General features: G+C 30.0%; 13 protein-coding genes across 30 annotated transcripts in view; 7 read left to right on the top strand and 6 right to left on the bottom strand.

Moving 5' to 3' along the window:
* Positions 1 to 2,609: 2,609 nt before the first annotated feature.
* Positions 2,610 to 3,785, bottom strand: LOC123274529 (trypsin-1-like). The gene is made up of 2 exons (XM_044742188.1): positions 3,753 to 3,785; positions 2,610 to 2,939 (listed from the first exon to the last, which is right to left on the bottom strand). The coding sequence occupies exons 1-2, from the start codon at positions 3,783 to 3,785 to the stop codon at positions 2,610 to 2,612; spliced, it is 363 nt and encodes a 120-aa protein (XP_044598123.1).
* Positions 3,786 to 3,835: 50 nt separating this feature from the next.
* LOC123274518 (protein crooked neck) lies at positions 3,836 to 6,906 on the bottom strand. Its single transcript, XM_044742162.1, has 3 exons — positions 6,753 to 6,906; positions 4,087 to 6,049; positions 3,836 to 3,966 (listed from the first exon to the last, which is right to left on the bottom strand). Exons 1-3 carry the CDS (start codon positions 6,786 to 6,788, stop codon positions 3,932 to 3,934), a joined length of 2,034 nt encoding a protein of 677 aa, XP_044598097.1. The 5' UTR covers positions 6,789 to 6,906; the 3' UTR covers positions 3,836 to 3,931.
* A 980-nt stretch (positions 6,907 to 7,886) lies between these two features.
* Positions 7,887 to 12,074, top strand: LOC123274519 (E3 ubiquitin-protein ligase RNF146). 7 transcript variants are annotated; one of them, XM_044742165.1, is made up of 7 exons: positions 7,898 to 8,257; positions 8,472 to 8,717; positions 8,928 to 9,128; positions 9,469 to 9,759; positions 10,196 to 10,323; positions 10,421 to 10,581; positions 11,914 to 12,074. In XM_044742165.1, the coding sequence occupies exons 1-6, from the start codon at positions 8,197 to 8,199 to the stop codon at positions 10,541 to 10,543; spliced, it is 1,050 nt and encodes a 349-aa protein (XP_044598100.1). In that variant the 5' UTR covers positions 7,898 to 8,196; the 3' UTR covers positions 10,544 to 10,581; positions 11,914 to 12,074. The 7 variants fall into 7 exon arrangements, with proteins under 7 accessions (XP_044598101.1, XP_044598102.1, XP_044598098.1 ...); XM_044742167.1 differs by lacking the exon at positions 11,914 to 12,074 and having other exon boundaries at positions 7,890 to 8,257; positions 10,202 to 10,323; positions 10,421 to 10,946; XM_044742164.1 differs by lacking the exon at positions 11,914 to 12,074 and having other exon boundaries at positions 10,421 to 10,944.
* Positions 12,075 to 13,298: 1,224 nt separating this feature from the next.
* LOC123274520 (dynein light chain Tctex-type 1-like) lies at positions 13,299 to 14,469 on the top strand. Its single transcript, XM_044742170.1, has 3 exons — positions 13,299 to 13,390; positions 13,476 to 13,641; positions 13,908 to 14,469. Exons 1-3 carry the CDS (start codon positions 13,367 to 13,369, stop codon positions 14,063 to 14,065), a joined length of 348 nt encoding a protein of 115 aa, XP_044598105.1. The 5' UTR covers positions 13,299 to 13,366; the 3' UTR covers positions 14,066 to 14,469.
* Positions 14,470 to 15,205: 736 nt separating this feature from the next.
* LOC123274521 (maternal protein tudor-like) lies at positions 15,206 to 28,653 on the top strand. Of its 5 annotated transcripts, none has more exons than XM_044742172.1 (11): positions 15,206 to 15,690; positions 15,798 to 16,439; positions 16,529 to 17,695; positions 17,771 to 18,217; positions 18,368 to 18,442; positions 20,050 to 22,082; positions 22,142 to 22,183; positions 22,303 to 22,487; positions 23,196 to 23,363; positions 23,602 to 23,756; positions 23,830 to 28,653. In XM_044742172.1, exons 2-11 carry the CDS (start codon positions 15,841 to 15,843, stop codon positions 27,914 to 27,916), a joined length of 8,958 nt encoding a protein of 2,985 aa, XP_044598107.1. In that variant the 5' UTR covers positions 15,206 to 15,690; positions 15,798 to 15,840; the 3' UTR covers positions 27,917 to 28,653. The 5 variants fall into 5 exon arrangements, with proteins under 5 accessions (XP_044598107.1, XP_044598106.1, XP_044598110.1 ...); XM_044742171.1 differs by having other exon boundaries at positions 15,206 to 15,689; positions 15,790 to 16,439; XM_044742175.1 differs by lacking the exon at positions 23,196 to 23,363 and having other exon boundaries at positions 15,207 to 15,689; positions 15,790 to 16,439.
* Positions 28,654 to 29,363: 710 nt separating this feature from the next.
* Positions 29,364 to 33,670, top strand: LOC123274523 (probable RNA helicase armi). The gene is made up of 2 exons (XM_044742178.1): positions 29,364 to 32,758; positions 32,835 to 33,670. Exons 1-2 carry the CDS (start codon positions 29,507 to 29,509, stop codon positions 33,180 to 33,182), a joined length of 3,600 nt encoding a protein of 1,199 aa, XP_044598113.1. The 5' UTR covers positions 29,364 to 29,506; the 3' UTR covers positions 33,183 to 33,670.
* Positions 33,491 to 36,140, bottom strand: LOC123274527 (eukaryotic translation initiation factor 3 subunit E-like). The gene is made up of 7 exons (XM_044742186.1): positions 35,911 to 36,140; positions 35,705 to 35,821; positions 35,415 to 35,576; positions 35,214 to 35,336; positions 34,895 to 35,127; positions 34,470 to 34,799; positions 33,491 to 34,389 (listed from the first exon to the last, which is right to left on the bottom strand). Exons 1-7 carry the CDS (start codon positions 35,998 to 36,000, stop codon positions 34,131 to 34,133), a joined length of 1,314 nt encoding a protein of 437 aa, XP_044598121.1. The 5' UTR covers positions 36,001 to 36,140; the 3' UTR covers positions 33,491 to 34,130.
* A 114-nt stretch (positions 36,141 to 36,254) lies between these two features.
* Positions 36,255 to 42,141, top strand: LOC123274522 (zinc finger protein 26-like). Of its 2 annotated transcripts, none has more exons than XM_044742177.1 (4): positions 36,255 to 36,341; positions 36,469 to 36,770; positions 37,571 to 38,873; positions 39,125 to 42,141. In XM_044742177.1, exons 2-4 carry the CDS (start codon positions 36,591 to 36,593, stop codon positions 41,476 to 41,478), a joined length of 3,837 nt encoding a protein of 1,278 aa, XP_044598112.1. In that variant the 5' UTR covers positions 36,255 to 36,341; positions 36,469 to 36,590; the 3' UTR covers positions 41,479 to 42,141. The 2 variants fall into 2 exon arrangements, with proteins under 2 accessions (XP_044598112.1, XP_044598111.1); XM_044742176.1 differs by having other exon boundaries at positions 36,279 to 36,384; positions 37,571 to 38,878; positions 39,124 to 42,141.
* A 229-nt stretch (positions 42,142 to 42,370) lies between these two features.
* On the top strand, positions 42,371 to 45,923 carry LOC123274526. Its single transcript, XM_044742184.1, has 3 exons — positions 42,371 to 42,861; positions 43,640 to 45,402; positions 45,500 to 45,923. The coding sequence occupies exons 1-3, from the start codon at positions 42,741 to 42,743 to the stop codon at positions 45,713 to 45,715; spliced, it is 2,100 nt and encodes a 699-aa protein (XP_044598119.1). The 5' UTR covers positions 42,371 to 42,740; the 3' UTR covers positions 45,716 to 45,923.
* A 2,372-nt stretch (positions 45,924 to 48,295) lies between these two features.
* LOC123274524 (sporulation-specific protein 15) lies at positions 48,296 to 55,421 on the bottom strand. Of its 5 annotated transcripts, none has more exons than XM_044742180.1 (7): positions 55,301 to 55,421; positions 54,975 to 55,220; positions 50,287 to 51,877; positions 49,841 to 50,145; positions 49,537 to 49,769; positions 49,147 to 49,458; positions 48,296 to 49,061 (listed from the first exon to the last, which is right to left on the bottom strand). In XM_044742180.1, the coding sequence occupies exons 2-7, from the start codon at positions 55,089 to 55,091 to the stop codon at positions 48,869 to 48,871; spliced, it is 2,751 nt and encodes a 916-aa protein (XP_044598115.1). In that variant the 5' UTR covers positions 55,092 to 55,220; positions 55,301 to 55,421; the 3' UTR covers positions 48,296 to 48,868. The 5 variants fall into 5 exon arrangements, with proteins under 5 accessions (XP_044598115.1, XP_044598116.1, XP_044598114.1 ...); XM_044742181.1 differs by having other exon boundaries at positions 55,334 to 55,387; XM_044742179.1 differs by having other exon boundaries at positions 54,975 to 55,404.
* Positions 55,422 to 56,688: 1,267 nt separating this feature from the next.
* On the bottom strand, positions 56,689 to 59,740 carry LOC123274528 (G1/S-specific cyclin-E1). Its single transcript, XM_044742187.1, has 4 exons — positions 59,111 to 59,740; positions 58,690 to 58,990; positions 57,564 to 58,173; positions 56,689 to 57,473 (listed from the first exon to the last, which is right to left on the bottom strand). The coding sequence occupies exons 2-4, from the start codon at positions 58,713 to 58,715 to the stop codon at positions 56,724 to 56,726; spliced, it is 1,386 nt and encodes a 461-aa protein (XP_044598122.1). The 5' UTR covers positions 58,716 to 58,990; positions 59,111 to 59,740; the 3' UTR covers positions 56,689 to 56,723.
* Positions 59,741 to 61,627: 1,887 nt separating this feature from the next.
* LOC123274516 (protein limb expression 1 homolog) lies at positions 61,628 to 65,997 on the top strand. Of its 2 annotated transcripts, XM_044742159.1 has the most exons (5): positions 61,628 to 61,735; positions 61,959 to 62,391; positions 62,532 to 62,717; positions 62,802 to 63,139; positions 65,439 to 65,997. In XM_044742159.1, the coding sequence occupies exons 3-5, from the start codon at positions 62,561 to 62,563 to the stop codon at positions 65,841 to 65,843; spliced, it is 900 nt and encodes a 299-aa protein (XP_044598094.1). In that variant the 5' UTR covers positions 61,628 to 61,735; positions 61,959 to 62,391; positions 62,532 to 62,560; the 3' UTR covers positions 65,844 to 65,997. The 2 variants fall into 2 exon arrangements, with proteins under 2 accessions (XP_044598094.1, XP_044598092.1); XM_044742157.1 differs by lacking the exon at positions 61,628 to 61,735 and having other exon boundaries at positions 61,915 to 62,391.
* LOC123274517 (ATP-dependent Clp protease proteolytic subunit, mitochondrial) overlaps positions 65,677 to 67,440 on the bottom strand; it is a 3,549-nt gene continuing 1,785 nt past the window's right edge. The window contains exons 4-5 of one of the 2 annotated variants that reach the window (XM_044742161.1): positions 67,270 to 67,420; positions 65,677 to 65,787 (exon numbers count right to left, since the gene is read on the bottom strand). In XM_044742161.1, coding sequence (XP_044598096.1) covers positions 67,275 to 67,420 — 146 coding nt within the window. In that variant the 3' untranslated portion in view covers positions 65,677 to 65,787; positions 67,270 to 67,274. Of the gene's footprint in view, positions 65,788 to 66,276; positions 67,421 to 67,440 lie in introns of those variants that run through there. The other variant, XM_044742160.1, reaches the window with a different exon arrangement.

A 67,440-nucleotide genomic window follows, 5' to 3' on the forward strand; every position in this document is an offset into this window, starting at 1 on the left:
GCCAGAATTTAATGTCAGTGAAGAACCTTTAACTCTTCAGTACCCACGTTCTTTTTAGTGTCTATTTTAGTGTCTATTAAAATCATAGATAATTTGGGTTTCTATGAGTAGTAATTTATTGGGTTGCTCTTGTCATTGATGACAGAGAAATAAGATTCACAGAATGATTCAAGTAGACATAACAACTTACTTTATCTTATTTACATAATTAAAATTTGTTATTTACTCATTTAGTTTTTTGGAATCAATATCAAGGATAAATTTAACACAAGATTCATTAGAGAGATATCAATAACTTTACTATAAATTAAAAAAATTATCTGATCCAAGATCTCTATTGCAGGTTGAGTTACATAAAAAGCTCAAGAAGTCAATCACAGTAGTCAATATTATGAAAAAGAAACTCAAGTTACAAGTAAGGTTCTTTAAACTTTTTAAAGTTTTTATCAGTTTTAGATAATCAAACCATGTGTCATAATTGTAAGGATCCTTCTTTACTAACTGATCGTATTTATTCTTGTGTTTACTCACAGTTACTAGTTCGATATCCTCTCGATTCTCGTATTTCTTCTCATGAATGGTGTATGCTTTATAAATTTCTTCCGCTCGTTCTTCAGGAATATGATCTATAGCGTATTTATCTCATCACCATAGAAAGTAACAGCATGTTCATAAACGCTTCGTGCTCCTTTAATGAAACCATTATTAGCTTCAAAACTTGCGTAATTCATCCAATTCTTGACGTCAGGATGAATCATTACAAAACGTTCATATATTTGTCGTGCACGGTCAAGTTCTTTATAACGTAACTCGAAATTGATATAAGTTTGCCAAGCCTGCTCATTAGGTTCCCATTCCATTCAACGTTCGAAAACTTGTCTTGCTCCGGCGATATTCTCCAACTTTTCCTCGAAGGCTTTACGTTTCCGTTGGTGATAGTCTGCTAGCTCATGAGGATCAGAAATTTTTTGTTTCTTCGGAGCCGGAAGCATTTCTAAATCACGTTCTTTGGCCTCTCGGAGCAACTGCTCTGCAGTAATTTGAATTTTAGCTGGTGCTTTTTTTTTTTACTTGAAATATTCGAGTATTTATTAGTAACATTGTTACAAAAATAAATATTAATATTTTAGAAATTAAATTATTAATTTTGAAACCAATTAGAATAAATTAAATAAAAAGAGAGAATGAAGCGGCATAATATAAAATATGTTTTCAATTAATGTTTTCAAGTAGTCTCATCCGATAACGCAATTTTTTTTTTCAATTGAAAAACAATTTCTAATTATACTATTATCAGTATCAATGGAAACACATAAATAACCATCAAGAATTTATGATGTTTTATTTTAAAATAAGTAATTTTTTTTTTCTTTTTTTTTATTTATTATTATTTAGAGTCGGTTTTAACTGCTGTGGTCATATCGCCGACTTTTAACTGTTGGGAGTGGTACGTTGGGTCTTTTTGGGTTGTGTAAATCTTAACCTACGCGGCAAGGGCCGAATATCAACCAAGTTGGTTTCTAAGACCAACTTGGGATTCGAACCCACACCTGGCCGGTAAGTTAGTCCAAGTTCTCTATATATATATAGAGAAGAAATACGAGAATCGAGAGGATATCGAACTAGTAACTGTGAGTAAACACAAGAATAAATACGATCAGTTAGTAAAGAAGGATCCTTACAATTATGACACATGGTTTGATTATCTAAAACTGATAAAAACTTTAAAAAGTTTAAAGAACCTTACTTGTAACTTGAGTTTCTTTTTCATAATATTGACTACTGTGATTGACTTCTTGAGCTTTTTATGTAACTCAACCTGCAATAGAGATCTTGGATCAGATAATTTTTTTAATTTATAGTAAAGTTATTGATATCTCTCTAATGAATCTTGTGTTAAATTTATCCTTGATATTGATTCCAAAAAACTAAATGAGTAAATAACAAATTTTAATTATGTAAATAAGATAAAGTAAGTTGTTATGTCTACTTGAATCATTCTGTGAATCTTATTTCTCTGTCATCAATGACAAGAGCAACCCAATAAATTACTACTCATAGAAACCCGAATTATCTATGATTTTAATAATTCAAACTAAGAAAAATTTGATCAACTTTCAGAATAGTAAAAGTGCAAATAATTTAAGTTCTTCAGATATTAACTTATCGGAAGATTCCTTATCATCTTATATAACACGGGTTGAAAACACCGTTCTAATAAACTAATACACTTATAATATTATCATTTACATATCTATCTCCTTTCTACGTATCAATTATTATTCTTTAATTTTTCTCTGCTGTGCAACTCTTGAATTTTTCATCTAACAATGAATTATATCTATACTTAAAATATATTATTATTGTAAATGTATATTGTCGATCGGCGTATGTTAAAATGAAAAATAGATATAAGACTAATTTGAAGTTCAAATAACGAATAAGAAATTATTATTTATTTCTGCAAGTACATAATATTTACTTTGAAGTAATGGTATGACAAAATTGTGTTTGAATAGTACATATTGAAAAAAAAATGATTGTTATTATTATTTAGAGTTTTCCTGCAGTTTTTGATAAACCCAAGATCTATAGGCTGAAATATCAGTTTAGACTCCCGGGTAGTCAACAAGTCGATCATTGATAACCAATGGACTGCCACCATCTCCGTTACAAGCATCATATCGACCATCCGGATAACCCGCGCAAATTTGTCCCTGTGGAAGTCCACCGATTGCGTAGTAGCTGTCATCACACTGGCTTTTAGGAATAGTCAAGACGGCAACACTCAATAAATAATTTGGATAGTCTCCATTTTCTGTTTTGCCCCATCCTGCAACCAGACCAACTGAACCAGGCTTAACCCGTTGAGGACACACCTCGAAAAAATTACGTTGAGGACACACGGGGTCCAGTGGATCCCACTCAGCAAAACAGTTCTAATTAATTTCCTATGTGATGTATTAACTCATAATTGGCACCAAACTTTAATATAACATTCCCTCTAAATATCTTACTAGTTATTTTTAATTTCTAATAATTTAAAAATACCGAATACGAATTTCGGTCAGTCGCTTAAAATGAAAATAAGACATTTAAACATGCAAAATAATATAGAAAGATTTAGTTTTTTGTCATAAAACTTTTTTATTATATTTATTTCGATTTTTACTTGTATACGGTTCTCGGTTTTTACAAGGCTGGGTAGATGGTAGCTGTCGCATTCCGCGAGTGCGCCACCGTCCTGTGTTTTTATACTGTCCTTGTTTATTCAACGCTTTTTTGGACCCCAGCACATCCTCTTTTCACTCCTGTATTTTCACTACATAATCAACCTTATTTTTCGCACATTTGTATACTCAACTCTTTATTATTATCACGCGGCTGTGGACCGACTTGTGCTTTCTGTACTGTATTTACCCTATTCCTCACCCTTTTCTATCGATTGTTGGAATAGTGGCGATAGGGAAACCACAGAAGAAAACCCATGCCAGTACAGTTCGGCTACCGGAGCGACCCCCGACGGTTGGTGTAGGAACTATTCGAACAACCGTCGGGGCTCGAACCCTCGCCTGACGGCATGATGTGCGAGCGAACTAACGGGATAATGACTTAACCCGCTCGGCCATCATGCCACTTAACTTTTTTATTATAATTATTACAATAAAAAAATAGAAATATTTTCAAGAATATCAATGAAATAAGTCGTAAATGAGACTCATTTATAAATCTCCTTTTAAATTTAAAATTGCCTCAAAGTTCGCCTGGGGTCCACTGGACCCCATGTGTCCTCAACGGGTTAACTTGTTCATTAGCGTTTAAAAGTTGTACGGATTGACGAGTTCCGTCAAAGTGAAATGGTTCAAAAACTTCAATCAAGGCAATATCATTTAATGGAATTCCTTTTTCAGTGATTTTGAAATCTTCGTGTTTAATCACATTGATAACTGTGTGAAGAGATCCACCCTTGTCATTTTAACCAAATAAAAATTATAAGCTTTGGTTAAAAAATTTAAAACGCATTTTTATTTACAATATTATACAAAAAAAAGTATCTTATCTACACATTTTAATTTTCTTCAGTACCTTTTTCGATGGCTTTTTTCCAATTTTTGGCCGTACTGAGAAGTCTAATCGTTGTTTGCTTGGCTTCATCTTCCGGAAATTCAAAATCATAAATTTCTTGCCAGCCTTCCATCCCATCTTCACCCATGACCTTAACAGTTTTCTTGATTCTTTTCGGCATTTTATCCATAATTTTCTTTTTACTGTCTTCATCACCTTTATCCATTTCAAAATCTTTCCAAGCGTCCAATAATATAGCTCTGCTTTCTCGATCTCCATTCATTTTCAATGCAGTATTAGCACGTTCAAATACTCGTCTAGCAACACTAACTGGATCCACATCTTCGTACTCATTACATAATTCAAACTTGGCATAAGCTATCCAAATTTTCACGTGAATTGATCGTTCAAGCAGCCGCTCAAATAGCTGTCGTGCATTCTGTGGTTCCCCTTGTGAAATTTCAAAATCGATGTACGATTTCCACAACAATTCCGGCATATCTAGTCGTGGCTGCTTCAATCCAAGCTCATAAATTGCACGTGCACGATCTAGATCAACTAGCTGAGTTTCTAATTCGGCATATTTCATCCAAGTAGTACAATTTTCCGGTTCGTACATTAACCATTTTTCGTAAAGTTTTCTGCAGCGATCAAACTCACGTAGCCCCATTTCCAATTCAATGTATCCACGGAACAGCTTGTTTTTAGGGCACATTCCTAAACTCGTGCCCAAAAATTTACGCGCGACGTCTAAATTTTTTTGACGAATTTCGAACTTTGCATACATAAGCCAAATTTTTGCAAACGTAAAAATTTTATGCGGAATCAATTGAAGACAAACTTTATAAACATTACGGCAGCGATCTAGATCTTGAGTTTCAAGTTCTTCGAATAGTGCGTAGTTAATCCACAGGTAAATATAACGACGCCAATATTCTTTTTCTTTTTTTGGAGGTACGTACGCAATAGCACGTTCATAAATTTCCCGAGTCTGATCGTGATTTTCTTCAGATTCCATCAGTTTCAGATAATCAAACCATGTGTCATAATTGTAAGGATCCTTCTCTACTAACTGATCGTATTTATTCTTGTGTTTACTCACAGTTACTAGTTCGATATCCTCTCGGTCCCCGTACTTCTTCTCATGAATGGTGTATGCTTTATAAATTTCTTCAGCTCGTTCTTTAGGGATATGATCTATAGCGTATTTATATATAACCCGAGCACGATCATGCTCTCGTTGAGATTCTTCAAACCGAGCAAATGCGAGATAAAGTTTCTCGTCGATCATCTCATCACCATAGAAAGTAACAGCACGTTCATAAACACTTCGTGCTCCTTTAATAAAACCATTATTAGCTTCAAATCTTGCGTACTTGATCCAATTCTTGACTTCAGGATGAATCATTACAAAACGTTCATATATTTGTCGTGCACGGTCAAGTTCTTTATAACGTAACTCGAAATTGATATAAGTTTGCCAAGCCTGCTCATCAGGTTCCCATTCCATCCAACGTTCGAAAACTTGTCTTGCTCCGGCGATATTTTCCAACATTTCCTCCATATACGTATATTTGTACCAAAACTGGTTGATTCGTGGAAGAATAGTGACTGCTTTGTCAAATAAATTCCGAGCATGATTGACTTGACGGTTGCTCATCTCCATTTCCAAGTACTTTAACCAAAGTGTTATACTTCGATGATCCACATCCAAGGCTCGTTCGTATATAGAACGAGCGCGAGCGATCTGTTTTTGAGTTTCTTCCCATTTTGCGTATTTGATCCAATTTGAAATTACCATACGATTTTTTCGAATGGTGTCTTCGAAGGCTTTACGTTTACGATGTTGGTAGTCTGCTAGCTCATGGGGATCGGAAATTTTTTGTTTCGGTGGAGGTGGAAGTATTTCTAAATCACGTTCTTTGGCCTCCCGCAATAACTGTTCTGCAGTGATTTGAATTTCAGCCGGTGCTTTATTTTTTACCTGAAAAATTCGAATGTTTATTAGTAACATTGTTAAAAAAATAAATATTAACATTTTAGAAATTAAATTATTAATTTTGAAACCAATTAGAATAAATTCAATAAAAAGAGAGAATGAAGCGGCACAACATAAAATATATGTTTTTAATTAATGTTTTTAAGTAGTCTCATTCAATGACGCAATTTTTTTTTTCAATTGAAAAAAAATTTCTAATTTATACTATTATCAGTATCAATGGAAACACAACTTATCAAGAATTTATGTTTTATTTTAAAATAAGTAATTACTTTGAAGAGAAAAAAGAATTATTGAAATTTGTATACTTTAATGATTGTAAAAATTGCCAATTTAATTTTATTTACCAAATACTATGACTGAAAATAATATATTCAATATGTGATATAAAGATCGTTGTTTTTACTTAATAAAAAGGTAGTGTGATTATCAGCCTAAGTACCCGATCCAAATTTTAGGCAAAAATCAAATTTATTAATTTGTTACCACGTTTTGACATGAAATCTCATGTCATCCTCAAGTCAATTAATATGATTTTTAGACTCGATTAAATTATGTGGCATCAAATTAATAAATTTGATTTTTGTCTAAAATTTGGATCAGGTACTCGGGCTGATAATCAAACTATCTTTTTATTCATTCATAATAACAAAAAAAATAATAAAATTGAAGAGGTTATAATACTTACTTTAGCTACTTTGGGCATTTTCTGTGGTTTTTCCATTATGGTAAATTAATCACTAAAAAATTTGTTAATATTAAAATAGATAAGTACTATTACAATTAATGTAATCAAATAAAATATTCAAAATTTTAATAAACTATTTCCTTGTTGTAAAAATGTGACGCTCTCAGTAAATTGTATAAACGTAAACGTATAATCAACGTTGCTCGAGAATTGGAGTTGTTTTCATTAGTGACGACAGTAACGCCGCTAACGAAATCATAAAAAGTAAGCAAACTTGTTATTTACATCTACACTGTCGCTTGTCTTAAATTTGAAATTTTCAGCGGGTAAATTATAATTGAATAAATTAAGAACACTGACGTAACTGGATTACAAGATGAAAGTATTCGAATAGGTACGAGAAACTAATTATTATTTAATTTTTTTAAGATTAAATTTAATCGATAATATGAAAGTAAAAATAGCAAGCATACAAAAACTTTAAAATTTTAATTCTTTAATAATATATATTTTTTTTAAAACTCAAACAATTTTCAAATGTTACCTACTTTCAATATGATATTCGACTATCAATTAATTATAAAAATTGAAGATATTAAAAATGATAAAATTAATGTTTTGCAAATGGTCAAGTTTACATGAATAATAAATGCAAGAGAATGTTTGATACAGAATATGAAAATGCATTATTATGTCAGCAAATTAAAGTGGGAAAATAATATGCAAAAGGGTTGATTCGAATATCAATAGCTAGCTAATATTACTCAACTGCTATTTTTCCATCGGTCAATGCAGTTCACTTTTACCTAATAAAAAAAATAATTAAAAAATCAGTAAAAAGTTTCATTTATTAACAATAATAAAAATACATATTTAAGTATGACTTATAATCGCAAACATTTGACAATTTTCTGGTTTATTTAAAAAATAAATTAGCACTAAGAAAACATGAGATTAAGAATTGCATCCATAGTTTTTAAAAATTTTCAATACTTATAGTAAAATTTTTTTAAATGACGTTTTTGTTAAAAAAGTTATAAAAATTGTCAAATTCTTTTATTTTAGTAATACTAATTATGAATTCTTATTTTACAAGTATACAAGGTAAAAAAAGCGCCTTAAAAATTAATTCTTGTTCTGTTCGTTGAAAACACCTGTGACACCAGTAGACCAACCAAGTAGCAAAATATCACATCTGCGAGAACTCTATTATTATTATTAGTCGGAGTAAATAACTTCAAGAATAAACAAGCGCATGCTGAGGAAAATAAAAAAAAAAAATGGCTGTTGTGTTGTAAACCTTAAAGTGCGTCGTGTGCGTAATACGACAATATATACAGATACACATTTGTTTATTTACATTATACATAAAAGTTCATTAATTGATCGTATTTTAACTAAATCGTAGTACCTACATACATATACAATTATTTATAAAAAAAAAATGGCTCAAGCTAAAGTAGAAACAATAGATTTAACTGAGGATGACAAAACTGAAAGTCAAGGTAATATATTATTTTTTCTTTAATGACGGCTGTATATTTCTAGAAGTCATTGACGTTATCTGGTATAATTAATGTAATTGTGTTGGGTTGTTTAATTAATTTTTTACTTTTTAGTCATTACAGATATTACTTAACAGATTATAAACATAATGTGGCAGAAATTATTTTCAAGAGTTAGTATTTATTTATGTAAATAATCAATGTTTATTTGTAGGTAACTCAATGGAGTGCGCAGTATGCCTTCAAATATGTGTCCATCCGGCAAGATTGCCATGCAGCCATGTATTTTGTTATTTGTGCGTCAAAGGCGTTGCTAATCAAAGCAAAAAATGTCCCATGTGTAGACAAGAAATTCCGCCAGATTTTGTGGAAAAACCAAATCTGATTGAAGTCGAAGAAACAAAACAACCAGCCTCTGTCGTTGAGGATGAATACCAGTGGTTTTATGAAGGACGAAATGGTAAATTTTTAACATCTCTTGAATCAACAAGAGTAATTTTTATTAATTTAAAATTTTCAATCTTTAGTTCAATTCATCATGTTCTACTATTCAAATCTAATTTTTATGGAAAATAATTTAATGGTGTCCATATAATTGATGAAATTGTAATTAAAAGATAAAATGATAATTATTTAAATTTAATAGAAATTGATATGATATCGAATTTAGGTTGGTGGAGATACGATCCTAGAACAAGCCGAGACCTGGAGAAGTTATTCCAACTTGGACATAATGAGTGTCAACTATTAATATGCGGCGCAGTTTATTGTATCGATTTTCAAAATTATTGCCAATTTCCGAAATTACAACCAGCACGTAAACGCAATATTAAACGTGATACAAAAAATGTTCCACACTTAGGCATTGCTGGTATTCGTTGAAAAATTTTAACGTCTAGATTGAATATATTTGTAGAACTTAATTCAATTCCTACAACCTCGCAATAATGAATTAATTTTTATTTATTTTTTAATTTAAAAATTTTTCAGTATAGTTCTTTTAAAATAAATTATTTCCAAACAAAATTTTTTTGTATAAAGCTTACATAATATACAATAATTTTATATTAAAACATTAATATTATACAACAATAAAATTAAAATAATATAAACTAAATGGTTTTAAAAAAAATTTTTTTTTTAATATATTAATGGAAATTTTTATTATTTTTATTTATAAGTAGCCTCAGCTTAACAGTTATCTGTTACAGGTTGGTGGCAATATGATCAGCGTACAAGTCTGGAACTTGAAACAGCTTATAAGCAAGGCAAACGAACATACGAATTATTAATCGCGGGTTTTCTTTATATTGCTGACTTTGGGTCTATGTTACAACTGCGTCGTAATGATCCATCACGCCAACGCCGTATTAAACGTGATTTATCAAATGCACCAAAAAAAGGAATCGCTGGTTTACGTCTCAATCAACATGATGAAGAACCAGTATTCCGTGAAATACGTGGAGCCGAGAGATCTGCTAGCCCAGCAAGCGATATAACCGGTAAAATTAATAACTGATATTAGAGTATAATACCGTGATGTATTTATTAACTGATCGTAAGACTATGTCCCCTAACGACCAAAAAATAGATTGCAGTAATTGTGCAGAGTGCATAAATTCTGCTCAATTTCAGCTGCTATATAAACCAAATTAAACATAAAATTTAAATTATAATAACAAATAATAAAATTCAAAGTTTACAGTCTAGTGTTGAAAGTGATTGTAAAGGTATCTTATTATTCAACTACGCAGTTTATTGCTAAAGTAAAAAAATCAAAATTTTTCAAGATGTTGAGATGATAATAATTTAATTGTTGATAGACTCTTCTCCACCGTCCATCTTACGGCATGAAATAAATTATATTTATTTTGATTAAATTTTGAAAACTAATGAAAATATTACTTGGCTTTGATACAAAATATTTTACTCTTTAAGGAACAGGAGATGGAGCAAGTACACCAGTACCACCAAGTAATACACCGCAGACTCCAGCAGGACACGCCAGTGGTGATGCAACACCTCTAACCGACAGGACGGACCAACGGGCGGATTCTTTACATCAGGTTTTAGAACAAATGCGTTCATTAATGCTTACAGGGCATTTGTCATTAAATAGCGATAATGAAGTTGAAGAAACAACCAACGATGGATCATTTTCAGATCATCATAGTTCCTCCTCCTTGCTGTGATCGTTCAACTTGCCGTCATCGCCAAGTCAAGATAATCATTAAATATGAGAATCATCAATGCCGTCATCCATATCATAGGCCATCAAGGAACTAAGGCGTCAATTACTTCGATTATTACAGCATTATTATTTGGTATAATTTATTTTTTCATTTTTTACTTTTCCACTATAAAAATGAATGATTTAAAAAAATTGGGAAGTTATTGGTTTCATCCCAATTTTCGAAAACTAAGTTCTCATCAGATCTTCATATTTTGAAATCAAAAAAGCAGATCAGTTTATTTCTATGAAAATGTCATTATGCATGTATGTGTACGCGCGTGCATGTGTGAGGCGTACACTTTTGGATTATCCAAAAGTTGTGGAAAATTTTCGAAATAAGTGTTTTCTTTTTGCTTAAGTTCAGATTTTCTTGTCAGATCATTTTAACTATTTTTTAAGGCCGAAGTTTGAAAAACTTAAAATCATGGAAATAAAGTCGAAAAAATTCTTTTGAGCTTAACTAATTTTTTGACTTATAGAAGACAACAATAGCTATAATTAAAGAAAAAAAAAAAAGCAAATTGAATGATATTTCGAGGAGTTTATAGTTATTTATTTACAAGCGCGTGAGCAGAACTGCATTTTTTTTACATTAAAAAATTCATATCTCGTAAACTATTGGTCGTAGAGACATCGGGCTTGGCTCATTTTAGTTGTTATTTAACTCTTTAAATTTAATTGACTGCATGTATTGACTACACAAATCAGAATATTTTTTGGAGCATTAACCCTCGGAGTACACTGGAGGTCAGTTTGACGCCCAGAATATTTTTTATCCTAAAATATTTCTCGAAAATAGGTTCGTTTTTAATTAATTTTTTCAACATTAAAAACTATTTAATTCAGGATAATAATGATTGTATTCAAAAGAGCATTGTTTTACCTACCAAAAATGTAATAACCTGAATTCCGATAAAATGCATAGTTTCTGAGATATAATTTTTCGAAAGTCAAGTGGTGTCAATTTGACCCCGTATGTACTCTAGTTCTCGAATTAGTTTAAGAGATATCAATGTCGAAAAAATTTTTAAAAAGTGTTTTTTCACATAACTTCGAAAAATTTTCATCAGATCGTTTTTAAAGTGAAATGTTATAATCGTATGCATAACAAAATACGTTGAAAATTGCAAACTAAATCTAAATGAGTCGATATATTCACGAGATATTGCAATTCAAAATTGGTCGGCAGGGTCAACTATTGAAAAAATTTTTTTCATTCATTAATATAAATATATCACTAAATAGTGATGCTTTATTTTCACGATTTTAGAGTAGAATTATATTCATTAAAAGCTTTTATTTTAATTTGAAATATACAATTATTAAGAAGAAATGTTTCTCAAAAGAACATATTTTCATCACGATTTTAACAAATAAAAAAAATTTATTTTTAATATAATACGCATTTTTTTATATTGTTTAGATAAAATAAATTTTTGATTCCTGGGACGTTTTTTAGAGAGCTGCTTCATTGCTCAATAAAGACTACGAGACTTCGTATAATGAGGATCTAAATTATAAAATAATATAAGATTCGGAGATTTCTCAATTTCTAAATTTTAGTTTGTGTGTGTATATTTATAATCCAATTATATTTTATGATTATTTAGTCTTTTTCATATATTTTAATATTATCACTTATTATAATATCTATCTAAATTAAATTCATACATTGAGAGTATTATAATTATCATATTTTTATAATTATTATGTTTATTACAATTATATTCATGTAAATTATTCTTTATAATAAAAAAAGTTATATCTGATCAAAATTTTAGACGAGTTACTTAATTTTATATGTTTCTTTCATTACATTCCCTGTACTTTATTTATTAAATTATTTACTCTCTTATTGAATAAGTTATTTTAGAATATCAAATAATGTTTAAGAAAAAAAAATATACTTTAAAATTATTTTACACAAACTTAGTATCATATCTTATTCTAAAGATTTTATTGTAAAATAGAAATACTTAAATTTTTGAGGATGGAGATTTTCATTTAATTTTTTTATTTAATCTAAAAAACTTATGGCAAGGCAAAATATTGTACATTTATTTTTTAGAAAAATAAATCTCAGACTTGACACATTAGAAAAAATGTAAGAATTAAAAAACATTTATAAAATTTATTCTAGCGTAATTATGATAAAAATCATGAGAACAAGCTTTATTTTTTATACCGAGTTTACTTATTTTTAAATTCTTTCAAATTTTAGAATGAAAACTTATTCTACTTTTCCATATTCAATTGTTTTACTCAAGGTAGGGACTTTGGATTATTTTTCTAGACTTATTCACTGAATTAATAAAATGTTTTTTTTTTTTGTTGGTTTCGATGATCAAATTTTAAAATAAAAACTAAAACTATAAGAATTCGCCAAAAAAAAATAAATAAAGTAATCCTAAGTTTTATTTAGTCGTAGTAAAATATTTATTCTTGTAAACGTTAACAATTCAACTACTAAATACAAAATAAATATTTTTCACTATGAAGAATTTGTATCCATTTACTTGAGTGTATATATAATTAAATAAGCATTTAACCTACACATGCGTTGTTTCTCTTTAATCAAGTCACATTCATTTTTTGATCCCAGTATCTGACAAATATTACTCATTAATTGGTTTTTATTAACATATTGCTTAAGCAAACAAAATTTTTGAATTCCACTTTTATAATTTAGATGAAAAATATGAAAATATATCATGTAAGCAAACTATTCGTAACGTGATTGGAGTGATTGGTCGAATATATCATAAGCATGAAAATATATGCAAACTCTATAGTCAGGCGCGCGCAAATTTAAATTCTAGTTATATTAATTTTGTGTAATTTGTACGGTAAATTCACAAAGTCTATAGAGGTTACACATGGTAAAGATGACAGCGAATCAGGTTTGTATTTCTCTATTCTAAAAAAAAAAACAAAAAATAAAAATTACCTTCATTATTCTTAAATATAATTATTTGTTTCTACTAGAATCAAATTTTATATGATAAATTGAGTGACTTGATGATAAGTACACTAGAATTCATAGTTGGTGAAGACGAATATGCGCTCAAAAAAGTTAATTCTTGGGATGCAAGAATTTCGGAGCGGTGTTTGGTTAACTTGGCTAAACTAGGAATGCCATTCAAATACATAGGTAATTATTTAATGTACATATTTATTTTGTATAAAAATAATGATAACAATTAATTTAGCAGATATTTGATCATTTTAATAATTTTTGTAACAAATAAATTATGACAAAAAAATTTTTTTTAAATTGACATGCAAAAATTTTTAAAAATAAAAAATGTATTTTTTTATAAATAATTTTTTGGAACAAATTTATTATTCAAAGAAAATTAAAAAATTTTAAAGTGAGCTAAATTTAATTTCATAAAATAATGAGTCAATTGTTTTCAGTGACGTCAGTAATCACTTCAAAAAAGGACGGCTATGAAAAACTAAATGTTTTTTCAACATGTTTTTGGAATAAAGACACGGATTTTAAGTGTACTGTAAAATGGGAAAATAAGACTGTAATGTGTATTTTATCTATTTACGCATTAGCTTTGAATTAAACTACATAATTTTTTTAATTTTCTTGTCTAGATATATAATCCGTTAAGTAAATACAGCTAAGCAACATTATTTCCATATATTATCTTTTATCTCATTTATTTTATTTTATTTATATTTGGTAATTTAATACCGTAAGGCAGTTAGCAATCTAAATTCAATTGAAATTAATCATCCTATCTTAAATTACTTATGTGATGTGTTTATCCATAAATCTTGATAGCTGACGTCCAACAATTTTTTCATTTTTAAATATGTAAACAAATTACATATGTTAGTAAAATTATACAAAGGATTTTAAAGATCAGTTAGTGAAAATTTCGAAATAATTTTATTTTTGTAATACATTCATTTATTTGTTTGAAAATTTCCTGATGTTATAATAACTTTCTCAGTCTTAAAAATATATGACAAATTTTTAGCTTTTATATTTACTGTACTATTAAATAAATAATATAAAAATATATAGATACATTTGTTATATAAATTTTAACATGATGTAAGTTATATTATAATTCATAATAAATCCATGAAAAAAGCTTAAAAAAATCTAAATCGATTAATATTTAAAAATTCTTTATTGTTTATAAAATGTAACTTGTATATAAAAACTCGCTTTCCATAAATATTTTGTTATATTTATAACAAATAAATTGTTATTTTTTAATAAATAAAAAATAAAATTAGTTACGATTTGTTATTGTTATTGTTTTAAAAATATAAGTAGACTTAGACAATGAATCTATTCATTTGTTTCTATATAAAGCATACAAATCGTATATACATATACATTGACAGAAAGAATATTCTATTATAGAGAAAAAAAAGCCGGTAAAATTTCTAAGAATTCTGTATCAAGTAATACATTTAAATATACCAAAACATAGTTAGGGCTTACAGAGATACTTGATGCGTTTGTGTATGCGTGTTGTGTGTTGTGTTTAGGTGTGCGTTTGCATTTACAGCCGAATCTCGTTATGAGTCCTATTAGTGTCTCTCTCATGTTAACGCGAGTCAGATTAGAAAAAAAGTAACAAATACGACTCATAATAAGACTCGATTGTAATTTCCACCTTCCACGATAAAAATTGAGGAACGAAAAATGCGGCGCCACATTCGACTGTTGAGTATTCTCCATTTAACCGCCGTGAGTTAAAATGAGTTGGCGAGTATTTCTATCCTTCTCTAAAATTCGAGCTACTCGAATGAGTTGAGACTTGGTCGCACAGCGCACACACCTCTCGAAATTCCTCTTGATTCCGCCGTTATTTCGCATTGAACAATGGACGCTGCAACATCGTGTGTAGGGTTACGAGCCAGTTCAGTTAAAAAGATCAACAGCGTAGTAGTATAAACGGGAGAGAGAATTAAGTATATGATAAATGTTTGTGCGATAACAGTGATATTGATTAAGAATTATATAAATAATAAAAACATAAAATACCATCGAATATTTATCCGAGAAGTAAGTTTGCACCGTGTTGGTGTATTCAATATAGCTTATTAAAAGAAAAAAAAAAAAAGATAGATTTTATTGTCGAATGAAAGACCTACATATTTACGAAAGTACTGCTGCGTGGCTTAGTTACGTTGCGGAATATTAATGAATAGCTGCGACTAGCGAGAGGTAATTATTAATTATTAAAAGTATTACATTTAATGATAATAAAGATTAGTAATAAGTAGTTAGGGTTTTAATAATAATAATAATAATCATAAAATCAACGTTTCCAGTGGCTAATGCAGTAAGTAAATCGTGTACAACTACGGCAAAAAAATGACGAACATTAATCAACCGAGAGAACGCATAAATTTTTTTGTAACACATGTACGCACCAATGGCCCGTGGTTACAAATTTGTGGACAAATGGATCGCAACAATGCACGTGAAGTGGAAAGGTTGATATCGATTCTTAAAGATGGTTTTGATCGAGGAATCGGTAAAACTACTACACAAAATATCCATTCCAGCATATGCTGTGCTTATCATGAAGATAATTATTACCGTGCAAAAATAATTAAAGTTGAATCCGATGTAAAAATTTATGTCGAATTTGTCGATTATGGTAACAGTGAATACGTTCACATATCGCAAATACGATTACTTGAAACAACAAATGAAGGTTTGAAACTACAATCTATTCCGTCATTAATGATAGAATTTCCTTTAACGACAGTTATGCCTATTAATAATATGTGGAGTCGGGCTATTATTGACGTTATTAATAATTTGTTGAGATATCATGAGTTTCCGGTTGAAATATTTGATTATGGTAATCAACAAAAATTTACATTATACTACAATGGACGAGATTTTGCTGAGTATTTGGTAACTAGTCAAATGGCTTTGATGACGCCGACAGCTCATGAGATCAGGTAAAATAATTTTTAATTAGATTATTAAATAATTACTGTTTTTAAAAATATTTTGTAATGAAATAAAAATATTTTCTAATGTATTTCAGGCCTACCAAGGACATTCAAATGATTAGACAGCAGCACCAACTTCAGCAGCAGCAGCAACAACAACATCAACAACATCAACAATCTCAATATCATCAACCACAACTTCAACAACCTCAAGTTCAGCAACCCCAACTTCAACCACCATCACTTCATTTAGCAAATCCGATGTATCGGCCAGGACCAGCACCTACACCAGTGCCTTGTGAATCTCATGGAGTGAATATGACTATCAACGATAATTTTCAAATGAAATTACGACAGCCACGGTCAATTCCATCTAACAAACCTCTTCAAGAAAATTGGCGACGACCTTATCCATCTACTGTTCAACAAATGAGACCACCAACATCAATTTCACCTCGCTCACAAGATTCAGCTGCCTTCAAATCACGTAATTTAGAACGTGATACGAGACATCAAGTGCTTGTATCAGATGTCGAAGATGGTCCCCTTAAATTTAATGTCCAGTTACAGAGTTGTGCTCAAGAACTTGATACTTTGTCGAGAAATATAAATAGTATTCCGCTGAAACCGCTATCAGAACCACCAATTCACGGTGCTGCATGTCTTGCACTTAATTCCAAGACCAACCGAATACGTCGTGCTGTTGTTTCGACTGTTATCAACACATATAAAGTTAAGGTATGGTACTGTGATTATGGCGACCAAGAAATTTTACCACATTCTAGTATTTATGAAATACCACCAAATTACTCGAATCCACAAGCGTTGTCAGTAATATTTACATTGAGTGGCGTACGTGAGTTAAATGTTACACCAGAAATGAAACAATATTTCAAGGATTTGGTGCTCGGCAAGACTTTAACCTTAGTCGTGATGCCTCGTGAAGATTCACCATTGATGCACTACGGAAATTTATTTATTGATGACAAGAATGTTTTGGAAATGATATTAGAGGCTTTTCCAGACTCTACAATAAAGTTTCTTGAAGCTCCTTATTTGACATCTGGCACCCGTGAAAATGTTCAAGTATCTTACGTCGATTCGTGTAGTAAATTTTTTGTACAATTGAACAAAAATGTATTGGATATGGAATCTTTAGCAAATTCTTTGACAGAATGTGTTAAAATAGCACCGCCGATTAAAACAGCGAACATAAAAGTAGGATTAAAATGTCTAGCTCATAGTAGCGCTGATTCTGAATGGTAAATTTAATATTTTTAATTATTAATTCTTTTTTATTAGTGTAATTAATTAGTTGTAATTTTTTTTGTTAATAGGTATCGAGCGGAAGTTATAAAAGTTGTCGATAATTACGTTACAGTCCATTACGTTGATTATGGCAATGATGAAACGATTCCATGTAATGCTATTCGTTCAATTCGCAGTGAAGAACTCACGAAGATACCAATTCAAGCCTTACAGTGTATCCTTAATGGCTTCGAGTTCGTACCTTACAATCCAGAAGTTGATGATAAATTTGAGGCCTACGTTTTGGATAAACCTCTGGTGATGGCTGTCTTGGATGTTAAACCGTCAGGACTTATAGTCGATCTTTATGACTCCAACGTTAAACCGATTGCAAATATATCGGCTAAACTGAGAAATGGTACTTTGGAAGTACCCACTTCAGCACCAGTTAGTCAACCTCAATCCGCAAGCACAGGTTCAACTCACTATCAAGATGATATCAGTGATACTTCAAAGAGAAGTTTCCGCGAAAAAAGGTAATTTTTTTATTATTTTTAATCCACTTTTAAAGTTGCTACTGATAGAAATAGAATATGAATTATATAAACATTAGAATACTATAGAAAAAATAATACTATAGAAGTATTTGAATAGTTAATTCAATATTTAAATGATTATAAATACAGGTCTGACATGAAAACTCAGCTGTTTTCATCAATCCATCAACATACAGCCAAAGCGAAAAGTACTAAAAATGCACGGTAATTTTTAAGAAAAAAAAAAAAAAGCAAACAAAATTAATTATCCGTATCGCTTATCATTTTCATAATTGCAATTAGATTTATGTATTGTCAAAAGCTTTTAATGTTCTGCACTTGTTTATAGTTTTATGCACATAGAGTTTATTTTTATCAGATCAGCCTAATTCATCTATGTTAAAATATTTTCTAATTCACATTTATTCAAAGTTTGAAGTACTATAGTTTTTTATTTCAAAAATACGCAAAATGTCACAAAAAATGAAAACTATTTTTATTTTATTTGGGAAATTTTTTGTATGGTTCAGGTTCGTTGACCTGAAATATATATATATATATATATATATATATATATATATATATATATATATATATATATATATATATATATATATATATATATATATATATATATATATATGCAGCTGCATATATATATGCTATATATATATATATATATATATATATATATATATATATATATATATACAGTGCTCCCTCCCTAAGATATTTTAGTTTTGTCTCGATTTTTCCATTAGTTATTAACAAGAGAAGAAAAAATAACCTGTTATATCTTAGGGAGAGAGCACTGTATATATAATTAGAAAATCCGAATGAACGCTTTCTTTATAATTTTAAAGGTTCAAATATCTTGAAATTCTTCAAAGTTTTGGATTATAAATTTTTTATTTAAAATTATTTTAAGTGAGTACGTGGGAAATACAATTTATTATATCGCTTAAAAATACATGTAAATATTGACCAAGACGACCAGTGGTCCAAACATGTTAAGGGTTTGAAAAATATAACAAAAAATGGTTTTTAATTTAAAATTCTTAGCTAATCAAATACTTCAAAAATTTAACTATCATAAGATTAGATTAAATTGTTTTATTGCTAATACTGGTACTAAAATTTTATTATCCTGAAACTTCTCAAATCTCCTTAATATATTTGCTAAACTTCTGTGAAGTTCAAAGGGATTTCATAAAATATTGAGAATAGTTTAAACCTGGCATGTGGCCAATTACGATCAGTAGCCATTAAAAATAAAATAAAAAAAAAACCTAATGACTACTTCGGGTCATTGGTTTGTAGGTAAACCTTTGCAAGATTTGTACCTGACATTACTATTTATATTTATTTAAACCTCGACATCATTTGAGACTTGAATTGTATATTACTTCTGTAGAATAACTTACTGTACACTAAGTGATCCCAACTATTGTTTCAATAGCCAGTATCCAATTGATAGGGAAATAGTTTGATTTTTTTTTTTTTTTAATAAAAAATGTACAAATTTTACATATTTTTTATGTCAGGCAAAACTCGTTTACCTTTCTTTCAGTGAGAAATTAAAAATTAAAATCGGTATAAATTATAGTAGTTTAAATGTGAAATAATTTTTAATTTAATTTAACAAAATTAATTGATCAATGTATTCTTAATTTGCCTATTTATATTTTTAAATATCAGTTGAATAATCAATAACATAGTTCACAATGCACCAGTAAATACCATTGCATGTTAAAATAAATAAGCTTTACATAATATAAAATTTAAGAATTTGTTTTTTATATTAAAAATAATTTTTTATTTTTTACGAACAGCGAAGAAAACGACAGCAGTACATCCAAGAATCATAACGACTCTTACCCACAGTCACACGAGAATTCTTCATTCGAAAATACTCGAGCTAAGAATTGGAAAAATGCTGAAAATGAAGACAAACGCTACAACAGTCGTGAACCAAAGTCAACAAGTCGTGACTGGTCAGGCCATTGTGATAGAAGCAATAGAGATTATTCACGAAACGATCGATCTGCTCCACGCTATGATAGAAACGATATCAACGATAGGTTTGATAATGACAACAACATGAATGGCCGTCGAGATCGTAGTAGTGGACGTGGACGTATAAGCTCGGGTAGTCGAGACAGATTCGATCGTAATAATGCAGGAGACACCTCATGGAGTGATAAAGATTCAAATGCATCGTCACGAGGGAGTGGTAGACGTGGCAGACGACCAGATAGAGGTGGACCACGTGGAGGGTCATCCCAGAGCAGAGGTCCAGGAAGAGGCAGCAGCATCAACGGCGGAATAACTGGAGCTCGTCGAGACAGACCACGAAGTACTAGCAACGACAACGAGAATGATTTCGAACGAAATCTCAAACCCAACAATCGATCTAATGATTTTAATAATTACACTTCATCCGACAATACACGATTCAAGCAAAATAATCAAAGATACAATGATCAGCGCAATGACCGAAATAAAAAGAGTGAAATTGATGTTTGGGATCCGGTAACTACAGTTACTAGTACTGACGAGTGTTCACCAGCTGCATATTCCTCGTCATTATTATCATCATCATCACTGGCATCATCATCAATAGTTCAAATTACCCCACCTAATATTACTCTTGGTGCTATAAAACATTGTGAAATTGTATTTATAACTAGTCCTACAGATTTTCACGTGCAACTAAGACCTGATAATTTAGAATTAGATCCTGTTATGAATAGAATCGCACAAATTTATGAGACTGGGGGTAATAATTTGTCTGAGGCGAATGCCAAAGTTGGTACGAGTTGTGTTGCTCAGTACTCAGAAGATTTAAAATGGTATCGTGCTGTAATTCAATCAATTGAACCATTTGGAGTTACCGTAAGATTCGTAGATTACGGAAATGTTGAATCTGTGACCTATGATAAGATAAAAGAACTTGACGCTGAACTTGCTAAATTACCAGTTCAAGCTATCAACTGTAAACTGCTCGCCGCATCAAAAACCGTATGGGACACCAACGAAATTAACGAATTTACTTCACTTGTAGAGTTGACGTCACTTGAAGCTGAATTTGTTGCTGAAGAAAATAATGTTTATGAAGTTCTCGTCCGTGAAGTTGTCGATAATGAAACTTTTGGGCCGTATTTAAATGAGCGATTTTCCAATGGTGCTGATTTAATGCAAGCCAAAGAAGTTGCTAAAAATAAAAATCGATCTAGTCGCGATGGAAAATTAATTACTCACGCAGCAACAGATAACTACGCACCGTTAGAACAAACATGGATTGAACCTCGTATAAATTTACCAATGGAAGAAGGTGTTATTGTCACATGGCTAATTGACCCAGATAATTTTTACTGTCAACTTCTTGGTAGGTCAAAAGATTTCCGATCAATGATGAATGAAATGCAAAAGATCTACTCTAAACGACAGCCTGCTCGAGATAAGATTGCTGTTGGTTCGACAGTCATAGCTGTTTTCGCTGATGATGGGGCATTTTATCGAGCTGAAGTTCTTCAAGTTATGTCTGATATTTTTGTTGTTCGCTACGTTGACTTTGGAAATACAGCTATAGTGAAATCATCCGAGATCTATCGTGTTGATAAAAAATTCATGGATTTACCGAAGCAAGCTGTATGCTGTAGCTTGAAAAACGTTATACCTCCAGGAAGTGGCTGGTCAAAATCAATCCATGATGACATCGATCGTCTCTTTAATGTTGAAAATCTTCGATGCAAATTTCTGCAAGAAAGTAATAACAAATACTTGGTTTCCTTGACACACGACGGTCAAGATTTGGCTGATATCTTGGTGCAAAAAGGCTTGGCTGCTTCACCAAATTCTCATGGTGAGTCTTTAATGTATACATACTTAATTATTAGATAATAGTTATGATTGTTACCATAGCTGTCGTGGATTTCATTAATTTGGAAACTATTGATGAAGTAGGTATGTTTTGAAAAAAAATCCGAGTTTATAAATTAAAATGTATAATCTCAATAAATTATTTTGATATTATTTTAAACAACGTACAAGTAATTGTAATTAATATTATTTGTTCTTTATAGAAGCAGAAGAGAATGTCGATAGCAATCATCATTTGTCACAAATAGACATAAGCTATTTACGTGGACAGATCTTACGAGTTAAAATATCAAAAGTCGAAAGTGTAAACAAATTTTACATACAATTACCATCTGCAGCAGCTAGTGAAAAAATAATTGATAATTATATGGCTAATCAAGATCAAAAGGTACAAAAAATTTTTTTTATTTTAAATTTGTTTTAATTAATCGAGTGTGAGTTTTATTGTGATTAATTCTGGTAAACATATATTCATTTCTGAATGATTTGCTTGTATTTCTAATAAAAAATATACTCTTAAGCAAGTCACTGTCTATATAAAAAAAAAAAAAAAAAAAAAAAAAACTATCTTGAATAACTTTATTAATAAGTAACAATATTATTGGAATGATTAATAAAACCGAACTTACAATTATAACTCAACATTTTGACTAAAATATTAAGTTCGTTGATTTTATTGCATCGCACGATGTATGGTAATTAATAGACTGAATTATAATTGATTAACAACTACAACTTGCAACTGTGAGCATAAAATTCATAAATTAAAATAGTCACCTTAAATATTCATCATTAATTATTCACTCATTCATCAATTCATGAATTTTTTTTTTATTTACTGAGTTCCGATTTTAAAACTAAATTTATATTAAAATAAATCTCATAAAATGACAACTAATTACAATTAATTTTCTGATTCTTCCAAAATTAAAAAATTAATTATTAGATTGTGTAACTAAAACCGAATAAATTTTTAATATTTATTAAAATTACTAGCGGTGGTAGCAGAATTTTGAGTCTTGTTAAGTATAAATCTCCACAAAAACTGTTGAAAATAAAAAATAATACAAGTTACAAAAAAATATGGCAATGTTAGGTGATGCCAAAACTGTTATCAAATGAGGTGTGCCTTGGAGCGGGTTGTCTTGTTCATACAGAGAAAGGATGGAGACGAGCTGTTGTCACAAATTTTATTACAAAAACGACAAATTATGACGTGAGGTTCATTGATACTGGAGAAATCGATGTGGTCCCACTGAATTGTGTGAGTTTTTTCGTACCCGGTTGATGTATTTGTCATGAAAGAAAACTTAACAAATATTTTAATAACAGAATAGTCTTATTTTTTAACGACGTCGTGAGCAACTAATACCATACATTTTGTGATCAACTAATATCACGAGAAATATATTAATCGATTTGATATAGATTAATCGTGTATGTAAATCAGTTTAGTTATTGAAAGGAAATTATAATTTTTATTTCCAAATTTTATAATATAGATGTTGGCGTTGTCAGGAGAACTTTCTATCATGCAAAAACAGGCTGTTGAATGCAGTTTAGCTAATGCTGTTTCCTCTTCAGCTGACAATACTTTCAGGAATCTAGTTGAGAATAAAGAAGTTATTATTCGTGTCAATGAAGTTAATTATAACCGGTAATTTATTTTTATTTTTTTTTTATTGTCAAATAATGGGTCTTAATTGTTTTTTTTTTTTTTTTCTTTGTAGTCTTGTTGTAGACGTATTTGACGAAAGCGGTAAGAAGATAAAACTTCAAAATGAAGCAGATGAAAGTATCAGTCCCATATGCCCTATGCCAATATTTTTCCACCAACATCAAGTTGCTGTTTCGCATGTAAATAACTCGAAAAGTATTTGGCTGAAACGAGATGCTGATCAAGATACTGACGCAGCTCTTCTCAATGAACTTTTTGAGTACTACTCTACGTCTGGACAACAATTGGATATTGAAATCAACAAGTTCTGTGCAGCTCAATGTTCCGATGGTAATTGGTACCGTGCAAAAATCGTTACTAAAACGGGCTCGGGAGCAGTTGTGCTTTACATCGACTATGGTAATACTGAAGAAGTTTCTTTGGATAAATTAAAAGAATTAGAACGAAATTTCTTTAAGCATTCTCAACTGGCAATTGAAGTAAGACTGACCTTTAATCTCGGAGGTGGAACGAAAGAGCAAGAAATTCTTAATACTTACGTATTGAACCAGTCATTCAACGCAACACTGCGATTAAATGCTAATAATGACTGGGTTGCGTCATTAAATTTGAAATCAGGCCAACCGCTGGAAGACCAATTGCGTGAATTAGGGCTCCTGGAACATGGTGAGAGTCAAGCAATAAAAGTAACCAAAGAAGCAATGCTTCCAGTTATTAATGAACCAGAAGACTTAATCATTGGAGGTAAATTTAAAGTTGTTGTTGCTCATGTAGAAAACCCAACACAGTTTTGGATTCAAAGATTAAATGATTTGCCTGCTCTCGAACAACTCGAGAAAAAATTACAAGACGATGCTTTGAATTATCTACCAATTGAAGGTGTTCCTGAAGAAAATCTTATTTGTGTAGCTCTTGACACTGCAAACTCTCTGTGGAACAGAGCAGAGGTTATAGTAGCTGACACAGAAATGGTTACAGTTCGCTACATCGACTACGGAAACACGGATGTGTTACTTGACATGAGCAAAATTAAACAGCTTCCAAATTCAATGAAGTCAATAAAATGGTATGCTACAAAATGCCGATTGGATCTAATTCCAATAGATTGCGAAGATTGGAGTGAAAGCGCTATTAATTATTTTGCAGATAAAACTGTAGAAAATGAGAACTTAACTGCCATTGTTATAGCTGATGGTAGTTCAAAGCGTATTGATCTTATTGACGATAACGGCAGTATTACCAAAATGCTAGTCAATGAAAACTTAGCAAAACAGATTCAAGCTCATGAAGATGTTATCGATGAAGTAGTTGAAAATGTTCTCGATCCACGATCAGCTTTTATCTGCCATATTAATTCTCCTGGTGAATTTTGGGTGCAAGAAGAAAAATCAGTAGCTGATTTAGAGCACATCGCAGACCGTTTTCTCGTTGCTGATATGTTTCCTAAAGTTACTCAAGTTGTACCAGGAGAACTCTGTGTTGCCAAATTTCCCGATGACAATTCTTGGTATCGCGCACGAATTATTTCGCATGGTTCATCGGGAACAAATGTCTTTTACATTGATTATGGAAATTCTGCGGTATCAACTGAAATTCGAGTAATTCCAGATGACGTAAAAAATATACCACCATTATCACGTAAATCTTGTTTACCATTACCACCAGGTATCGAGAAATGGTCTGAAGCAGCACGTGAGGAGTTCATTAAGATGGCTGATGATGGAGCAACAATATTTTTCCTGGATGTTATTGAAGAAGGAGAAACTTCTACAGTCAAGCTTACTCTTAATGGTGAAAATATTGTTAACTCATTAGAAAAATTTTGTGAAAAAAAAATTGCAACAGAAAGTTCAGCCGAAGCCAATCCTGAAATTGATAATTCTACTAATAAAGTGTTTGTTAGTCACGTCAATTCACCATACGACTTCTACGTTCAAGAACAAAAACACATAGCGGATTTAGATATGATGACTGAGCGATTGACAACTGCTGACACGTTTTTGCAACTCGATGAAATTAAAGAAGAAGTTTTGTGTATCGCTCAGTTTCCCGAAGATTCTGCATGGTATCGAGCACGAGCATTGTCACATGGGAATGAAGGCACACAAGTTATCTACATTGATTATGGAAATACGGCAGTAACTACAGAGCTTCGAAAAATTCCAGTTGATTTAGAATCACTACCACCTTTATCGCGGCATTGTCGTCTAGCTGCACCTGCAAATGTTGAGTGGTCTTGTGAAGCTTATCAAGAGTTTATTAAGCTTGTCGATGATGGTAACAGTGAGTTCATAATGATGATAAAAGATGAAACTGATGAAATATCAACAGTTCAGCTTATTTTCAATGGCGAAGATATTACTGAAAAATTAAATCAGTATTGTAAAAAACTAGTACCTGTGATTGAAGAAAGACTGCCTCCACTAGGTGAAGAAACTTCTCTTAATGTCATGATAAGTCATGTTATTTCGCCATCCGAATTTTGGATACAAGCTGAAAATAAAATTTCAGAACTTGAACTGATGGCCGAACGCCTAAATGGTGCTGAGAATTTCTCACCTTTGGAAGTGCCTATCGGCGGAATCATTTGTGTTGCTAAATTTCCAGAAGATAGTTTGTGGTACCGCGCTAAAATTCTAACTCATCATGAATCTATTAATGATATAGAAGTATCTTTTATTGATTACGGTAACTCGTCTTTAACAAGTGAGATTCGTCAACTGCCAGAGGAGTTGGCTAAAATTCCTCCTTTGTCGAAATTTTGTTCATTGAAGATGCCAGACGATGTTGAATGTTGGTCTCTAGAAGCTTGCGAAAAGTTCATTGAACTCGTATCAGATGGACAGACGATGTTTGAGTACAAAGAACTCTACGGAAACGATATAACCTACGTCGATCTTAAATGTAACGGACAAGACGTTGTAGAAATACTTGCTTCATTATGTTCAAAAAAGACAAGTTCAACTACTACTGTTGATCAGAAAGTAATTCCTGAAAATATTGAGTATAAAATCGAAAAACACTCAATATGTGAAAATATTAAAATGGAAAAAGAATTCAACTCACACACGTATGAAAAATATTGTGAAAGTAATTTTTCAAGTAATACGTCTGGTGTTGATGTGTTAACGAATTCAGATAATTCACACGATGGCAATCCGTTTGAAAAAGTTGAAACTTCGGAAATTGTTAATAGTACATTAAAACAATCTGATGCAACTGTTGATGATTCATCAGCCGTCGGCGATACTTTGATCATCAATTCTAATTGGAGAGCTACTGAAAACATCGATAAAGCTTCAGCCAGTGTTGATGAAACTCTCCCTGAACAACAGACTGTAATCGAAATAACACGTAATCTTTCAACAGATATAAGTTCAGAGAAAATGAACAGAAAACTATCAATTTCTGAAATCGAGACATTACCTGTTGAACAAGCTGAATTGACTACTGAGTCAATTACTACTGAGTTATCAAGCACTCAGATTAAAACTTCTACTTTTGATATCACTCTGAAAGAGAGTTCAAATATTGATACTAAAGATGAAGTTACTATGGTTGATACTAATGTAGAGACGTTTTTTGAAAAAGAAAAAACAGTCAGTTATGAAAAAAAAATTCTGGCAAACGATGTTTCAATTGTAGAACCAGAACCAAAAACTACCCCAGCTGATATAAATACTGATGACGTAATTGAAATCGAAGACTCTATAAGTATTGAAGAAAAATTAACTCCGGTTGAATTAATTTTAGACGAAGAACAGAATATAATTACTATAGAAGAAGAAATATCTCCCCGCGATATCGTAGTTGAGGAGCAAGATTCCATTATCATTATTGAAGACGAAATCAGTCATGCAGAATCATCAAATGAACCAATTATCACAGAGAAAAAAAAGACGGTCACTGTATCTGATTGTTTCGTTGTTGACGAAAATGAGATAAGTGCTCAACAAGAAATCATAACTCCGGATAGTTCAATACCTCCGTCACCGATTGGAGACATGCCAAGGTATGGACGACGTAATTCAACGCCCCATGAGGAGAAAATAGTTCCGGGTAGCATCAATAAAGGTATTGAGTTAACCACCGACGAAGAAACGATTGAAGTCGAAACGATTGAAAAATCTTCGGTTTAAAATTATATAGATAAAAGTAATCAGCAATATCTATCAACAGTTAATAATTCTATTTTACTAACATTTTTCTTTAAGTTTTTTGTTTTTATAATTTTAAAATGAAATTATTAATTATTATAATGTGCCACTTTATGATTTATCCAAAGATATTGAAACTATATAATAAGTTTTTTTTTTATATTTTTATTACGTTAGTTTAATTACTTTCATTTATTTATTTTGTTCGTTATAAAAAAAAAAGTGCCTGGAGCAATTTAAGAATACTATGTTCAGTTATTAATCAATATGAAATTATCTTGAAAATTAAAAAAAAAAATAAATTTCAACAGTTGAAAATTAAAAAAAAATAATTTTTATTATGATTATATTTTTTTTATTTATGTTAATTTAAATATCTCTATTTTGTTTGCTATTAATTAATAAAAAATGTAATAGTAATTTATGCAAAAATTATTTTTCATATTATGTATTCGTGATATAAATAAAGTGAAAAAAATTTTGAAAATTATTAGAAAATGTAAGCTTGAGATAACTCAGATATGGTTCTAAATGTTAATTTCAATGATTAATATTTAATTATCAGAATAAGGAATAAATAAATAAATTATAGTTATTTAAAATTTATAAATTTCTATTTATTAAATTTAATATAGAAATAAGCTTTTTTTGAACTTCCGACTTTCATTGTATATTTAAGCAGCTCAAATTAATTTTTATAATAAAATGTTTAATAAAATGATCTCACTGTTTACTTTTATTAACAGTATATTTCTCTACTCTAGTTGATTGACATTATTTTAGGTACAAAATTTATAAGTATTTATATTTAGATTACTCTTTTACTATAGATTTGTTTTCTTTGAGATTTATTTTTAAAAATCCTAATATTCCCGCAAAGTTGGTGCTGTGCTGCTGCGTAACGGCAATAGTAAAAAGAATATAAACAATTTCATAACCTTAAAATTTTTATTGTAAGGTAAACAATAATTAAGAATACTTGAATTTAAATTGATATCTTGATAGATTGTAAGAAATTTTAATTTTTTATGACTATATGTGTTATAAAATGTTTCCATTTTATAAAAGTGAATATTGATATTCCCATCAATATTTATCGAAATGTAAGTAAAATTTCTTGTAGTTATGTTTTATTTATATTTCTCTTTTAATTTTTTTTTTATATAAATATAGATTTAAATACTGATTATCAATATTGTCTATTTAGATCATTTCTATTGAATAATATGAATCCATCATTATCACCGACAACATTAGGAACATCGTCAGGTCGAAGTGATTCGCAAGATTCAGGTCTGAACACAAGTGGAACTCCAATTGCAAAAATATTAAATCACATGAAACACGAATTGCAAGTGCAAAATCAAAAGAAAAAGTTAGAGAATGAATTACATGTCAAACGTGTCCAGTCACTGAGAAAAGAGTTAGAGTACTTGAAAGTTACCGAGTGGAGATATCAACCCATCGATGGATACAAATAGTTACAATTTTAATTCTCAAACAAAAATTCTTTAAAAAGTCTATAAATAATTTTTTAAACGATTTATCAATTTATAATAAAAACATTAAAAAATGTTTTCTTTACTAGTTAATGCTGCCAAATATATTTGGGGTAAGACTGATGAACCAAATATTGACGAAATAATAACTAAACTCGAAAGTTTTAATGACGACATATATAACGACGATGATAATTTGATTGAAGAAAATGAAAATCATAATTTTGAAGGATGTTTTTACAGAAATGGAACAATAACATCGATCACAGCGGATACTATTTTGATAGACGACCGTTACATTTGTGACATTTCAAACTCACCAACTAATAACTTAGAAAAGGGATTAAAAGTTCATTATTTGGCTTATCAAACCAGCCAAGATGATATCAAAGTCCGTAAAATAATATCAATAGTTAGTGACTTTTGGGACGTAAATGATGATGGTGATTTAATCAGTAATAATGATAAGAACCAGATTATACGTAAAACTATTGTTTGTAAAGTAATGAAACGTGATGGTCGCAAAGTACATTTAGAACCGATTAATACGATAATTAATTTAGACAAAGCAGATGCTACATTCGTGCCCTACCGAGGTGATTGGGTGCAAGTAGAGTCACTAGTTGAATTGAACGAAAATTCTGGTGATTTGGGTGGTGAAGTTTTGGAGGTCAGTAAAATATATCCATTGCGATCTACGATAAAAATAGGATTGATAACAAAGTATGATCAATTGAAAGGAGTCGGAAATGTTGACAGCGACATGATATTCAGTAAAGTTGCGTGCCAACCGGGGTACATTCCTTGTGAGGGTGATAAAGTTGTTTGCGACAGTATTGAAAGTGACCAGGGAGTTTACACATGGAGATGCCTAACCGTTGTACCGCTAATTCAGGTAGACAATACTGGAAAATCAGTCGCCTCGGTTAATAGTACCAGTCAGGTGAATGAAGATAATTTAAACACGCTTTTGAAAAATAAAAATGGTATTAGTATTACTGAAGATTTAAATTTTAATTTAGAATTTAATGAAGAAAAAAAATTAGATATAACTATTACAAATAATTCAAATAACAGTTACACTTTAACCAAAGGCGTATTCATGTCTAAGAAATCTCAATCTCAACTATCATTACTCTCTCCAGAAATAAATAAAAGTACTAAATTATGCCCTGGTGATTCAGTAGTTTATACATTTTTGTGTACAGCTAAATTTATCGGAGCTACAAAGGAACTTTTTATATTTTGTTTCAACAGCTTTACAATCGGGCGTATGTTTGAGATAAACGTTAATGCTAAAAGTGTGTCAGTAGATAGAAATCCTGATGATAAAAATTACAATAACGATAGATTGGTAAGACATGATGTCTTTGATCAAGAGTTTTATATACCGGGAGTACGTCCATGTAAAGCACCAAATTTTATAAAAGTACGTTCTGGAGTCTATCGAATTCCTCAACGTTATTGGAGCATAATACTGCCTTGTATCAATGATAAAATGTCTGCAATTGAACTAGAAGGCGTTGTTGGGGAAGCACTGCCGTTTTTAAATGACACATTGACTCTTCAAAATTACCGCGACCGCTTTCACGCCTTGCTGTATCTGGAGGAAATGAATCTTACGATTGAAATGCAAAAGTATGATATGGATAGTTCTGTAATGATACCTGGCGGAGAATTTTTAATCCTCAAAGTTCCTGGGTTAGCAGAAAAACGCCCGTCGCTCATTATTGGAGATCGTGTTGTTGTTTCCTTTAAATGGGACTCTAGTGGTGGAAAAATAAAAAATGAAGGGTTTGTTCACAAAGTTAAAAATTCAGAAATATTGCTTAAGTTTAATCCTGAATTTCACAATACTTACAATGGTGAAGACTGTCAGATTATTTTTAAAAGTTCGTATTCTGGACTTTCACGTGCTCATAATGCAATAAACCTTGCTATTAATAATTTAGGTGTTGAAATTTTGTTTCCCACTTCGGTCAATGAAAAAGAGTCGCAGATTGATCTAGAAGAAAACGTTCCAGACGAAAAACCCAAGTATGTTAAAAAAACGAATGAATCGTTATCATCGGGGACGTCTTCTGGTGAATCCACGCCTCTACAAAATAGAAAATCACGAGCTTCAGACAGATTATTAAAAGTATTATCTGAAATAGATTCTAAAGAAAAAGAAAAAAATAAAAAAAAAGACAATTTGGATTCAGAAATAATAATTAATTCATGTAAATTGCAAATAAAAAAACGTAAATTAATTTGGTTCAATAAACAACTTAATTATTATCAAAAAGAAGCTGTAAGGAATATACTACGTGGTATTGCTCGACCACTTCCATATGTAATTTTTGGACCTCCGGGAACTGGTAAGACCATAACATTGTGTGAAGCTATTTTACAAATCCTTACATGTATTCCTGACAGTCGAATACTTATAGCGACACCCTCCAACAGCTCCGCTAATTTAATTGCTGAGCGTTTACTCGACAGTAATGCTTTGAAGCCTGGTGATTTGGTGCGATTGGTTGCTCATCATTGTCTGAGTGATGATTCGATACCTGAACGCCTTTTACCTTACTGTGCAACTGGTGACTTGGCTGCTGAAGGATCGTCCAAGAGATTCGAATACACTGGATCCGGTCCTATGATTAATTGCACGATGAGTGTGCTAGGCAGACATCGAATTACAATCGGCACATGTATTGCTCTGGGTTTATTGCACAATATGGGTTTTCCACGCGGCCATTTTTCGCATATTCTCGTCGATGAAGCTGGTCAGGCAACTGAGCCAGAAATTATGGTTCCTTTATCCTTTATTCATTCAGATACTGGACAAATAGTGCTTGCAGGAGATCCGATGCAACTTGGGCCAGTGGTATCAAGTAGACTCGCAGAACATTTTGGACTTGCTGAGTCATTTCTTGTGCGACTACTCCAACAGTTTCCTTATCAACGTGATAATGAAGGATTTGAGACGGGTTTTGATCCTCGATTGATCACAAAACTTGTTATCAACTATCGAAGTCTTCCCGAAATTTTAGAATTGCCAAATTCGCTGTTTTATGATTCGGAATTGGTTTCCATTGTTAGTAAAACAGATAGCCCAGAAGCCGAAATTTTAAAATCAATAGCCGATGATTTGCCTCCGCGTGATGGTCAACCACCGGCTGTTATTTTTCACGGTGTCAATGGAGAAAATCGTCAGGATTCCGATAGTCCAAGTTGGTATAATCCCGCTGAAGCCACTCAAGTTTATATTTATCTGTTGAAACTTTATAAACGCGGATTCAATGAAAATGACATTGGAATTATTACGCCTTATCAAAAACAAGTAAGTCTTATTGTTTTTATTAATGATGATGGTGTTTTTTTTTGGTTTTTATATTAATTAAATTATTTTCTGACAGGTTGCTCAAATACGTTCATTACTTTGGGAGTTGGACATGCAGTTGCCAAAAGTTGGAAGTGTTGAAGAATTTCAGGGTCAAGAACGAAAAATAATCATATTGTCAACAGTAAGATCTTGTAATGATTTTATCGGTAATGATGCTCGGCATGCACTTGGTTTTGTTGCTTCGCCACGGCGATTAAATGTCGCAATTACACGACCACGTGCTCTATTAATTATAATTGGTAATCCATTTTTGTTAACTAAAGATCCGTGTTGGAGAAGTGTATTGACTTATTGTCTTAAAAATGATTCTTATATTGGCTGTAATTTTTCTATGTCATATGATGATCACGTTGATAATTAATTTGAAGAAGTTTAAAGTTTAAAGAAAAGTTAATTTCTCAGTTTCAAGTTCTTATTTTTTACCATATTCTAGGTTATAAATTTATTTAGTTTAATATCACTAATTTATTATAAATATTAAGTGTTAATCATGATATAATACATCAATTAACTTAATTATGAATATAGTGATGCTCAGGGAACTTTTTTAATTTAATGATACATTTTTTCTTAATTTTTAGAAAATAAAGTTTGTGTGTTGAATTAATAAAAATTTAATAAATAAGATTACCATTTATTAACGTGAATTCCATATAAAAAGAAGGGTAATTAAATTTTATAATATTTTTGTATTTCGATTTATTCAAATTAGTTATGAGTTCACACAAAATCTGATGTATTTATTGAAATATAAAATTAATAAATATTAATTCATGCATCAATTAACATCTGTACAAAAAGTCTTATTCAAACTACCATTAAATTACGTTTTAGTCATGAATAATCAGTTGAAAAAAAAAATTTTAAATTTCACATATTTTTATAATTTTTCAGCAATAATTTCGAATAATTATCTGTTTTAGACAATAATTTAATAAATCTTTGATTTATTCAAAAAAAATTTTTTTCAGCCTAATAAGAATATAAATATTCAATTAATTTCAAGTTAAAATTTGTAAAAATATTGATTATATTTCATTAAATAAACCAAAGAATTATTAAATAATAAAATCTATGAAAACATTTCAATAATAAAACGAAATTCATTTTGAGTTACAGATATTTGGACGGCTGAGAAATAGAATAATTAATAACTAACAAAATTAGATAAATCAATCGATTCATTTCTCAGCCGTCCAAATTAATAATCTAAAAATCATTTGATGATTTGAAATTTTTTTTAAAATTCTGATGAATAGCATTGATGATAAAAATAAATAACCGGTTCGTTTTGAGTACTGTTAGAAAATTAATTCCAAACAATACTTACACGATCTTGATTTTTAGCTTTTAATTTACGTTCAATAAGATTTTCTAATGCTTCACTCCGTACACTCAAAGTTTCTATTTTCTCAACCAACTGTTGATACGGTGATGCCGGTTGTCCTCCCATGACAACGTGTCCCAGTTTACTGTCGATTTTTGCATCTAATCGTGCATTACGAATCAAATTAACTATCCAGCATTCAGCTACGTCGGCTTTCATGTTAAGTTTCTCAGCAAGCATACTGTAATTAATAATTAAAAAAACATTAAATTTGCTTGCTTTCAACAGTCAAAAATAATTTTAAAATAATAAAATACAAACCCAATGCTAATACACTGATGAATACGACAGAAAGTTTCAAAAATCATCAATCTTGCATTCTCAACGAATTCGCTAAGCAACGCGATAAGGAAGAAGTCATTGAAGACTACTGTTTGGCATTCCTGGAGTTTTTTTCGTGCTCCGTCAAAGTCGAAATTAACATACAAATGTTCTAAAAATTCAGTGATTGGATCACGGTACGTGTAAGATTCTTGCTGAATTACTTTAACGAGATCCTTCAAAGTTGATCGTTTAGAACGATTTACAATTACGGCAGCTGCCAAGTAACGAAGGATGTGAGGACAAGTAGTTTGAATGGCATTCAAGTAGCTGAAAAACACGTTCAACAATTATTAATTGTCATTAATATTTTTTTAAAGTAAGTAATGGCACTGATTTTATAATAGTTGGTTTATAAAACTTACTGAGGGCGATAGAGGAACATTTCAATAATCAAGTCACGTCCTTTAACATGGTTGAAGAAAACAAACAAGCTCCAGTGAATTAACCATGTTCGTTGCTGAAGAACATGAAGGGAATTACCAATAGCATTGTTGTCAATGTATTCACGTAATTTGTTTACGTCTTCCAATGCAGTATCCCAGTTCTGGGCCAAAATTTCTGATGCCAGTTTTCCCCACAACACGTTCAAGTAATTCTAAAAAATATACAATTATTATTTTTTTATCATCGATAATAAATAAATATATAAATACTTAAAAGATATTATGTTATTAAAATTACCTTGTCAGTCGGTGGCATGATGAGCATATAAAAATATAAGTAAGATGTGGAAATTGAGTAATTACCACATTCATATCGGTACTTGGCCAATTTGACAAGCCCATCCATCATTTCAATTTTGAACTAAGTAAAATTTATATTTTTATTATTTGGAGAACTTAAATATATGAAAAAATTTTGAAATAAAATGTATTCACTTACCTCTAAATCTTGAACTAAATAATTATTGAGCGCTTTCGAGTCACGCATTTCTTCCATTTTTTTCATGACTTTCTCGTCATTCATCCATCCCACAACTGTCGAAACATTATTTTGCAAAGTTCCAAGTTCTCTTACAACTTCGGCACGGCGTGCCTTCAATTCCTGTTAAATTAAATAAATGCAATAAAAAATTATCAAATCAGAATTTTAGATTTTAAATTTAAAAACTCTAACGTTTTTAATTGACTAGAGATTTCAGGTGTTTAAAAATAAAATATAAAAAAAATTACCTCAGGAACTTCCTTGTCAGGGTATAATTGTTTCCTAATATCAATGACATAATCAATCATATTTGTTTTACTAAGAATGTCAAGTTTAGCTTGGAGCAGTTCATTTTCGTCATAAATCTTTAAAAAAAAAATATATATACCAGCAATTATTAAAATAATTAAATATTTAACCTAAATTACCACATGGATAACATAAAAAAATTTACCCTTTTAGTATCCAAAAACTCCAAAAGCGGAAAGGCTAAATGCCGATCCAGGTATTGACCAATACGACAAGTAAGATCAAACTTGGCCATATTTATTTATTTTTAATAAAATAATTATAATTTATATTAAAAGTTATGACATTGATCATGCAACTAAGGACGCTATGCAAAAAGGAGAGATCACAGAGCCAACCAAAACTAAGTGTACTTTTTTTACTCGCTTTTGCTCTTGCTCGTACGTACTGCTCTTAGCCGGCACACGTATTGGCTTGAAGTTAGGCATTTATAGGTATCTTGCATCGAAATTACCAACAATCGATTAAAATACTTAAGTTGAATCGATACTCGACAATACATTGTTGGTAATTGTTGCAAGGGGACTCAACTGTTTACTTGATTAAATTATAAATAATTAACTAATATAATTACTGGTAATATTTATACTAAAATACTTGAAAAATCTGATAACAATAAGTGATTATTAGCCAACTGTCATAAATTTATATGAATAAATGTAAACATAATTGAGTATTTTTCTATAAATAAAGTGGTTTTCAGGTCTGAGATACGATAAGAGCTGTGAGCAGTGTGGTCGTGTGGACGACGTCGTGTATAATTTTTTTCAACGGTGGAGGGTGGTTGGATACTAAAATCCAGGCCCGTATCCTCCAAACCTAAACATGGACGGCGTTAATATTGATGATAGCAATCAAGTGTCTCACAACGAGGATGATAATGTCGAAGCAAGTGTGGAAATTTGCCGGGTTTGTCTCCTCAGCAATCACTTGATGAGAGATTTATTCATTGAGAATGATGTTGTATCATTATCAACTAAAGCCATGAGCTTCGCTAACGTTAAGGTTAGTTCATTTTTGTTTCTTGGATCATGAATTTTATTATTTCTTATTTCGCTACTGTTTACTTATGTGCATAAATGTCAAATTTAAACTCCCGGGACATTTATTATTTTTAAAATAAGTAGTTATTTATTTTTTTTTATTCCATTCTTATTTTAATGCAATAATAAGAAACAATGCTTGGACTTTGATAAATTAGAAACGCCTATTGTTTTGTTGTTCGTCAATTGTTTAATGTTAATGAATTTATTTAGTGGTGTAAACAATTTGAATAATTAGTCACTTATTATTATTGTTTGGTTATAATTAATAATATTTAATATATTATATTAAATTATGATGGTGATGATGTATACTCGATTTAATAAAATTAATATTTTTTTTTTTTTTTATTACTTTTATAACTTATCTGACAAAAAATTTTTAATTCACATTGTAATCTATTAACTTTTATTTTTATTTTATTCCTTTATTTTCTAACGTTAATTTTAAATTATTTGTAGTTTATAAAAAATTTTTATAGACTATAAAAATTACAATTTGATTCTATTGAATATATCTCTTGCTAAAGAAGTTCTGATTATATAATTTCAGTATTTATCATGATTTAAAATATCTGATGAGTAATTTTCTAAATTATAATATGAATAATAATTAAATACTAAAAAAATTTTTTTTTATTAGATAATTCAAAGTAGAAACTTTACTTCATTAAGTAAAAAAATAGAGTAACTTTATTACAACTTATAAAAATTGTACATTTGTTTTTTATTTTTTTTTTTTTTTTATTTTTTTTTTTTTAGATACATTCAGATGATGGTCTACCAACTCACGTATGCTGTGATTGTGCAGAAAAATTAGAATCAGCATATGAATTTAAATTACAAGTTGAACAAGCGGACAGCTTGCTTCGAGAAAAATATGACAGCTTGAATATAAAGGAAGAGTTATTTTTTAATGAAGTTGAAGTACGCTTAGAGAATGAAAGACATGATGATGTCACAGGTATGGTCGACGAGCATTATGATGTTACAAATACCGTATCTGATGATAAATCGCCATTATTAAAAGATCATTTGGCATTATTACAAGTCGAAAAACTCACCCATCAGCACGAACAATATTTAGAGGATGAAGTTATGAAAGATCAAATAATGCAATCCGACGAACAATATATCGAAGACGAGCATACTGATGAGCAAATGATCACCGAAGCTATTGAATCATCGGCGAATGACAATATCAAGCCTGCAGCAATAATGCATGACCAAGATACCATTACTGTTGGGGAACATAATTACATAGTTCAACATCCAGATTACACATTATCTAGTGAGCAAGATCATGATTTAATAAATGCCGACAATGTCAATGAACACGACGCGAATGAATATTTATCAATGATTGGCGATGAAGAGAGATTACTCAAAGAAACTGAATCCCATTTAGATAATGTTATTGATGACAATAAAAATAATGGATATATTAACGACAACGAACACGTTGATGATGATGATATTGACGATAATAATGAGTTGAATCAAACTGATGATGGAATTGAAATGCAAGAAAATGACTGCAATAAAATTTCAACGTGTACTGATGAAATTGATTCTTCAGACCAAGTATTAGATGACGAAAATTATTTTGAAAATCTTGATCTGAGCAGTAGGTTATCACAAACTCCGTCAACTAATAAACTTGACAAAAAAATTTTTTTTATGTGTCACATTTGTGACGAAGAATTTTTGTCTAAGGACTTATTAAAGGAGCATTTACATTCACATGAAGAAGTTAAACAGAGATTGTCGATGAAAAAAACACCGGAAAAAGTATCGCAGAAAAATGTTTCACCGATAAAATCACAACCACCATCTGGTAAAAAGCCAAATAAATGTCCATATTGCGGTAAAGAATATTTGTACGTTATTTCATTTAAAAAACATATTAAACAGCATCAGAAAAATGATGATGAGTTAAAAGAAGGAAATAATGACTCAATATACCAGGATGATAACTCTGCAGATTCTAATAATTTTGATAATAACGACACTTTCGAAGTTATTGCTGACGATAAACAAAATATGGAAGAGTACAATGATAATGGTAATATTAATATTAATTATATTGATAGTTTTTATTCACAATTATAATTGTAAATTAATTCACAAGTATCTATATATTTATTTAGATATTTTTGTAAATTCAGATGCCTTCAGTTCTTGATAAAGTTGAAAAAAAAAGAACAATTTTAAAAATGATATTTACAGATGTTTGTGACTTAAATTAAAATTTTAGTTTTTATATTGACAGTAAAAACTACAATAAAAGTAATAATTATTTTCAAATTTTTTCAGATAATTATAATGAGCTTTCGAATCATCATGACTATCAAGTTGACAAACAAAAGTGTAATATTTGTGGGTTGGAATTTAATTCACTTGATAAATTAAAAAATCATCGTTCGACTCATGTTATTGAAGGTGTAATATCAGAACAGGATTTAAAAGATGAACTTTCCAGTTTGTGTCAAAAAGAGTATGATCAAGAGAGAATAATGGATAATAATATATTGATGGAATCGAAAAAAGAAGATAATGAACTTAAGTGTCCTACTTGCTTTTTATTATTCAGCAGTAAAAAATTATTATCAAAACATTTGGAGACACATGAGGGCGTCAGGTATCGTTGTAAAATATGTGGTGACGAATTTACTCAGAAAGACGATCTTCGTAAGCACGCTGAGCAGCATTTAGAAGTAAAAACATTTCAATGTGTGCAGTGTAACAAGATATTTGTTAATGAATTGACTCTGAGAAATCATTTAATAGCAACTAATCACAAGACAACAGTCCACGGTGAAGAGTATGATCCAAATAAGAGAATTAAAAGAGTAGCAGCGCGCGCGGCACAAAAAATAATTGATAAAATTAGTACTGAGGATAATCTTGATGACTCGGAGAGAGATGACGACGATGATGACAACGATGATTTTGTTGTGAAGACTGAAGTTGCTTTAGGTCTCAAGGCTGCCGATAAATTGCAGTCCAAAAAACAGGGTAGTAAAAATAAAAATCTTCAGTGTGAAACATGCGGCAAGAGATGTATTTCAAAACAAGCTTTGGCTAAACACATGGATTATCATATGAGAACTGTAAAAACTGAGTCCACAGAATTAAAAAATAAAAAAAGCAATGAAGTTAAAGATATTACGCGGAGCGTTCCTGGATTCTCTGATAATATTGATGATGACGATGATGATGATACCGATTTCGATGGCGGATTAGACTGGCCAATGGACAATCATGAATGCTCAACTTGTAAAAAACGATATAGTACGAAAAAATCATTATTAAGACACCAACTTTTGCACGAAGAACCCAATTTTGAGTGTGATATTTGTAATGTTAAATTTTATCGTAAAGATAAGTTGAAAGCTCATTACGATAAATGTTCTGAAAAAAATCCAAATCAAGTGAGAAAGTGTAATATTTGTGGTGATACTTTTGAGAACAATGAAATACTGCGTGAACATAGATCAAAACATGTTGACGAGGGGATATTAACCGAGGAAGACTTGAAAGATTTGGAGCCAGGCTCTGAAGATAGGAAGAGTGAAAAAATAGCCCGAAAAAGACGTACTGATATCGTTGGTCTAGAGTGTACTGAATGCAATAAACAGTATACCTCACGTAAAGGTCTTTTGAGACACATACAAGTTCACGAAGGTAAAAAATATCTTTGTGATATATGTCCAAAGAAATTTTATCGTCGTGAGCATTTGAAGATTCACGTTGCTAAACATAATATGATAAAACCACACAAGTGTACGCGTTGCTCGAAACGTTTTATGAAAGAGGAGCAGCTTAATGCACATTTGACTAAACACGAGAGAACTTTTAAGAAAAATAAAGAGCCAGATAGTACATCAAAAAGATTCCTTTGTGAAATTTGTTCGAAAAGTTTTACTCAGTCGACAACTTTGGTCGCTCATTTGCGTGCTCACAATGGTATTAAACCTTATGTGTGTGAAGTCTGTGCAAGACCGTTTACTACAAATGCATATTTAAAAATGCATATGAGAACCCATACTCAAGAACGGCCGTACACATGTCAATTTTGTTCACGTGCTTTTGCAAGAGCTGACACGCTGGCTAATCACCTGACTTCGCATACTGGCGAGGCTAAATATCATTGCAAATTCTGTCCGAAAAATTTCCGCCGACTCAAATCTTTAAAAGAACATGTGTTCATTCATACAGGACAACGGCCGTATGCATGCCCGACATGCGACCGGAGATTTAACAACAATGGAAGTCGATATGCTCACAGTAAAAGATGTAAACAAAATATGCTGCAAAATCAAGCTAGACAAAGTCAAGCGCAGACTTTACAGTCACCTCCAGGTCCACCATCGGTCCAAATAGCACCAGCACCATTACCTGCACCACTACCGCCACCACCACCACCACCGACACCACAAGCTGCTACTATTAGGCTAGCGCATCCAGTTACTCAGACAATGCAAGTTGTACAATCGAAAAACGTTAAAACAATAACTATTGCAAGACCTGACCAAGTTGGTACTCATCAAATTCTGCAACACCAAGAAATACTAATGCCACTTATTTTACCTCTTACTGTTACACTTACTGATTGTGACGAAGAAGTTATATTACCAGAGGGCACCAAGATATTTACTACTACGTAGTGCTAAAATTTATATTTTATTGATGATATAAATATTATTATACATGATTATTATTGCTATAACTGTAATTATAAGTTTCATTACTCTATAAAAATTGTAACGAAATTATTTAAACACATTTTTAAAAGTTCTCACTGAATTTTATGTAAAAGATATATATTATATATTATATATATAAATAAGTATAAGTATTTGCTGCATAAAGGCAATCATAAGCTAAAATTTACATATTAACAAAGTTTATTATATTACATATTGTATACATTTAGATTATTTTTTAGATTTGGAATCTTTTTCATGGTCAAAACTTATTGACAGTTATTTCATAATGACTTTTAATTTCTTGAATTTTATTACTTGAAATTTTAATATTTTTTTTTAATTAATTAGCTCTGCTTATTATTTTTTTTTTTTTGTTGTTTAATAAGTTATACTTATTTTCATTTGATTTAGGTGAAAAATTTGTACGCAAAAATAATATTTTACGACAGTAATCATTGCAATAATTATTGAACTTGAAATAATTTCAAAAAGATTGCCAACTTTGAATTTAAATATTTTTTTTTAGACATTATAAGTTACAAAAAAATAATTGCAGGCACTTATTATGTATATAATTGTTATAGTGTGAATAAATAAATAAATTTGTAGACTTTCAATTTACATTTCCATCTTATTTATTGAGTGATAAATATGTTATTTAATTACTTTTATGAAAAATCGTCTAAAGTTTTTTTGTCAAGTATAAAATTACAAAATACATTTTTTAAAGTAATTTTCCAATTTAAAATTACGCGCGTGATTCTTAAAGAGGGCGCTAGTCTACAAAAATGGCGCCATGAATCTTCACATGATGTACACAATACACATGTGTGTGTGTGTGTATTATTACAGATGTGACCAGGCGTGACGAGGGGAGGTCAATCTGTTCATGTCAGAAATAATTTTTGTGTTAAAGTAAAAGTCGGCATGTGTGCCTAAAATTTAATTGAATATTTTTTATATGTAGAATTTTATCGTTTTTTATTAAGTATATCTCAATATTAATCAATTCAAACAATGTGTAGTATGTAATAACAGAAATGATAATTATTGAATAATCATGGAAAAAGATTATAAGTAAACACGTTGAGTTGTTTATCAGTATTTAGAATCGGAGTAAAATTATAACCCAAAAGTTAGAATATTTCATTTTAAATTGCATGTGTATTCACGGATAAATTTATTCAAGTTTATATGATTAAAGGAATTAATAAATAACGATGCACAGTGAGAATTGTCCATTAGTCAGTTATCATGATGATTCCGAAATTCCTTCAGTACATTCAACAATAAACGTCTCTGTTTTGGAGGAAGATCTCGCTATAAGTTCATCAACTCTTGGTAATTTTATTTACTACCTAATTTCAACTAATTAATTATTATAAATAATCTACAACAGCAGTATTAATAATAATAATAATAGTTTTAAGAAAAAATATATTTACAGAAATAAACATAATAGTAAAAATTTATAAAGTAATGGACGTAGCTTTAGTTTATGACGCATGCGTAGCAGTTTATTTAAACCGATATGTTTTAATTGCACTGTTTAATTTGTTATTAATATTAATTCAAAATTCGTGGAGTTATTTAACACTATTTTTTTGTTTAGTATTTATTCAAAATTTTGACTAACGAATTTTATTATTAATTAACTGCTTAGTTTGGTGGAGCAAAATTAATTTATTGCACAAGCTGATAATTATTTTTTTTTTTATCAAATGATTGTTGATATTAGTGATATAAAAATTAACTTATAATTAAAATCAGATAAAAAATTGTTGATTTACTGATATAATTTAAAGAAGGGGGTTTTATTGCATTGAATATTGTAGCAAATCAAAGGCCGTTGACTTTTAATTATTATATTCGATTTTAGTCTTGAAAAAGTTAAATTGAAAAATTCGATCATTGAAATATTAATAATTAAAACTATAAAATTTTTTTTTTTTTACAATTCATAATCTATTAAAGGTTAATCTTCATGATTTATTCAATCAATAATTCCATATCTATAGTTCTAATTTATTTTTATTTTTATTTAATTATAATTCATTTGTTTTTACTAAATCAAAAATTTATTTGTAATTTTTTAAATGTTTTCTTATTTTATTTGTAGGTACAAGAGACAAAACAAATGAAGAACCAGAATCAGACTATATATCTTACAAGTCAATAAACAAAGTAATTTATGTAAATGAAGAAACGATGGATTGTAATTATTCAGAAACCACGGAAACACCAAAAAAGAACAAGATACCAAACCAAGATGCTACAAGTCCAGATCTATTCAAAAGTGACGATGAAGATACTGATAAACCACCAATATCGAAAAATTTTAAACGAATATTATCACAACCAACCGTAAAAAAAATACCTCCACATAAATTAACTCAAGAGGAACTAATAATTCAATCAGACAGCTATTTACTCACAAGAACGAATAAATCTGTAACAGGAATACCGCCACCACCAAAATTCACAATGTGTCAAAGTGACTGCACCGATTTTCTTAACCATATCAGAAATAACCGTAAATATTTCTGGGCAGATCCTTTTTCTGACGATGATAAAATTTCCAACGACGAAGTAGCTACAAGTACAACTATAAACTCCACTATTACTACTACTACCGATAGCAGAAGTTCCACAAAGTCTGATTTAAAAGCACCCATAATAAGCGAAATAATTTCAACGTCACGTCCACGTAGTTTAAGAAATTTGACCAATGCCTTTGATGCCTGTGATCAATCAAGTAGCTTAGCGTCTGTAATGCGCACAGAATTATCTAATGACAGTGCTGTTACTGATTGTTGCAGTAATACACAAACAAATAGCACAAGTACAAGCACGGAAACGATTAACGAGCGAGTAAATATTAGTAATTTTAATAATAATTTACATGAACATGAATTAAGTAGTTTATCAAGTCTTACAGCAAGTATGGCTTCTATTAGTACTACTAAGTCAATTTCAGTGAAAGATAACGACAGACATGTAACATTTGATATACCTAAAGAAAAATATCTTGCGATTTTTCGTACCATCGATGACAAACGAGCAAAATCATTACCCTGGCCGATTATTTACAAACACAGAGCACCAGGTATTCATTACAATAGAAATAAATTTATCGAGGAATTTGAAAATTTATCAACAAAATTATGTGAAAGATATATTGGCAATGAAACACAATCAACTTGCACGATTTGGTTCACCAAACAGGCACCGGGTAGCGCAAAAAAACGCACTCTGTTGGGTAAACGTGCTATTGGTCAGAGTCCAGGTAAAAGATTGAGCCATTTAGCGAGGCGTCGTAAGACGTTTTCAAGTGCTAATTTACAGTGTATGGCTGAAAAGAAGCAGATTGTACTTAATGTCAAAAAACCAATTATTAAGAAGGGAAAAAGTCCGCGGGGTAAGAGTCCGCGCGGTAAAAGTCCGCGTAGTTCAGCGAAAAAACGACTGAGTAGAAGGTTGATATTAGATGGACAGAGTCCCAGAAAAACTAAGTTGGAAACGTCAAAACGTGCGTTATTTCAAAGTCCTACTCACGATCGCGCTGGACCGAGTGGGAAATCTGCGCCATTGAGTATGAATAATCCACAGAAAATTAAACGTGCATTATTTCCAACAGCTCAGAAGAAAGAAACCGTGACGAGTAACGCTGAAGAAATGACTAAAAAGAGAAAGAGTGATGAGGAATTGGAAGGACCTCGAGTGAAGTGGCCAAAGAGTTTGTCTTTTGACTGCACATACAATAATTTGGACAGTTCACGAGAGTCGTGGAGCAGTGATAGATATTTAACAGGAAATGTACATTTAAAAAATGAATCGCTTTCGCAACCAGCCAAAGTTGGCCTCAGTGATAATAATAGAAAAGTAAGTGTTATTGATATTAGTATAGAGTATACTTATTTTTGTTACTGGATAATTGATCAACTGATACCTTTTTTTTTTTTTTTTTTGGTTAATTTAGAAACTACTGTGGGCGGTTTATCAAGCTTTACAATCCAGAGGCATTAACATGGAGCATCCAAAGTTTAAGCAATACGCAAATCAACTCGCGAGAACTGTAAGAAAATACATGCCTGACTTGGAAAACCGTAATATACCGCGTAAACCGGGCAGCACTTGTGATCGCATGTTAAAATTAGCTAATATTCATGTTCTTCTTGTTGTCGAAGCTAAATGAAGGGAAACTTAGATAGTTAATATTATTAATTATTCGTATATTTGTTATATTGTAATTTGTTAATTAATAGGTACCATAGTTATGACAATGATTAAATAATTTTCTTTCAGCTTTACTTATAATTTCTAATATATAAATAATGGTTAATATATTTACAATAATGGTCATGATTCTTTTGATCATGAACATTATGATTCTCCGTGTTATTGATTATATGTTAAAGTATAATCAGAAATACTTTTATTCAAATTGATAGTAAAATTTTTAATCCAATTGATTAATATAAATAGTAAACGCTATTGTCGTTTAAATATATTTTTATTATCTACATAAATGTGAACTGTATAAAAAAACATAGCATCTTGGATAAAAAAAATAAAAATTTTTTTATGATTAATTGCATTATTTTTTTGACTCCTAAATACGATACAGATTTTTCGAATGTATAAAATTTATAATTAGTAATCTAATATATCGATTTAATTGAAGATCAATTTATATAATATACCAGATCTATTTGTAGACAAAAACTTACTTCAGCTACTTGAATTTTGATTAAAACTATAATTCTACTCATTTGGAAATATTTTTACTCCGTTTGAGTACTTAAATAATGTATACTTTTGTTAAAAAATTAAAAAATGTTAGAAGTCTATCATTGATAATATTTTATACTTAAGTAGATAAATACTTAATTTTTTTTTTTAGTAACGTAAAAACTTGAAATTCCTCAATGGCGTATACTCCTGATAACAAATAATTTAGATTAGTAATAATTAGCAGTAATTAGTAGTAAGTAGCTGTGATTGAAAAAAAAAAAAATTATAAAATTCGAGTAGATTATAAAACATTTTTAAAGTAAACTAACTGATTTACGTAAAAATTACATCATTAAGACTAATTTCAATTGACGTAATTGAATTCATATTTTATTTGCCAAAAAAAAAATAATTGAATCGTGTGATAGAATTCGTAAGTTGACACTTTAAGACTCTAATTTTATCGATAACTGAACAATAAATAACAATCAGATAAAGTCAATTAAGAAGAAATATAAATTTTTTTGACAATCTAAAAAACCAGAAATTTAATGAAAGACAATAAAAAATTTGGTGATATGTTATCTTGAAGCTAGGTATAAGTCAGTTGAAAATCGACATATTTTTCTAAAGCATGTAGACAACTTACTTGGGAAAAAAAGCGTTACATTTAATCGTTTATCTAAAATACACCCTTATAAAATTTTTACTGAAAGAGTAATATAAAACTAATTTCACTTTTATAAAATGTTGAAATTATTAATTAGTTTGATTATAATTGTACTATTTATACAATCAGTGATGCCAGCCAAAAAATCGACTAATGAAAATTGTCCAATTTATTCGTATAAACCATTCAACGATCGTAGTAATATTTTATCAAGTATTTCAAACAACACTATTATCAGTGAATTATCATTAATTGGAACTCACGAATCAATGTCATACATAACATCTGATCTAAAAATTCGAACACAGGATATATCTGTTACTCAACAATTAATGTATGGTGTACGTTTCTTGGATCTAAGTGTACGTTATTCAAAATCCAAGATATTGGAAATTTATTCACGCTCTGTAGATCTTAATTTTACGCTTAATAATGTACTTCAGACAGCGGCCGTCTTTCTTCAAAATAATCAACAAGAATTTGTGATTATTAATTTAAAGTATGATGGTAATGTTTATTCCGATGATGTTTATGACGAGATATTCAATAATTATTTAGGAGATAATGACGCGGAATCTTGTCAATCGTTCAAAAATCTAAATTCATGTGTAATTAAAAATTGGAAACTCCAAAGTACTGTTGAAAGTGTACGAGGTAAAATTTTACTGTCTACAACAGATTCTTTATTTTCTAGATGTATGTTTTATATTAATAACGAATGTTTATTATCGAACCATGTTTCACCAAATTTTTTTGGCGATGGTTTCGATTATTATCCAATTGTCAATTATAAATGGATGAAATATGTCGTTATATCAACGAAAGATGATTATAATAACTACGAATGCTATGTGTATGATCTGAGTATTTATGATAATTATTCACTCTTTTCTCAGGGGTTTGCTAAAAACGGTGGATATTATAGTTACAGCGGTCAATGTATTGAACCAATTAATTACAGACTTTATAATCGGTATTCAAATCATCGCAATGCAAGTTTAACAGTTATTCTAGTTGACTATGTCATACCGGAAATTATTGATAAAGTTGATAATTTTAATAAAAATAAATTGACGTAGTATAAATTCTGTTTGTTAAAAATTTGTTAAATTAATATAAGTATTAGTGGAGCAGTTATATAAATAATTATTTTATTTCTTGTTATAAATGAGACTAGTTTTTATTTTTATATAAAATTAAGTGTTTACTGATTAAATAATTAACAGTTAAGTACTATTTATACGTAAAGTTATTATAAGTAATTCGTTAATGAAAAAATGTGTGGTTCTTGTAAAAAGCATTTTCTGGATAATATAATAAAATTAATGTTGTTATGAAAATTTTTTTTGCACCATAAATATTGCATTTTTCAACTTACGTTTTTAAAGCTTTCAATCATCTGCAAACAAGTAGTTATCAATTTTATGAAAATATTGATATTTATAATTGATTATAATAACTATAAACGGCAAAGAAATAAATAAAGAAATATTTACTTTTCAACTCTAGTTTTATTAGCAATAAAATATGATATTAATTTCAATGATCAAGAAAGCGATACCTCAAAAAAATTTTTTTTTCAATAACTAATTATTTAATAATTGTTCTTTTTTAACTATTCAAGACAACAAATTTACATTTATGAGGAATGGGTTTATTTTATTAAATGTTTAATTAATTAAGTTATTGTTTAAAAATAAGTAATGTATGTGGTAAAAAATTAAAACACTTAACTAATCTACTAATCTTACAAACGCGATCAATTTTATAATTTTCATTTTTTTAATATACTTTGTTTATCGCGTAAATATTAACTAAAAATACAGTCTTTTAAAAAGCTGACTGTATTTTTATTAATATATATAATTAATTAACAAAAAAAATTAAATATTAAAAAAAAAATTATTTTATAATTATTAAGTAATTGCTTGCGTTAATAATAATTTACTTATCACTTGGATTAACTCTCGCAATTACATCATCCAGTATTTTTGTGAGTTCTTTATTTTCTTTAGCTTTTTGATCGATCATTTCCGTCAAAGAGTTACATTTAAGTTCTTCTTTCTTCAACATCGCCCGCAATTTTATTATTTCTGACTCGTGTTGCTTTTGCATCATTTCTAAATCTTGATTAGCTCTAAAAATAATAAAGTAGCACAATTATTATCAAGTAAAATGAATATATTTCAATAGAAACAAAAAAAATAAAAAAGTCAACTTACTTTTCAAGTCGTGCCGCAGCATGAAGCTTTATTTGCTCATAACGACTTTGTAACCCTTTCATAACTTCAACATTGTTTTCAAGACTTTCTCTCAGGGTAACTTCATTACTATTATACATTGTCATGGTTTGCTTAATTTTTTCATATTTAGCATGAACATCATTGAACGACGCTTCTGATGCTTCTAAATGCTTTTTAGTATCCGCGAGCTCTCTTAAAAGAAAGGCTTTTTCAACGTCTAGGTCGTTACGGCTCTTTTCTCTTTCTGCAACTAATCGGCTTATCGATTTTTCATGTTCATCGACGATAGCACTAATTCAGATAAAAATATCAATTAATTAATCAATAAAATTACATTGTATTTTTTAAAACAATTATTAACAAGCTTACGTCATCTCATCTTTAAGTTGGATTTCATGTGTTAATTGTCTCTGTAATTGGGCCACCATGTCTTGCAGAGATTTATTTTTTTTATCCTTTTCATCCAATTGCTTTTCATAATTCTGCTTTTGTTTTTCCAACTGCTCTTCTAATTGTAAAACAGTTGACCTGACTAATTCTAATTCACTAGCCATCGCGGAGTCAACTACAGGTATAGGAGATTCAGTTTTTTCAACAGATTCCTGAAGTTTAAATTAAAATATCATTCAAAATGTACATAAAATAAAATTTGTTAAATTTTATATAAGCTTACTTTTTTTTCAGACACCTGGATTTTAATATTGTCTGGAGTCATTGGACTATAGAATAATAATCTATCTATAGCGGCAATAGCTGGATTACGTTTAGGCGTTATGTTATTAGGCAATGATGTATCTTTTTCACCGTTTCGTTCATCATTTGATGGTGGAGGACTTGTTCCGTTTCCTTGCGGTAACATACTTGTTTCAGCTACTAAAGGATCAAATTTAGTGAAGAGCGAGTCACTTCTCAAACGATCCCCTCGACAATTTTCTGTTTTCGCCAATAAGAAATCAAATTGTGATGGATCACAAAATTCTGTTAACAAATAATTAATTCTTTATTAATTATATTCTGACAAAAAAAAAAGTAGAAATTAACTAAAACTATCATTAGAAAAAAAAAACACTAATAAATTTAATTATTAATTAGTGTAACTGTTATATAAATAATACTTACGATCCGGCGATGCAGGAACAAACTTTTCTGTCTCAAGTCCTGTAAATGAGTTATGAATATCTTTAATAATATTCTCAGTTTCTAAATTTAACTGATCAAAATCCAAGGGCGGATCTAAAGGTGGAGCATTTTCGACATCGAAAAACTTTGATTCAGGTAGATCTAAATTTTTAAAAGACTCCTCTATCTTTGTGTCTGGTTGAATAATACCAGAAACTAGGCTGGTACTTTGACGTTGTGGTGTAAAGTCAACATAATCATTTGGTAAATTCAAGCCTTCAATAACTGGACAAACTGGGATATCTGTCTCTCGTTTTTCTTTTAGCTCAGCCTCACGATTTAATGATTCTTGCAAATCTTCGCTAGAAGAAGTGAAATTGATTCCATCTACTAATAAAGTTGATTCTAATTCACAAACAGGTTCACTTCTAACTTCATTAGACTCTGATATTTCAATTTCAGGAATTTTTGTTCCTTCAACAAATATTTCAGGAGTTTTTATAATTAACTCCACTTGATCACTGATATTATCGGTAACTGGTATTGTACTTATATTTTCAGTGGTTATTTTTTGTGAATTTGTTTCAATCGCCAGCGAGTTGATATTTTCTAAATCTCCCGGGGCCTCTAAAGAAATCGTTTCATTTAGTTTAAAAGTAGAATCAGCAGGAATCTTTAGTGGTGTTTCAATAAATTTATTCGATTCTAATGAATCTGATGAAACAATATTAGTATTTAGTACATGTTTTGAAACTTTTAAATCATCGATTGGTAATGGTTTTTTAAACTCGCTATTATTACTGATATTATTAAAATCGTCCCTTGATATTGGTGATGATATTAACACTTGAGAATTATTTGTAACACTTGATTCTAGAGCCTCAAGATATTGGGAACCATTCGATGGCTCTACATTAGACTCATTTACAGGTGACTTTATTGAAAAATGTGTATGTAAATTAGGTGCTGTTGAATATTCTGGTGAAATTTGTTCAGCTGAAGTATTTAAAGTTGCATTGTTCTGAACAATTTCTAAAACATTTGTATCAGCTGTCGGAGCGTTTGTGTTCCAAGTGCTGTTCAGATTACAAGGGCTTGAGCTGTTTGCAAAAACAGTTTGAGTATCATTGACGGGGGTATTAATTGTTTGAGTAGCATTGCCTTCGACTGGTGATACGGTACCCGAACGAGTGACATCAAGAGTTTGGTCTAGCTGTAATTCGTCAGTCGCTGATGCAAATGTCACGTCTCCAAATGATTGATCACCAGAGTTTATAACCGAGTCTTCAAGACGAATTCGGGCACACGCTGATATTAAATCGTCTAGCCCAGTGTCGTTCAAGTTATTATAAGAGTTATCGTTTGATCTAGACGGGCTGTCTACACAAATTCCACTGCTGCTTTTAGTACTTAGTGTTGACGTTAAGCTTTGAAAACTGCTTGCAGTTGATATACTATTGCTTTCAGCTGGTGTTATAATTGTTGTCGGACATACAGCTGGTGGATAGATTTCTGCATCAGCAAATTCACGAGCAAACTTAACTTTTACTTCGTGCTCCGGAGTTGATTTTTTCAATGTCTCGTTACCACTCTGTGAACAATAAAAAATAATATATTTATTTAAATAAAATATTAATTTTATTAAATATTAAGGTATAATAAATGTTAAAATAAATTTTAATTATTTTCTACCCTAGGTTCGGGTGATGGTGAAGCTGAAGTATTAGGCGAACGGTGTAGTAATCTATTGATATATTCCATGATTTAAATATTGATGTTATCAAAATTGTTTTACAGAAAATTTATTAACTGAGGTAAAGCAATAGAGTAAACACTGCTACGGTGTTGAACCAAATACTAGAGACTATTATTTCTTTCAAGGTAAAAAATGGTCAGCTGACAGAAAATCGCGGGCTGCCAATTTTATTGCGCAATCATCTTCCCCAGAGTAAACTACGTATTCAAATTTCTAATAATAAAATATCAAACACCTTATAGTATGCATACACGATTAATTTCACAAAACGTGTTCAGTTGCGTGAATAGATCCTCAGTGCACAGTTACATCACGTGCTTATGAAAAATCAATTAGAAATTACAACACAAGAAAATTAATTTTCATAACTATTAATTCTACATTATTTTAAATAAGAATTCTGCACAATTTTCGATGCATAAATTAAAAATTAATAAATATTAGTAATGAGATACAATAATTTTAATAGTTTAGTATTTTTTTGAATATTAATAGTAATATATTTTCATCAATTTTCAGTTAAAATTTGTAAGTGAAATTTACAAAAGGATTTTTTCAACAGTGAACTTCAATTTAAAAATTCTTATTACTAAATTTGTAATAATCTATTTAAATAATATATTTTACAGTTATATTAAAGTGTCATTCGCATATCCCGCGCTTCAGATAACACGTGGATACAGGTAAAACCTGACAAGATAAATAAAAATCTCAATTTAAAAAGAACGAGTATACACTATCTACATAACTGTAAATAAAAATAAATATATATTATGAAGACATTAGTGAAAGTATTACAATAGAGTGTAACACTAACGTGAATACCTTTCGAATAAAATTCCCCATGGCTTCAGAAACTAAACTAACGAAACGTCAGTAGACGCATCAAACCCAAAAGTTAAGAAAAACTGTTCCATATTTACATGATGTTTTCAGCCCTCCTCAGAAAGTTATCTTTTTTCAATAAACATCTCGAGTCAGAAATAAAAATAAATTTTCCTTTAGCTTAAATTTGGTTTTACGAGTGCGTTCAACTTGCCATTGAGTCATTTTTCCGTTTAGTTGGAAAAAGATATAAACAAGACGACGGCTGACAAAGAATACAATAAAAATACATGTTGTTAAGTATTCATTAGTTTACGACGTAGTTCTTAGGAATGATGTGGGTCGGGTTAAAGTAGAGCGTGTTGCTTGTTGACAAGGACAAAGAAATCTCTGTAAGATCGAGGGAGAATCTCTATAAGGAGCGTCCGTGACAGCAACATGGCAAGTAGTAAAGCTAAGACATGACTCATTCCAGTCTGTTTTTAAGTTTATGAAACAAATTTTTTATCACATCATTACTATTTTCATTAATTGATTTTTCTCTTTCCGACTAATAATAAGAACATTCAAAAAAATGTCATGGTTTATTTTTTTCAATAAAATTATCATACAAAAAAAATGAGAAAAAAAATCTGGAAGTAAAGTATTCTAATATTAGAATTAAATGCAGACAATTTAAAGTCAATTGTGTCGCTTTCATGTATTTTACAACGTGTATCTATAGATAGATTTAGTACTCCCATACATATGTGTGATACCAGAAATGTGGAGAGAACTAAAAAAGATAGCTCACCTCTTAAGAATATAATAAATTCCTTTTTTTTTATTATTGTTATTATTTGTAATACGATGTATTACGTCAAATGAATTGCAGAGAAAAATTATTTTATTTATAAAACCTCCCGGTTCAATAAATGATTGTCTTGTTTCGTTTTTTTGTTTTAGATATTTGTTGGTTATTTTGTTTATAGAATAAACTTGTCATTCAAGTTGGTCCATTTTTGCAGAACATAAATATTAATGATAGAATCATTTTACACGATTACTAACACTCGCCGCAACACCAACTGTACTATCGGATCGCGCACGCTCCAAAATGATTACTTGACATCATCATACTCTCCACACTCTAGATTTAATCCAACGTCCACAATACAACGACAACGACCACAACACGACCATCACCAACTATGGTAGTAACTGGAAGTGGAAAAGACTGAGACAATATGAGAAATAAATAAAAGAGTAACGAGTTAAGACTCTTTTAAGACATAGATATATGTATTATAGAGTGGCGCTATCTTGAGGATGTCCCTTAACTTTTTTGTCTGATAACCCGTTGCATGTTTTTTTCTTTACATATTACTTTGTTGATAATCTGGTAAGCTGAAAAAATAAATTCATTAAAAAATAAAAAATTATTAACCTACGAAAATTTTCATTGTTACTACGCATTAAAATTTCATTAATCAAATATCCAGCGGAAATTTGATTAATAATTTCCATAATTAAATTGATAAGCTACAGAGTGGCGCTATCTCTTGCGTCACTCAGTGACTTAGTTGATGTAAAAAATAAATTTCACCAAAGCCGGTGGTAGAAACAAAACGACTGATAAAAAGTCACGTGCTCTGTATCCAAATTCATGTTCAAGGGCATCAACCTCAAGTTATTTTATTGTGGTGACAAGATAAAATGCGTACCACATACATAACACATGTAATATATATCAATATATATAGGTATACGAAAACGCAACGAGACGATTGCAAATAACTCGAAAGCATCTAAAGAAAGAGAAAAAAAATTGATGAAAAATAAAAAAATGTATTTTTACATTTGTGGTTTGTCTAACTGATGCTACAGAGAATTTATTTATAGAAATACATGTACGCGAACCCCTAATGACTGTCAGATGCCAAATGAACAACATAAAGATGCTCTTTATGGTCTACTGGATGATAAAAAATAACAGACGCCAAACTTAATGAAATTAATTAATTAATTTTATTGTTAAGATTGTGACTTTGAAAAATTATTAAGTAGTTGTATTAGAATTTTTTATTGGTATTACTATTAATTACTTTTAATAATAAGTAATAATTACCATTTGTGTTTTTGAGGGTGGTGAATTGTTCAAAGTCGCTGTGATTTCACGCAAAATAACTCTTGTGCCTTCACGAATACCCTTAGGACTTGCTTGTATTTTAGTTGGACTAGACATCTTACAAAAAACAAGTGTGTTGAATAATTATTTCACGTAAAATCACTGGCTGGAGCCAGAACGCCAATTTTATTTTTTTACAAACCAACACAGACACACACTTCACCATCAAAAGTAACGCTGTGGTTGCTGTAACATTAAATGGAATATAATAAACAGTAATATTTAAGTTAACTTTCACAATGTAACTTATGGAATTAAATGCACACCAAGTGATTTCACTTATCCTTTATAATAATTACTTTGATTTCTCTTATTTAGTAGAGTATAGAGAAAGAAAAATCCGTAACACATAAATGCGACTTTCGTTAACGGCCGCTTCTCGTTTGACAACTTGAATACCAATATTTCAGCCAATCAGAGACAAGCTCAAATTTCTAGTAACTCAAATGTGGAGCTAGTTTACCTTACTACCCATGTTTCTGTTTTATCGACTTGTAAACAAATAATTGGCGGGATTATTTCAAGAATTTGTTTTTTGTTGTTTACTCTGATGATCACTGAAGTGAACGACACGCTAGACGCTGCATTGTAGAGGGTTGGAATTTATAAAAGTTATGACTGAAAAGTTTCAGATAAAAAATTTTGAAAGCATTTATCATATTCCTTAAATATTAATTATTCAATAAAACTTGAAGAATTCAATTTCTTTTTTAATCTTTATTGGTAATTTTTCGTTACAAAATGTATACAAATTCTGTAAAGCATGCGAAACATGCGCTGTTATTTTATTATTAATAAATCATTTAAATTTATTAACAATAGTGATTATTCATACGTCATTGTTACAATTAATATATACTGCAATCATTCGCGATATTTTTTTCACTCACACATTTTGAAAAAAATATTTACAGTTTTATTATTACTATTTATTACCTAACATACACGTTCTCTTGATTTTTTGTTCAATATTCAAGTAAAGATCATGATATGAAAAAATACTATTTACAATATTTTATTTATTTTTTTTTTGTTAAAATAATTCAGACATATAATAAGCACTGAGTTGTTATAAAGAGTTTTTTTTTCTTTTTTTTTTTTAAATAACTTTTTTTTTACATTAAAAAGAAATATCTTCCTTTGTAGTTTTAATATTTTCTTATTAAATTCTAAGTATGTGTAAGTTTGTAGTGAAAATAAATGTAAATATAAATGAAAAATTTTTTTTTTTGCCTAAAACATTTGACCTGTTTTTAAATTAACATTTTTCCTGCAATTTAATTTCGATTTTTACCTATTTAAATTAAAAAATATATAAACTTTTTCACTATGTATTACGTGAAAATTCATTGCATTACATAGTCTTTTAAGAAAAAATAATATAATTTAATAATTCATTACTTTAAATCTCATTAAATGTATTTGTATAAAAAATGAACTTTCTGAATGATACATTTCATTTAAATACTCCTCCATTCCTAAACAGTTCAATAATGTTAATAGTTATAATAATAACAGAAATATAATATAATATTATCACTGTTAAAGTCTTTCAAACTTGCAAATATTTTGTTTGAATCAACTTTAAAAACTATCAACACAAAAATAATTAAGGCACTTCGTATAAAAAAATAATCGAAGACACAAAAAAAAATTAATAATTCCAAAGATATATATTTATATTAAAACCTACGTATAAGGCTCAAGTTGAGGAGGTAATCGTGAGGGTGTTGGTGAATTTTTCTGACTACTTGACGGTGGAGTTAAAATTCCACTTTGATCAGGACTCTCGGGTGTTCCTAAGCTTGAATTCTGATCAAAACTTTCAACCAGAGATAATTCATTGCTTTCGTACAATTGTTGTGCTTTTTCTAGCATACTCAAGTCAACAACATGAGTTTGTAACCTATGACTTTCGTCCAAAACAATATTAGGTACAGTAGCCCTCAATCCTGATCCAGCATGTGTTTCAACAGGCGGAACAACAACTGACCGTAATAACAATTGCGAGCCTTCCTCAGCGACAGTAGACGCAAATGGTGCCATCCATTTAACACACGGGCTCAACTGTTCCCAGGTAAGTCTTGATACTCTCAATGCACACTCTCTTCCCAGCGTGTAATAAACAGCCGCAGCAGCCATGTGACTGTACGGAAATTTAAGGCTCCCTCCATCAAGTGTCGAAAGATCTAAAAGTTGCGCCGCTTGAGAATATTGAAGACCACTGTACTGAGGGTAAATGAATGCATTTGGTCGCTCCCAATCACCAGACTCTAGTTGCATGTAAACATTTAACCAGCCTGTTGGTGTAACTGGAGATAAATTCCATCCGAGTCCTTTTAAAATAACCAACTCTTTTCTAAGGATTTCATCTTCAGCACAAGCTCCATCTGTTACATATGCAAACTCTGCGATTTTAGGCGGATATATTTCTTCTACCTGTTGATAAAAAATAAAAAATATTGATAAGTAAATAGTTATTAAAAAATATTAATTGTAAGACTTTTAATTATGTAATAAAATACATACCTTTGCTGCTATAAATAAGCACGTGATACCAATAAGCTGTAATTGGCTTTTTGGTATATTTTGATGTGTCGAAAGATATCTGTCGACGTAATCCATGCCAAGATAATAAGTCTCTCTATGTAGTTTGTAAACTTCACAAACTTCAATCAGCCAATCGAGTAAAATGGCTCGCATCCGTGGCTCCAGCGTCGGATGCCTCTCAAACATTTGTGGATCTCTCTGGGTCAATGCTTTTTGATCCCCTAAGCAGAGCATTGACCACACTTGTGTACCATCGGCCCAAGGAAATGTCGGCAGCGGATTGTGCTTTCCGGCGGTCGAGGTCGATGGAGTCATAAAACACGTGGATGTGCGAAGCTCTGACCATGTTGATGGCTCTCTTCGCTCTGTTTCTTGAGATATTTGATGCTGAGGTGTTTTCACTTCCTCAATTGTGTATACATCATTGCACGTCTCGAGACAAGTGCTTGGTGATACTGTTAGTTGCTGTTTTGTTGGTGGGTAAATATTTTCAGCGTCTTCTGAAGGTTCCGTATTTTTCCGTTTGCGTTTCAGTGTCTGGGACTTGGAGCTGAGTGGATAAGATTGAAAGGAATTTTTTTCTTGAAAACTGAAAATAATTATTAAATTTTTATTATCGAATACGTTTAAAAAATATATGAAAAACATAATTTATTTGAGAAAACGAAATAAAAAAAATTTTTTTTTAGTCTAATAAATTCATGAACACGTCGACATAGCCTGACTGCATGAGATGACTATTAAATGCAAAAAAAATTAATTAAATTTTTTTCTTCGAATTATTATTAAATAAATAACTCAATAACACTATAAACAATGTATTAATTGTTGAAAAATACTCGACTTTCAATATTATAACCAATAAAATAAATATAATTGTTGAAAATAAAATCGAGAATTGTGCACGCCCTCAACTGTACAAAACAGGTTAGAGCGAGAATTAATTTATATTCTGTACAAAAATAAAATAATTTTTCAAAACTAACCCGTTAAATGATACTCAAAGATTTATATTAAAAATTTAAATAACAATAAAACAATAATATAAAATAAAGTAAAAGGTATTGATCCTTAAATAATCAAATATATTATTCGTCACACTCACCTAGCTTGTGGCATCTTGGTGTTCATTTGCTGACGTGTGATACTCGTATATATGGTATTAAATAATTATTTTATTAATTCAAACTTAAGACAATACTTCTAACAGACAATACCGGCACCCAATTATAAATAATATTATAAATAATTAGCAGCACAACATAAATAATAAATGGGTATGCGAGGCTTGGGCTCACAGAATCGCCATAATGCCCGAGATAGTCCGTGATCAATTCCAACTTTTTTTTTTTCTATTCAATATTAAAATTTTTTTTCCAACTTATTAATCAAGACTCTCTGGATCACTAAAATCATAAGAAATTATTGTTCAAGCGATTTATTCTCATATATATGATTTATTCTGCGAAAATAATAAAATAATGTAACAAGAGCGCGGGAGACCAGCGCGCGAAATGATGACCAACCCTTGTATGTAATCCGGCACTGGCACGCCCTCTGTACACTTAACATAACCTCGAAAATATATATAAATATAATTTTATTTTGTTAATAAAATCCTCTCACAATAGTTAAAAATACATAACAATGCTTTGTGCAAAGTTTTATCACTTAAAACCAATCAATAATGCAGCTATTGCATCGAGCTAGTAGCAGCGAATTCGCCACCCAGTCACTTGTATTTATTTCGTATTTAACATTAGTTACCTAACAAAAATAATTTAAATGATTATCAAATAGTCTTTTTTGATGTTAATATTATGATAAAAACAATTATTTATCGGTTAATTGATTGAATATTCATTAAAATTAGGTCAAAATAAAGCGCCAAAATTTACCCACGCATCAACATTTGTGGAGCGACCGTTAAAAAAGTGTCACTGGTATAAACACACTGGTACTTCTTATATTTATTTCAATTTAAATATTTCATTAATTGTTGTTTAATAAAACAGTCAACAGTACATTTATATCGATAATTTTAATGAATATCCAGGCACTGAACAATTAATGCACACAAATGTTTGGCGTTTCTGATCGCGGGAACGCTTATGCACCAAGAGCAACAGCATAAACACACCGGCTGTGCATTTGTGGCGCTCATAGCTAGCGGTTCTCTCAATCAGGATTATGATTGGAGGAGCTTTTAGCCCAGCTGGCGCTGATCAGCTGATCACTCTTTAAATAACTACTCACACATGACTATATCAAAATGTATGTACAAAGTATTATACAATGTGTAGACAAATACTAGCAAGACCACGCGGGAAACGTACGCGCGTAAAATCGCCCCTCAGCCCGCCATCCCGCCAAGCCGACAGTAAGCGGGCACAGGACACTGCCACGTATTTCGCACGCTATTTTTTTTGACAGAAAAAAATTTTACTTACTTTTTTTTTTTTATTATTTTTTTTATAATATCGATTTTTTGATTTGTACATTCATTTTATCTTTAGCCTATTTAATTATTTAAAATAAACTCATTGATTGAAAGTTAAATAAAAGATGAAAAAATTAAACATTTACTTTAATACATAATAGCTGTCAATGATTGTTTAATGAGCTTATCTCTGTTTAATTTCGAGCATTCAATTGGGACTAATAAAATGACTCTAATTTAAAAATCAATGTCACTTAATTAGGCCTTTAAAAAATGTATTATCAAGCATTTTTTTAGTGTTTAGCATAATACTTGTCGTTAATTAGAAATGAAAAAATTTATTTCTCGGAATTATTAGGGTAGTTTTTTTCAGAAGTATAGAATAAATAATGTTACCGCAGTTATCTGCATTTTTATTTTAAAGAAATTACCATTATCAACTGAGGACAACAAGTGAGGCGAAAAATTCTAAAAATTCATCAAAGATGGTTTTTGGAATTTAAATTTACCGCCTCTATTATTCAACTTTTGGCGGTAATTTTGAATTCGAATTTTGCTTCAATACTTCAGTGATTTATCGATTGAAGTTACTTCTAAAGTTTTGTATTCTGTTTTCAATTAAAAAAGACAAAGATTTGAAATAAGAAATAAGATAATCGATTTAAAGATATTTGAAATACGATAAAAATATATTCACAATTCATTTCTTCGATTTTTTGTTTATTTTTACAAATTTTCGTCTTTGCGATCTAACAAAATACAGCTTTATAAAATTTATACTCTTCTTTAGCAGTTATATTTAGATATTTATCATTATAAATTATATTCTTAATCAATAATTAATGTAAATTTTTTTTTTTTTTTCAAAATACTTAAAAAAAAAATATCTCCTAAAAATTATTTCAACTTTTTTAATAAAAATAATATAATTCAATTGGTTTTTTTGTTAAATCTTTAATTGAATTATTTATAAAATATTTTAGTGGATGCGAAAGTAAAAAATTATAGGCATTGAAGTCTCCAGTCTTTTTTCTCCATTGGTGTCTCCAGAGGGCTCCATACATAAAATATCACATACCCGCATGTCCACATCACGTAATACATGAATAATTATATTTTGTACGGACATAACCAGTGGCTACGTCTTTAGAAGATATTTTTCTCAAATGTCGAAACAAGATATTTTTACATAATCAGTCAGATCTAAAAGGAATAAATAAATGTTATATATTTATATTTATCTACAGATATATACATATATAATCAAATAAATAAAATAAATAAATAAAAAAAAGTAAAATATTGTTTATAATCAATAATAATAATAAATCTTAAATAATATTAAAGATTTATTTATTTAAAATAACGATTCCAATAATACTAAATGACAATACCAGCACGGGCTTTGTCCCCGCTTGTCACCTGTTTGTCTGGTTACTGCTCGTGATCTACAAAAAATAAATTAAGAAAAAAAACAAGTCTGAGCGAGAGAGAGATCGTGAGAACCGGTAGAGAGGTCCGGTAGTACTTTCGTCGTTACCGATCAAGTCTCTTGTTGAGTTTGCGGGTGGAGAACCGCTGATATTTAGCAGGGTTGGGTGTCAGGGACGCACCATCAATTTGCAAAAAACGAGAAACCTTAAAAGAAGATAATATAATTACCGAGTACTACTTATTTTTATTTTTACAATATTCAATTTTACACTCACAGGTAAGTTTATTTTTTATTTCTTTTTATTTATATTCTTCATAATTAAATTATTATTTTTATTTAATTACTACTTATTAATCTTTTCAGAAGCTAAAAAGTTGAGTTTTCATAGAAGAAATGTCAAAAAAAATTATAACTTATTATTAGATATAATAAATAAAATAATAATTAGTTAAGTTTCTGACAGTCTGTTAATACTGCGTATTACCGTTTGTGTTGACAGGTATGAATTTAGTAGGGCACAGGTGCAAGTGAGAACGTCCCTGGTTTTCTGGAAATCGTTAGTGGTCCGGGGCCATTAAACGCGTTTTATGTGTCTTGCAATTTGATCCTGCAGCGCTCAGTGCGCTGATCAGAGAGTAACCGAGAGTAATTTACGCGAATTCCTTAGCATCGTGTGGACTCTCTGCAGGTGGGCTGCTCGTATCATCTACAATTATAACTGCAGTACCACTAAGTCTGTTGTCAACAGTGTGTTACTATTTAAACTTGTTAATATTATAAAAAAAAAAAACACCAAACAAAGCGTCATATATATTTTTTTTGGATCGATAAATCGTTCGATCATCGGTCGCAACAATTTCGTGCACTCGACGAGTGCACGACAAAAAACACAAAAAAAAATATACGACATCGAGGGCATCGTCTCAATATTTGTGAGTAAAAAAAAAGTTGAAGCTTTTAAATTATTATGATTAAATAGTGATAATGTGTTATGCATTAAGATGAAATTTATTGTTAAATATTTGAATTAAAGTGGTATTACATAATCTCATGATAATTTTATTGATTACAGGGTAAATGATTGGTAGTTGTTGAAGTGTAATGCAGGGCATTATGCCAGTTAAAACTAAAACAAGAGTACCAGAAAGTATGGGTGTATCTGGAGACTTGGTTGATGCTCGTGCTAAGCAAGTTCTTCGTGAAGCTGTTGATGCTGTTGTCAATAGTTTTGCTAAACATACTCAAGGGTATGGAAGAGGTAAAATTATAAATATATTGTATTTTACATTTATTATTGATTGTTGTTCATTATTTTATTTAAATATTTATTAATGATCAATAGTTAACGTTGTTGAGGCACTACAAGAATTTTGGCAAATGAAACAAAGCAGAGGTACGGAATTGAGAAACGGTGCATTAGTTATTTACGAATCAGTACCAGGTGCTAGCCCTCCATATGTTTGCTATGTCACTCTACCTGGTGGCTCTTGCTTTGGTAGTTTTCAAAGTTGCCCGACAAAGGCTGAAGCCCGTAGGTCAGCTGCTAAAATAGCGTTAATGAATTCAGTGTTCAATGAACATCCGTCGAGAAAAATAACTGATGATTTTATTGAAAAAGCTGTAGCTGAAGCGAGAGCTAGTTTTAATAAACCCGCACCTACTTCAAATGGTCAATCACAGGTTAGATTTCATTAACTGTTTTAAATTGAATTTTTTATTTAATTAAGAATAATTGGGGTAGTTTTTCAAAAATTCATTGTTAGTCCAGTTGAGAAGAGGCAAAATAAAGACTTTACTTAGTAAAAATCGCTAAGAAGAAATTTCTTTCACAGAATGATCCAAAATATGCTAAAACTACGACATCCGAAAAAATCCAACAAAAAAGTTTGTTGCGAGTCTATTTTTTTATAACTGAACGGTCAAAATTGTGGTTTTAAGCAAATATATGATCAACTCCAGTACACAGATGAGTAAATCCTTCGTAGTAGTATATAGTTAAGACTAATGGATAAAACAAGTCAATCAGTAGACTCCTACGTGCTATAAATCTTTAATTATTTAAAAGTTAATTAATTTTCTCCGTAAAGTAATGTTTTTGTTGATCCGCCATATTGCTTGGCGTCAAAAGTCGTATTGCGCATGCGCGCGCACCTACTCAAATTCAAACGCTGAGAAATAATTCCAAATTTTTTCAGTGAACTATATTTTTATTCAAAGAAAAAAATTAAATAGTATCAAAATTTTTACATCAATGATTAAACATTAATTAAGAAATTCTTATTTTTAATTTTATTAAGAAACATTTCACTCAATAAAGTTTATTTAAAGAAATTAATTATTTTTATTATCAAATGCTATACATCTTTTTAGTATAATCAAATTGTAAATAAATTAGAGCATGTATATTATTCATTAATTTCAACAATTGATTTATCACATTTACAATAAAAGCAGTAACAATAAAAAAATGCTAATTCAAAAGTTCTCTAAAATAAATTAAAATTTAAATGTCATCGTCAGAACTATCAGAACTTTCGTTGTTATCCGGTTTAGCTACTGTTTTTCGAATTTCATCAGCCTCTGAACAATGTTCTCCACATATGAAACAAAGTGATCTAAAATTAAAGTGCTGATTTGAAATCGAATCGTTCATTGAATTTTCGCGGTAACGACTGTCAATACTCCGTTTTCTCGCGGTACTTACACATCTTACATTAGTGTATGACTTACGACATTTTTCATGTAAGACAATTGATGGACAATTATTCCATTTATGCCACAGATTATCATTTCGCTTTTGACTTGCTTCTGTCTATTTCAAAAGTCCCGTCGACACTGTAACAGTTTTAAAATCTTTCAAATTTTCATCACACAAAACACACGAATCTAAATATGCACGATCAACTTCCATTTTTTCCTGTCCACTTACACTTGATTATGAATTTTAATCACTTCAATTTTGAAAATTATCGATTTATGTCTGCTTACTACTGAAGTTCACGTAAGAATATAACTTATTACAGCAAGAACTGTTTAAATATCCTCCTCAGAGCAATACAAATTTTATATTCAACGTTAGGTATTGTGTTACATTTGAGAAAAGGCATAGATTAGTATTCAATTAAGTAAGGAGCGTGACGGATTAAAAGAGGCGATCCTACCTGGACAGAGCAATTAAAAGGTACATCAAGTTTGACAATTAACAAAGAGTCAGAGAATGACCGCAGAATTTCTGTAACATCTGCTTACAATAATTGCAAGTGACGTGTTTAGAAATTTATCTTAACAGAAACATAATTTTTCAATTACATACAATATAAGAATAGGACGAAGTAATTAATATCCATTGCTTTAAAATTTACATAGAAATATCACTTTAAGGATTTTTAAACGGAAATTTGTCTAACAGTAAGTATACAATTTAACAATAAATGCAAAGAAATAAGAGTTTCTTAATTAATTTTTAATAATTGATGTAAAAATTTTGATACTATTTAATTTTTTTTTTCGAATAAAAATATAGTTCACTGAAAAAATTTAGAATTATTTCTCAGCGTTTAAATTTGAGTAGGTGCGCGCGCATGCGCAATACGACTTTTGACGCCAAGCAATATGGCGGATCAACAAAAACATTACTTTACGGAGAAAATTAATTAACTTTTAAATAATTAAAGATTTATAGCACGTAGGAGTCTACTGATTGACTTGTTTTATCCATTGGTCTTAACTATATACTACTACGAAGGATTTACTCATCTGTGTACTGGAGTTGATCATATATTTGCTTAAAACCACAATTTTGACCGTTTTGTTATAAAAAAATAGACTCGTAACAAACTTTTTTGTTGGATTTTTTCGGACGTCGTAGTTTTAGCATATTTTGGATCATTTTGTGAAAGAAATTTCTTCTTAGCGATTTTTACTAAGTAAAATCTTTATTTCGACTGGATTATGTTATTTCTTGTTATTATGTTGATAGAATAATGGAGATGAAAAAGAGGATCCTAACACAGGTATCGGTGCATTCCGTTTTATGTTGGAGTGCAATCGTGGTAGAACAATGTTAGAGTTCCAGGAGTTGATGACTGTGTTTCAACTACTACACTGGAATGGATCATTGAAAGCAATGCGAGAAAGACAATGTAGTCGACAAGAAGTTGTTGCCCATTACAGTCATCGTGCTCTCGATGATGATATGCGCAGTCAAATGGCTCTTGATTGGGTCGCTAGGGAACATGAAAATGGTGGTGGAGTTGTCGCTATGGAACTTGCTCTTGCTGAGAGAGAATTGGAGACTGCTAGACTCGCTGGCCGTGAATTACGATTTCCTAAAGAGAAAAAAGATATTCTTATGCTTGCTCATGCTCAAGTTTGTCCACAGTAAATTTTGAATTATTATTCTTATTCGACCGGTTATACCAGTGAACCATGATTTTTAATTATCAATAAGCAAACAGTTATTAAAATTACTTATAGTAATTAATTAATTATGAAAAGTAATTTACAAGCTAAATCGCTTCATTAAATTCTTCGAGTTAACTTATTAGTAGTAATGAATATTTAAATTTATTTTTAATGTAAATGTTTAGGTATTTTATTGCTTAAATTATAACTTCAATCGAAAGATTATGAAATTTTTTAGAGATTTTGTTTAGTTTATTTGAATGTAAAGTATATATAAATATACTTTTTTTTTTTTTTAATGAAAGTTACATTTCATCCAGAGGATACTTTTGCTTAATTAGTTTGAATTTGAATATAGTTTGTAATTTATTTTATACAATTAGTTGAAAATTTTTAATGCTAATTTTTTTTTAGATATTTTGAATCGTGTCTATTAATTACACTAATTAAATATCTCCGCATTATTATCATTATTATATTTAATTACTTGATAAAATGGAGATTGAATTACTAGATTATTAGGAATATATTTTTCATTTATAAATTATTTGGCCAGTGTTGTTGATATTTAAAAAAATTTATCAAACAAAAGATTATTGTAATTAATTGGTTAATTAAAAGCAATTAAATTACATTTTAATTAATAAATAATTTGTATATAAAAGATTAAAGCAATCGTGGAGTCTTGGGCATTCACTTTTGCAAAAAGTCTTCCACAATCATATTACGTTTTAACTATTGGGCATTTAATTATTAAATTCGCGAGCTTAATATGTATGCCTAACTTGCCCAAGTTGAGTTTATAACAGTAATAATATTGTTTTTAAATATTTTATTAATTAATGTTTATTTTATCTTATCTACTAATTGTTAACTTAAGTATATAGGTATTGAAAAGTATAAATAATTAAATATAAAAAAAAAATGAGTAAGCATAAGAAGGCAAGCTATTGAATTATCGATAATACGAGATTTGACTTTTTTTTATTTATTCATTTTTTTCTTTTATATAATATTTTGTGTTATGTCGCGAATATTGTGTGATAACTATCTAGTGTAATATTCATTCTTCCATTTTATTAATATCAAAATGTTATTGTCTTTTTGCCAAACGTTTTGTTACGTGATATATTTTTTGATAAGATAATGAGAACGTTAGCATGAATAAAATACAAATATTAATATCAATATTTGTATGGTGATAAAAAAAATTTTATATTGTACTTTTGAACGAAATTTTCTTTTATATGCAGTTAAATTCGTACTGTTTAGAAATATAATATAAATTTATGAAAATTAACTAATGATGAAATAGTTTATAACAATGTTTATTTTTATGTTATTGTATTAAATATTAACAATTGATAAAACCATTAATTTGTATTATTACTCTTATAATTTATTACCACATTTAAACATGAATGACATTTTCAGTTCTTGATGGTGAACTTCTATTTTCATCTTTTTCTTGTGTTGGATGGTCTAAAATTGTATCTATTATCCCGAACTCTTTAGCATCCGCTGGAGACATAAATTTATCTCTCTCCATGCTATTTTCTGTAATGAATAAGTTGATT

This window comes from Cotesia glomerata, unplaced genomic scaffold (assembly GCF_020080835.1).
Source record: "Cotesia glomerata isolate CgM1 unplaced genomic scaffold, MPM_Cglom_v2.3 scaffold_40, whole genome shotgun sequence".
Taxonomy (NCBI): Eukaryota; Metazoa; Arthropoda; class Insecta; order Hymenoptera; family Braconidae; genus Cotesia; species Cotesia glomerata.

What these genes read in the sequence shown, in the direction of transcription:
- LOC123274529 (XM_044742188.1), bottom strand. Translation starts at nt 3,785, where the DNA reads ATGGGGTCCAGTGGACCCCAGGCGAACTTTGAG. An exon ending in GACCCCAGGCGAACTTTGAG is followed by an intron (nt 2,940 to 3,752) that starts GCAATTTTAAAT and finishes GAAATTAATTAG; the next exon opens with AACTGTTTTGCTGAGTGGGA.
- LOC123274518 (XM_044742162.1), bottom strand. Translation starts at nt 6,788, where the DNA reads ATGGAAAAACCACAGAAAATGCCCAAAGTAGCTAAA. An exon ending in AAATGCCCAAAGTAGCTAAA is followed by an intron (nt 6,050 to 6,752) that starts GTAAGTATTATA and finishes CGAATTTTTCAG; the next exon opens with GTAAAAAATAAAGCACCGGC. An exon ending in GAAAAAAGCCATCGAAAAAG is followed by an intron (nt 3,967 to 4,086) that starts GTACTGAAGAAA and finishes TAAAATGACAAG; the next exon opens with GGTGGATCTCTTCACACAGT.
- LOC123274519 (XM_044742163.1), top strand. Translation starts at nt 8,197, where the DNA reads ATGGCTCAAGCTAAAGTAGAAACAATAGATTTAACTGAGGATGACAAA. An exon ending in TGACAAAACTGAAAGTCAAG is followed by an intron (nt 8,258 to 8,471) that starts GTAATATATTAT and finishes GTTTATTTGTAG; the next exon opens with GTAACTCAATGGAGTGCGCA. An exon ending in TCCACACTTAGGCATTGCTG is followed by an intron (nt 9,129 to 9,468) that starts GTATTCGTTGAA and finishes TATCTGTTACAG; the next exon opens with GTTGGTGGCAATATGATCAG.
- LOC123274520 (XM_044742170.1), top strand. Translation starts at nt 13,367, where the DNA reads ATGGTAAAGATGACAGCGAATCAG. An exon ending in TAAAGATGACAGCGAATCAG is followed by an intron (nt 13,391 to 13,475) that starts GTTTGTATTTCT and finishes TGTTTCTACTAG; the next exon opens with AATCAAATTTTATATGATAA. An exon ending in AATGCCATTCAAATACATAG is followed by an intron (nt 13,642 to 13,907) that starts GTAATTATTTAA and finishes AATTGTTTTCAG; the next exon opens with TGACGTCAGTAATCACTTCA.
- LOC123274521 (XM_044742172.1), top strand. Translation starts at nt 15,841, where the DNA reads ATGACGAACATTAATCAACCGAGAGAACGCATAAATTTTTTTGTAACA. An exon ending in AGAAGTTTCCGCGAAAAAAG is followed by an intron (nt 18,218 to 18,367) that starts GTAATTTTTTTA and finishes TTATAAATACAG; the next exon opens with GTCTGACATGAAAACTCAGC. An exon ending in GGAAACTATTGATGAAGTAG is followed by an intron (nt 22,184 to 22,302) that starts GTATGTTTTGAA and finishes TGTTCTTTATAG; the next exon opens with AAGCAGAAGAGAATGTCGAT.
- LOC123274523 (XM_044742178.1), top strand. Translation starts at nt 29,507, where the DNA reads ATGTTTTCTTTACTAGTTAATGCTGCCAAATATATTTGGGGTAAGACT. An exon ending in TTACGCCTTATCAAAAACAA is followed by an intron (nt 32,759 to 32,834) that starts GTAAGTCTTATT and finishes ATTTTCTGACAG; the next exon opens with GTTGCTCAAATACGTTCATT.
- LOC123274527 (XM_044742186.1), bottom strand. Translation starts at nt 36,000, where the DNA reads ATGGCCAAGTTTGATCTTACTTGTCGTATTGGTCAATACCTGGATCGG. An exon ending in TCATGCCACCGACTGACAAG is followed by an intron (nt 35,128 to 35,213) that starts GTAATTTTAATA and finishes TATATTTTTTAG; the next exon opens with AATTACTTGAACGTGTTGTG. An exon ending in CATCAGTGTATTAGCATTGG is followed by an intron (nt 34,390 to 34,469) that starts GTTTGTATTTTA and finishes TATTAATTACAG; the next exon opens with TATGCTTGCTGAGAAACTTA.
- LOC123274522 (XM_044742176.1), top strand. Translation starts at nt 36,591, where the DNA reads ATGGACGGCGTTAATATTGATGATAGCAATCAAGTGTCTCACAACGAG. An exon ending in TGAGCTTCGCTAACGTTAAG is followed by an intron (nt 36,771 to 37,570) that starts GTTAGTTCATTT and finishes TTTTTTTTTTAG; the next exon opens with ATACATTCAGATGATGGTCT. An exon ending in AGTACAATGATAATGGTAAT is followed by an intron (nt 38,879 to 39,123) that starts ATTAATATTAAT and finishes CAAATTTTTTCA; the next exon opens with GATAATTATAATGAGCTTTC.
- LOC123274526 (XM_044742184.1), top strand. Translation starts at nt 42,741, where the DNA reads ATGCACAGTGAGAATTGTCCATTAGTCAGTTATCATGATGATTCCGAA. An exon ending in TATAAGTTCATCAACTCTTG is followed by an intron (nt 42,862 to 43,639) that starts GTAATTTTATTT and finishes TTTTATTTGTAG; the next exon opens with GTACAAGAGACAAAACAAAT. An exon ending in TCAGTGATAATAATAGAAAA is followed by an intron (nt 45,403 to 45,499) that starts GTAAGTGTTATT and finishes TGGTTAATTTAG; the next exon opens with AAACTACTGTGGGCGGTTTA.
- LOC123274524 (XM_044742180.1), bottom strand. Translation starts at nt 55,091, where the DNA reads ATGTCTAGTCCAACTAAAATACAAGCAAGTCCTAAGGGTATTCGTGAA. An exon ending in TGTTCCTGCATCGCCGGATC is followed by an intron (nt 50,146 to 50,286) that starts GTAAGTATTATT and finishes ATTTGTTAACAG; the next exon opens with AATTTTGTGATCCATCACAA. An exon ending in CAACTTAAAGATGAGATGAC is followed by an intron (nt 49,459 to 49,536) that starts GTAAGCTTGTTA and finishes TATCTGAATTAG; the next exon opens with TGCTATCGTCGATGAACATG.
- LOC123274528 (XM_044742187.1), bottom strand. Translation starts at nt 58,715, where the DNA reads ATGAACACCAAGATGCCACAAGCTAG. An exon ending in ACCAAGATGCCACAAGCTAG is followed by an intron (nt 58,174 to 58,689) that starts GTGAGTGTGACG and finishes AATTATTTTCAG; the next exon opens with TTTTCAAGAAAAAAATTCCT. An exon ending in GCTTATTTATAGCAGCAAAG is followed by an intron (nt 57,474 to 57,563) that starts GTATGTATTTTA and finishes TTTTATCAACAG; the next exon opens with GTAGAAGAAATATATCCGCC.
- LOC123274516 (XM_044742159.1), top strand. Translation starts at nt 62,561, where the DNA reads ATGCAGGGCATTATGCCAGTTAAAACTAAAACAAGAGTACCAGAAAGT. An exon ending in TACTCAAGGGTATGGAAGAG is followed by an intron (nt 62,718 to 62,801) that starts GTAAAATTATAA and finishes AATGATCAATAG; the next exon opens with TTAACGTTGTTGAGGCACTA. An exon ending in CTTCAAATGGTCAATCACAG is followed by an intron (nt 63,140 to 65,438) that starts GTTAGATTTCAT and finishes TTATGTTGATAG; the next exon opens with AATAATGGAGATGAAAAAGA.